General features: G+C 40.9%; 2 protein-coding genes across 8 annotated transcripts; one reads left to right on the forward strand and one right to left on the reverse strand.

The window, feature by feature from the left end:
* Positions 1–1,753: 1,753 nt before the first annotated feature.
* Positions 1,754–34,994, forward strand: TMEM63A (transmembrane protein 63A). Of its 5 annotated transcripts, none has more exons than XM_027659262.1 (24): positions 1,754–1,836; positions 2,756–3,092; positions 3,770–3,966; positions 6,187–6,266; positions 7,794–7,857; positions 9,223–9,260; positions 10,380–10,522; positions 12,970–13,021; positions 14,182–14,290; positions 14,674–14,744; positions 15,508–15,588; positions 16,246–16,369; positions 16,739–16,872; positions 19,069–19,206; positions 20,999–21,152; positions 21,911–22,017; positions 23,726–23,812; positions 24,433–24,495; positions 25,408–25,570; positions 26,621–26,726; positions 28,598–28,765; positions 32,150–32,265; positions 33,229–33,291; positions 33,888–34,994. In XM_027659262.1, the coding sequence occupies exons 3-24, from the start codon at positions 3,781–3,783 to the stop codon at positions 34,056–34,058; spliced, it is 2,418 nt and encodes an 805-aa protein (XP_027515063.1). In that variant the 5' UTR covers positions 1,754–1,836; positions 2,756–3,092; positions 3,770–3,780; the 3' UTR covers positions 34,059–34,994. The 5 variants fall into 5 exon arrangements, with proteins under 5 accessions (XP_027515063.1, XP_027515065.1, XP_027515066.1 ...); XM_027659265.1 differs by having other exon boundaries at positions 1,829–1,930; positions 33,229–33,298; XM_027659261.1 differs by having other exon boundaries at positions 1,829–1,930.
* Positions 34,995–44,738: 9,744 nt separating this feature from the next.
* EPHX1 (epoxide hydrolase 1) lies at positions 44,739–70,133 on the reverse strand. Of its 3 annotated transcripts, none has more exons than XM_027659274.1 (9): positions 70,019–70,133; positions 57,108–57,292; positions 55,096–55,276; positions 52,697–52,924; positions 51,525–51,654; positions 50,629–50,843; positions 48,409–48,517; positions 47,318–47,443; positions 44,739–45,839 (listed from the first exon to the last, which is right to left on the reverse strand). In XM_027659274.1, exons 2-9 carry the CDS (start codon positions 57,285–57,287, stop codon positions 45,614–45,616), a joined length of 1,395 nt encoding a protein of 464 aa, XP_027515075.1. In that variant the 5' UTR covers positions 57,288–57,292; positions 70,019–70,133; the 3' UTR covers positions 44,739–45,613. The 3 variants fall into 3 exon arrangements, with proteins under 3 accessions (XP_027515075.1, XP_027515074.1, XP_027515073.1); XM_027659273.1 differs by lacking the exon at positions 70,019–70,133 and adding an exon at positions 57,802–57,845; XM_027659272.1 differs by lacking the exon at positions 70,019–70,133 and adding an exon at positions 57,769–57,796.
* Between the last annotated feature and the right edge of the window lie 1,138 nt (positions 70,134–71,271).

Consider the following 71,271-nt stretch of genomic DNA (forward strand, 5'->3'; position numbering starts at 1 on the left):
CGTAAAAGTCAACAGATAACTAAGAGGGTTTTTTTCAGACCTAACCTTGCAATGTCCTATTTATTTTCAGTTGTTTTTAGAATGGGTTGCTGTTCTGAGACATCACCACTGCAGGTAGGGTGCAAACCCTTGGAGGCAAGTGATCCCTGGTTCCCTGTGACCAGTTACATTTTTATCATTATCATAATCTTCTTCTTCTTCATATGACCACTGCTCATTGAGGTCATGCCAGTCAGGGACAAAGGATGAAGACAGAGGGCAATGAGGATGGTTTGCAGTGCTAGGTATCAAATGGCTGTTGAGGGAACACCAAAATAAAGAGTAGAGGAGAGGTGGACAGCAGAGACCTGCTGTACAGTGTTTCTGACCCGTTGTCTGGAAGCAACTAACCCCTGTAAAGGATAAGATGTGCTTATGGATGTCTGGGAATTGGTCTCATCCCAGGTCTGTCATAGACTTATTAACTTAAACTCCCTAGGTTATGGGTTTTTTTGCAATTTACAACATTTGAATGGAATTTCTATCTTCAAAGCTGTGTGGACACAAGGGGCTTTACATATTTCATGGAACATTCATATTACTACAATTAATGTATTTCAGAGTTACCCATCAAAAGAGGTGTGGCCAACAGGTCAAGGGAAGTGATTCTCCCCCTGTATTCTGCCATTATGAGACCCCACCTGGAGTGCTGCATCCAGCTCTGGGGTCCCCAGCACCAGAAAGATGTGAACCTATCTCAGCAGGGCCACAGGAGGGCCAGGAAAGAAGGCTAAAGCACCTCTCCTATGAACACAGGCTGAGAAAGCTGGGATTGTTCAGCCTGGAGAAGGCTCTGGGTAGACCTTATTGCACCTTCCAGTGCCTAAAAGGGGCCAAGAAGAAAGCTGGAGAGGGACTTTCTACATTAACAGGTAGTGATAGGACAGGGGGGAATGGCTTTAAAGTGAAAGAGGATAGGTTTAGACTAGATATTAGGAAAAAATTCTTTATTGTGAGGGTGGTGAGGTGCTGGAACGGGTCTCCCAGAGAAGCTGTGGATGCCCCATCCCTGGAAGTGTTCAAGGATGGGCTGGATGGGGCTCTGAGCAATCTAGTTTCGTGGAAGGTGTCCCTGCTCATGGCAAGTGGGATGGAAATAGATAATCTTTAAGGTTCCTTCCAACCTAAACTATTCCATGATTGTATGACCATAGTATGTGGCCTGCTCCACTTGTAACTGCACACTTGCCCACTTTATCAGATTTGGAATTGTGAAATCTCTCTGGAAACCTCTTTTTATATTTTTTTTTTTTGGGGGGGGGGGGGGGGTGCAGTAGGGTGGGGTGCAGGGGGCGGGGGCTTATAAAATGCTCTGTTTGGTTCTGGTTTTAGTTACTCGAAGGTGCTGCAAGGTCTCCCCGGAGCCTCCCCTTCTCCAGGCTGAACAGCAGCTTTCCCTGTTACTTGGGGTTATTTGGGGGTCCCTTCCCTGAGGGAGACACTTGAGGGTCTAGGAGTAGAAGGCTGGAGAGGCGCAGGGGCAGCAATACTCCGACGGGAGCAGCCAGCGACGCTTGGGGCCGGGAAGGAGGGAGTTGGAGCAGCAGGGAGTGAGGGCAGCAGGCGGCGAGGGCAGCAAGGGCAGCAGGGAGTGAGGGCAGCAGGCGGCGAGGGCAGCAGAGAGCGGGGACAGCAGGAGCCGAGGGCAGCGAGGAGTGAGGGCGGCGGGGACTGAGGGCGGCGGGGACTGAGGGCGGCGGGGACTGAGGGCGGCGGGCCGGTGACCGCTGACAGCCGGCCCGCTGGGGCCCGGCCCGGCCACGCATGCGCGGATCCAGAGTCCTGTTGCCGGGGATCGTAAGTTTGGGCCGGGACCGCCCGTGCGGTGACGGGACGGGACGGGTAGAAGGGAAGGGGAGGGGAAAGCAGAGGAGAGGCTGCCCCGGCGCAGGTAAGGGAGGGCGGGAGCGGCGCTGTGCGGGGCCGCGGGGACGGGACAGGACGGGACGGGACGGTATGGGATAGGAGGGGAGTAAGCGAAGCGAGCCCGGGTCCTCCTCAGAGGGACCCCGGCCCTCGGCGGGCTCGGGGCGGGCAGCGCCGGCGAGGCAGTTCCGGGCCGCCCCCTCCCCGCGGGGGGCTGAGCCAGCCCACCCTCCTTCTGGAGCTGAGGGACCGGTCCCTGCGCCAGTGGCGAGCCCGGGGCTTTCCAGTGTGCGCCTGGGAAAACCGGCCCTGCCCGCCCCGGTTCCACGCCCTGCGGGAGCCGGGAACACTGCCGTGGTCCCGGCCCAAAGCGGGAGCCGGTTTCCCGTGTCTGGACCCCCCTTGCTGCTGCACTGCCCCGCCCGTGGGAGGTCTTCCCCTGCCCTTTATCTTCCCGGCAGCTGGCTTGCTTAAAAATAATGGCTTTCGAGAATTGGAAGCCGGGTCTGATAAGCTCTGATAAGAGCCCATGTGTTACTTACGAGCTCTGCCGCTGTGCTCATTTCCAAAGTCTCTTCGAAAATGTCTTCTCTTCCGTCAGCACTAAATTTCAGCGCTTAGAAAGCAACGGCACAACTTTCGTGTGGGATTTTTTTTTTCCCCTCTCTCTTTTTTTTTTTTTTTTTTTCTGTGATAAAACACATCAGTTGGGACAAGATTTTTTCCCTAGCGTGTCGCACAGTCTAGCATTTAGTAAATGCTGTTTTGAGAGGAGTATTCCATGCTGTTTTTCTGCTGTTTGAAAGGAGAATTTGTAGTTATTGGTGTTCTTGTTTTGTTTTGTTTTCAGTGTCCAGAATAGCGCTGTCGTCAGAGACGTGCATTCCTCTTACAGAGGCATGGTATCCCAAAAGTAGTGTCCCGGGACCTGTGTGATGAGGACCTACGATATTTGCTTTTGAAGGATTCAGTTTTTTTGGGGAATGGTTTCCTTACGAATTTATCAGTCAGAAGTCTGTTCTACGTGAGGCGCTACATGGGAATCATCAAGTTAATGAGATCCATGAAAAGAAATATTTGAAGTGAGAAACCCCAAAATTAACAAGAAATTGCCCTCACTGTGCCAAAAAGCCTTTTCTATCAATAGGCAAATCTTGTGTGTTCTTGTTACTACGTTATCTGAGCAGGTCAGTTAAATAAAGTGAGGTAGATGACTGTTCCCTTAGAAATACTGTTTGTTCTTTCTTGTTTGTGATATGCTGTAATTACTGTGCTGTTCTTTCAGTCAAATTATTTTGAGAAAGGAAAATCACACAGGATTTCAAGAACAGATAGGACCATATGTATTTGTGTAGTAGTTCTTTTCTATTTGTCAATAATCGCAAGGTTTTGACATTTGAATACACAGTTCACAATCAGGTGCGTTCACATGCCCATCAACTAGGCACAAAATCTTCAAACTGCTGTTGGTGTAATAACTAATGCCCTTTGTGTTTCCCAGAATCAGAATCCAGGCTGGAATAAGTAGTTTGATGTTATAGATTAAATAATAGAGAAGGTTTTTTGAGGGGGAAGTCTTCTGTAGTCTTCCTCAGATGTCTGTAGAGGATGTGGTTTGTTAGATGTCTGGAATTCTTCACTGGGCACTGCTGGTAACTGAACCTGTCAGTTATTGCGAAATACTTTACATGTGAAGGGGAAAGATTGTCAAAGACACCTTCTCTTCTGAAGCAGTTTCGTGCTTGGATCTTCCTGCACTTGTTATACTTGTAATATTAGTACATCTCACAGGTACCAATCAGGCTTTTCACAAGGTTGTTTCACCTTTTCATTTCTTTTCTTTTTTTTTTTTTTTTTTTTTAAGGGAAAGACAAAATGAACCCTTTCTTTTTTCTGGGTTTTGGACATTCTCACCTGGTCCACTTCCGGAATAGAAGTGAACTTTTCAACTCAACAAATGAGACCTACTGCTACAGCACTGCCCAGGGCAGCACGGTGCTCCAAGGAGTAACTTTTGGCGGAATCCCGACGGTCCTGCTGCTTGACGTAACCTTCTTTTTTGTAAGCCCAGTTTATGCTTCTTGTGTTGAAAATAGTTCTGGCCTTTTCAAAAGTTAAAATTTTCAGAATTCTCTTATTTATCAGGTTGGGGTTTGTTTCTGAGAGTCTTCAGAATAAGAAATGAGCTACGGCCATCCTGGGAACATCAGAGCACTTTTCAGGTGTTGATAAATGTTTGCATACAGGTGGGACTACAGTGTTACTGTTTGTTGGACGTGTAGATGTAGGGAGAGTGCAACATCTGTGTATGGAGTAGTGGAGAGCTTTGTTGTGGTAGCTTAAATTTCTATGTTTTATCTTAACTGCAAGAACATTCAGGTTTAAGTACTGGATACCTTTCCAGGAAGGTGACACCATTGCTAACTTGATTGTTGTTCAAAAGGTAATAAAGTGTGGAAAATCTGTCATTTCACCAACTTTTTAAAAATTAGATTTCATGAAGCTGTTGAGGAACTAGTGTACTGATCAACTCAATTCTGACAAAAGGCAGAATAGGATGAGTTGCTACCTGGAGCTCCAGGACAGACCTGAGACTGCAATAAAACTTATGGTTATTTCTGTAAGTTTGGCCTAGGTGGTCTTCAGCCCCCACAAACAGGGCTGCAGACACGCTGCAAAGTGGCCTGATAAATGTATTTGTGGTAGTAAAATCAGACTAAAAGGATACCATAGTTCCTGAGTTCTAGAAAGCTATTGTAAAGAAACTTAAAGTACCTGTGTAAGGTTGGAGCTGGTAGTTCTGTAGGAATGTAGAGAGTGTTCCTAAAAGTTACATAATGGGATTCTTTGCTATTGATTTAGTGTATGCAGCATGCTACCATAAATCCATTTTCTGAGGATGTACATTATTTACAGCTCTCTGTGCCTCATGGCACAGCATTTAATAACATTTAGTTGAAGTGTTTGGAGGGACTTTCTTTTTTTAAAGTTGTGACTGAATTTTAAGACGCTGAGTCTCAGCTTTGGAGTTCCTTGCTGTTGAACTCTGCTCTCCAACAGCATAAGGTAGAGAGTTATAGGCACTGTAGAAGGCTCCTCTCTTCTTCAAATACCGAGTACTGCAATTTATTTAGCAACTCTTGTGTTTCTATTTTCATGACACATTTAATGCAGATCCCTTTAGTAACTGTCAGCTGATGGATTTCTGAAGTAGGCTGGTTTCCAGAGGAAGTGAGTTTTATGTATTGCATTCTCTTCACATTTTTGTCTGTGAGTCCCTCCTCATAACTGTAGAATACTGTAGCCAAGTATTCTGCAGTTGTCACAGAGTCTAGAGAACTTTCCTGCTTGCATCAAGGTTAGTGGTCAGATGAAGGAGGAAGATAATTAATCTTCCCTGTTGGTGGAAGGCTCTCATAAGAAGGTTGTATTCATTGTGAAATGTGGAAATTAGCTCTGTAATCTTAATATGTAGATAATCCTGACATGTGTCCTGGCTGACCGGTTGGTATTTGATCCCAGTAAGTTACATCACTAACACCACTTTCTAGCCAAACAGGTATGGGATGTAAGAAGAACTGGAAGGTGAGGGCATAGGCTACATATGCATAGAAAACAGGCCTTGTTACTTCAGCTTCGTTGCTTTGTGTAGAGCAACTTCTTTCTTTAAAAAAAAAAAAAAAGAAATGTATCTATGAAATACATAATGATGGGGTTTTCTCCTTGTTTTCTGAGTCACTTTCAAAAAGCAAAAATAGGGGAGGAGATTAAAAAATACATTGCAGAGATCAAGTATAAGTTACTGGGGTTTGAGAGTTATAATAATATATTACTTTGGATAAAAATAATTCTTACACTTGCAAAAATATTTGAGCTCCTGTCAGCCTGTTTACATCACTGTTTGAAAATCAAGTAAAATTGCAAATCTCCCATCATAGTTCTGGTCATTAAGTGATGAATAATAGTAAAAGTGTGTGCATGAAAATTTTTACTTCTTCTCAAGTGCTACTTGCTCTTTTCCTGTCATAAACCTTCATGCACTTGCAGTTCAGAACTAGTTTTGCATGCAGTTCTCCTCCTTTTTAAGTTAGAACAGGAAGGCAGATGTCCTGATCCTTTGATCCCAGATGGGTTGGTCTATAGCATGACTGGCATGTGATGTGTTGGCTGGCATGTGATAATTGATTTAGGAGCTAGGACAGCATTTTTTGACAGTTCTTATAATAATTATTATGAAATAGGAAAAATAAATATTCAAAAGTATTTCTTTTTATTTTCTAGATTTTAATATTACTGTTTTCCATTATAAGAAAGAGATTCTGGGACTACGGTCGTGTTGCTCTGGTGTCAGAAGTTGAAAGGTAAAAATGCTATGCAATCAGACTGATTTGTTGAAACCTTTTGGGGAATGTGGAAGTACAGTAAATGGCTTAAAATAAGTGCATTTGTGTCAGTTAGATATGTTTGTAATCACATGCACATGTTTGTTAAAAATGTCCTCACGCTGCTTTGTGTGAAACACATCCCACTCACAGAGTTAGTTTGTGGTTTCAGTCAGAAGTTGTGTGTCTGCCATTGTCATGAATTTCATTCTGCATTTGTGAGTTAAGGAAGTGGAGGTAAGAAAATAGGCTACTTGTCTGCTAACGTGCTGCACACTGATGTTTGCAGTGTGTTTCTGTGATAGAAGGATGCTGGTTTGTTTATCTTGGCTCAAGACTTATATCTTTCCCAGAGCTTCCTGTGTAGCCTGCGCCATAAAATTTCTAAAGGATTCAAAAATAAAAATATATCACTGCAGGTTTCTGAAATTCTTCACTGATTTTTAGTAATACTACAAATGAGCTTTTGACTGTTATTTTTTTAAGTATTTTTTTTCTGCGGGGTGATTTGTTGTGATGTTTAAAAGCTAAGTTATCTATGAAGTGGGTAAACTTTAACAGTGAGCCTCTTCCTGGTATTACTGCTGTAACCAAGTTGTGGTAAATTCACAACTGAGCAACAGCAGAGAACTCAAAGCCTGTTTTTAGGTGTAATAATCCATGTACAGTTGTGAAATGTAGATGACGTAAAATAAGATGGGCAATAACTGAGAAGTCTTTAATCCAGATAGCTCAGGCAGCAAGCATGAAGGTGCTCTGGCATAGACTTCCACGTGGGCTGTGGAGGCCCTTGAGCAGTCAGACACCCAGGAGACCATGTTATTGTCCCTGCTGGACTGTGGCCTGAGCCAGACAGTCAAAATTATAGATATACCTGTGAATGCACTCCATTTTAACATGTGTTGTCCTGTAATTATGGGCACGTCACCATTGCAACATCTGATTGTTTCTTTTTAGCAACAAACTGAAAACAGGTACTCTGCTATTTTTGAGGCCTACAGAGTCTCTAAATGTTTCTGGCCTTGCTATGGAACTCTTTGTGTGAGGAGGTGGCCTTGCAGGTGAGGGATTTAATTGGGAGGAGCAATTCTGACTAGTGGCTCTACCATGGAGCAAGAAAGGTGGAGGAAAAAGAGGTGATGTCTTGTAATGAGGAAAGTCTGAACAGGAAGCCAGCTTACAAATTTGATCCGTGCTAGGCTCCCAAACCTGTGTTGCACTCTCTTACTTTACTGCAGTTTTAATATCCTCATAAAATGTTTTCTTTCCTGTTCAGTTATGTGCTCTCATGTCAGGAGCTCACGTGTCCACCTTTTTTAACATAAGACATACACAAGTTTCTATAAGTATTAGGCATATGCTACAAGCTGAAAACCACAGCTTTCATAAGTGAAAAAGTGGGTTTGTACTCCTTCCCTAGTTACTTCAGAATTCTTAAAATGGAAATAGTTCTGCAGAATCAACTGTTATTAAAGATACTTAAAAGCGTCATTTAATGTGTTTTAGTGAATCCAGATACAGCCGATTGTCAACATCTTCATCAATACCTGAAGATCTTGAACATGATAGGGTAAGTGTTCTAGAGTTTTGATAATACTTTTTAATGGAATGTGCTCTAATTTGCCATTCCATGTAGCCCAGTGAACAAGTCATTAAACTGGAAGACCATCTATATGTAAAAATCAATAAAACATTGTTCCCTGTGGTTTTTTCCATGTCATTAGCAGTATCTTGTGTTATTGTTCTTCAGTTTTATTGTTTTGTTTTGTTTTAATTTAGAGAGGGACTATATGTTAGAGTTTCAAAGAGGGAGAAAGAAAAAAGACTAGTATATAATTTGTCCTTAGATAAGAATTTAAAAGGTTACATCATGTTCACATTGCAAATAATACCTAGTTGCTCTTGATAGTACATTGTTTTCCTCACAAAGTTGAGAAAACTGCATGTGAGTGTGAGGCTGATTATAGTGCTCTGTACTCTTAATAATCAAACTGGTTTGGAGTGGAAGATAATTTTTTGACTAAACTTTTAATTGCTTCCTCCACAACCTTTCTGGAGTCTTTGAGCTGGTACATCTCTGTGATTTTGTGTTGCAGCTTCAGAATGTACCACGTAAGAGTTGTCCAGTGGTGGTAGCCTACATTTTAGCATTTTATACATTCATCAGCTTAATATCTAGCCTTGCAACTAATTATTTGTGTGAGCATCAAAAGCATACTAGTGTCTGATCAGGATTGCTCTGCTATTTGTGTAGTTTTCTTCATCTTTTTAAAACCCTAAAGCAACCTTAGCGGTTGAATAAAATGTCTCTATTTAGTTGAATAATGTTCACTTGAAAGAAGAGGCCTTTTGAGAGGGAAGGTTTTTTTGAACCATACTGGAACATTCAGTGAGATGTGCTCTCTGCTGCCCAGTTTCATAGGAGGATTTGTAAACCTAGATAAGAAGCCTTTCTGTTAATGTAATCACAGACTTGTTTCTAATTACTGTTTAACTGATTAACTTGTATTAGACTCATGGAGCTTATCCTTGAAATTGAAGAGTCTCTGGAAATGGTTTTGGAAAAATAATCACCTCTCCTGCTCCTAAACAAACCACTAAAAAAATTCTTTAGAAGCCTCAATCTTAACTTGTGTTCACTGGGATTTGGGCAGACTTGTATAAATTTAAGAAGCCCAAGCGATAAGTGTGAAAGTAATTAAAAAAACCCAACTCTTAAATACTGTCTGAAGACAGACACATTAAATACCTTGTGAAAAGTATGTAGAGTATTAGGTATTTTTCTGTATGTTTCTAAATGATGGTTTCAGAGCAACAAACTACCAGCTTTTTAGGGAAGAGGTTGGTTTAATAGAAACTCTTCTCTTTATTATACAGATTAGAGACTCTATTTTTTTCTAAGTTAGCTCCTAAAAACTTCTTTCCTTATTTATAGGGGTTTTGTTCTTGGATAACAGCTGCTTTTCGAATGCAGTAAGTATATGAAACAGAAATAGTCAGCTGTGGTTTGCTTCGATCTTTTTTAATTAAAATGGTGGTTTTCATTAAAAAATGTTGGGGTTTTTTTTAGATAGATAAAATTTAATACAAGCACTTATATAGGTGCATCTGGTTGGGAGAGAAAAGCAAATGAAAACAAGGTCAACTTATGGGAATACTTTTTCAGGATATAGTTGTCCTGCTAGCAGCCCAGGGACTTCCTGATTTTAGGACAATGTGTGAACCTAAGTGAATCTGTGGGATTTGTATGGATTCAGAGCTAATAATTATGCTCTAGACTTTTCCTCTTCAAAGAGTACTTTGTGGGTGTTCCCCTATTTGAAGGCCCAAGGCCCCGGGCAGGACGTGGGATTTCCCTGCAGGGGTTTCTATGGAGAACTGGTGGTTTATTTGGGGCTGGATTGACTAACTAGGAAAAGTCCATCCCACTGTTTCCCAGAAACCGACTGTTAGAGATGTGATGTTCATTCTCTGTATCTCTTGGGTCTTAGTAGATCATGGTGTTTAAAAATCAATTTAGAGCTTGGGTATATTTAGACAAAAAAGAGGTGGGGATTCAGCCTGTCTGTCTCCATTTATACTAGTTCAGTTCCTTCCTTTTCCTTCCTCTCCTATTTTAATGATTGATTCTACTGACAGTGGAGAGATGGTGAGAGTCAATTCCAAAGCCTGTTATATCTTCTGTTAACTGACTGTCATAAGGGTAAGGTGATTCTGTTGTAATTTTCCTCGTGGGGAGTCTTTATGGCAATGAGTGAATACTGTCAGAGCATGATCTTAAATTTTGAGAGCTGGACTTGTGACTATCATAAAACAAGAGGTCGCAGAAAATTACTTTGTCCTCTTTTAGTCTGATAAAAAAAGAATTCCGTGTCCTTCCATCTTAAATTCCCTCGTGTTAATTTCTATATGGTGATACACAAGACGCTTCTGGAACCTGAAATTATGCATGCAAGGACACAGCCATGTTGAAAACCAGCAGAGACTGATGGGGATGTCACTGGGTAGACTGAGAATTTAGTGTATGAGTATATAAACCACCCCCAAAGAGACTAAGGAGACTGACCACGTGCTTTTCTGTCTGTGATGCAGCGATGACGAGATTCACGAGAGATGTGGTGAAGATGCCATTCACTACCTTGCCTTCCAGCGCCACATCATCTGCTTGTTGATTACTGTCAGCATTTTGTCTGTGTGTGTGATATTACCTGTCAACCTGTCGGGTGATCTCCTTGGTAAGAATCTTTTTTTTTTTGGTTGTTGTTATTCTGAGAAGAATTTTATATTTTTATATCATTGTAAAAGCTTTTAGTTTTTCTTTTTTTTTTTTTTTTTTTTGCTAAACTTTATAAGGTGGTGTTGTGTTTGCCTGCCTGTGATGGGTGGACCGTGGCTGGATGCCAGGCACTCACTGAAGCTGCTCTGTCACTCCCCTCCACAAGTGGACAGGGGAGAGAAAACACAGTGAAAGGTTCCTGAGCTGAGATAAGGGCTGGGAGAGATCACCCACTGGATGCTGTCATGGGCAAAACAGACTCAACGTGGGGATATTAGCTGAATTTATTAATAACAGAATCAGAGCAGGATAATGAGAAGTAAAATAAATCTTAAAAATGCCTTCCCCCCACCCCTCCCTCCTTCCAGGGCTCTACCTCCTCCCTCCCAGTGGCACAGGGAGGTGGGGAGTGGGAATTATTGTCAGTTCATCACACGTTCTGCTACTGCTCAGGGTGAAGAGTCCTTCCTCTGCTCCAGTGTGGGGCCCTTCCCATGGGAGACAATTCTCCATGAACTTTTCCAGCATGGGTCACTCTTCCACGGGGTGCAGTTCTTCTGGCACAGCCTGCTCCAACATGGGTGCTCCACAGGGTCACAGGTCCTGCTGGCAAACCTGATCAAGTGTGGGCTCCTCTCTCCACAGGTCTGCAGGTTCTTGCCAGGATCCTGCTCCAGTACGATTTTCCACGGGTTCACAGCCCTCTCTCAGGCATGGGCTCCTCCATGGGCTGCAGGTGGATCTCTGCACCCCCATTAACCTCCATGGGCTGCAAGGGCACAGCTGCCTCACCATGGTGTTCACCATGGGCCGCAGAGGAGTCTGTGCTCTGTCACCTGGAGCACCTCCTCCCCCTCCCTCTCCACTGACCCTGGTGTCTGCAGAGTTGCTCCTCTCACGTATTCCCACTCCGCTCCTTTCTGGCCGCAGTTACATCTGCACAAGAACTTTTTTCTCCTTCTTAAATGTGTTATCACAGAGGTGTTACTGTCATTCCTCCTTGGCTTGGCCTTGGCCAGAGGTGGGTCCGTCCTGGAGCCAGCTGGCATTGGCTCCGATGGACATGGGGGAAGCTTCTAGAAGCTTTGCACAGAAGTGACCCCCCCCTCTACCAAAACCTGGCCAAGCAAACCTAACACATCCCCTCAGTCTGATGTGAAATTTATATGAATACAGTGTTCTTTAAGCAGTTGCCAGAAACAAGATTGCAGAACACGTGCAGACATAGATGGCTGGACTCAAAAGGCTCAAGGCAGGATTAATTTTACCTATGCCCTCTTACCTGGTGTTTATCTAGGCACTCATTGTGTTTTTTATTGGTGATGATTGACAGTAGAAACCGTTGTCACAGCCGAGAAATCTCTTTCTAGTATCTAGTCTGAACCTCTTTTGCTGCATTTTAAAATCACTTTTTTGACCTGTCACTGGTGATAATAGATTATTCTTTTCTTCTTTACAAAATCCTTGTAGCTGCTTGAGGGTTATAAATTCTTCTGGGCTTTTTCCTCTTTTTTGTAAACCAGACCAATTAATTTGGTCATTAATGAGAAATGTTTTCCATTTGGCTGATCATAAAATCATCAGCCATGACTTGAATTTTTGTTTCAATCTAGCTGGACTGTCTCCTGTTGTTCCTTTCTGTTTTGTAAAGCAGGAGAGTACAGCTTCTGTTTTTCTCCATTAGCTTTTGTGATCCTAGGAAATACAGCTGAAAAAAAAAGTTTTAGTGTCTCTCCCTTTTTTCCTCCCCTTCCACTGTAAGTTGATTTTGTGCATTTGCAGTTCTTTCAGTTGTGATGACTTAACTTGAAATGTGGTTTAACAATCTATGCTAGAGGATTGTTTACCTTTCCAGATACACTTACCTCTTTTTCCTTTGTGAACATTTACTCAATTTTCACTCACTTGCCTTATCATTTTTTTAAAATACTTGACAGTTTAGAGAAATAATGTCATATAAACTCTCTCATTTTTGACCTTAGCAAGGTTATCAGCAGTGTTCTGTCAACACTGAATTAATGCAACTTAAAAGCCTGAGATAAGAAATCAGTTAAGATGGAAGAAAAATGTGAAGGAAATATGTTCAACCCCTAAACAATGTTATTAATGGACATGAAAGGAGATTGAAGGGAGAAAGGGAACTGCTGCAAAGATGTACTGTTCAGATTTTTAAAACAATCTACTACTTCTCTTGATGGTTTGAATGTAGTGGCTTTTTTTCCTACTTTAAAATGCAATAGAGAGTAAACCAGCATTGATTATGATTCTGTATCTTTTTATCAATGAACTTGCTCAGCATTAAAAAGAAATATATTATCATCTTTAAAAACTAGAATAAAAGCTGACTTTCTGGTAGTTTACTGTGAATGTTACACCAGCAAATTATGCTAATTTTTTTGTTCTTAGATAAAGATCCCTACAGTTTTGGAAGAACAACTATAGTGAACTTACAAACTGGGTAAGTAAGTCTTTCAGAGTACCTTTATGCTTGTGTTAGTTTTCTGCCACCGTCTCTAAACACAAGAACTGACACTTGCAGGGTGGCTTCTGGGGTCAGAGTAACTTATTCACAACTTATTCACACTTGATTGACTGAAACTGGGATATGTTCTGCTTCAGGCTGTGCACTTACAGTGCTGATAAGAAATCTTGAGACTTGGCTTCTACTCACTCAGCTCTTACTTCTTACACTGCGTTTCTTTTGGCTAATGACTGCACATCTAGTGATATTATTTTCAGAAATTTCCACATTGAAAGAAACCATGTTTCATAAAGAAAGTAAAGCTGACAACTTTACTAGAATGTGTAACTTGGATGATATAAATTCCCTTACCTTAGATTTCTGTGTGTGCATATCTCTCTAATCTGAGATTGCAGTTAAAATTGCTTCTGTGTGTTTTAAAAACAGTCTGTAAAATAGTTGAAATACAAAGCTGTATAAGTCTTCTGGCTTATTACTTGATCAATCCACATCCATCCATGATACAATGTCCAATAGAGTTTCTGCCAATGCACTTTGCTTTTATAACCATGTTATGAAACTTAGTAACTAGTAGGGATTTTTTTGCTCAGTGCTTGGTTTTTTTATCTGTGAAATAGGTTCCTGTATTTTAGGTTAATTATAATTATTAATGCTCTTCACAAAACTGAAGAACTGTTCACAGAACAGAACATCTCTAAGCTTTGAAGAAGGAACTATTAAGGAAAAGAATTTATGTTGAGGCTGTTTTCAGCTGTGCTCAAGGAGAGTTCAATTATGCACTCAGCACAGTAAATAATAAGGCAAATTAAAACCATTTTGGCAAATAGCATCATGTGTGCTATTGGCCATCTGGCTGGGAAGGTGCCAGCCAAACACTTCCTAAACATGTCCATGTCATAGAATAACTATTTTCTTTGTAGGTTAACTACCCACAGAATAGTATGATAAGCAAGTAACTCTCCCTGTTGGCTGTCCAAGGCATCTGCATAGGCATGACTGACTACCAGTAACTGCTTTTTTTTCCTGTTTTGTGTTCAGTGAAAGGTTCTGATGTGATTAGCATTTTGACAGCTACTTACATCAGTTGGACAGTTGGTTCTTCCTGTTTTTCATATTCATAACATTTTTTCTGACAGCAATAATCTTCTTTGGCTGCACACGGTTTTTGCTGTTGTTTACCTGATTCTGACTGTTGTCTTCATGAGACATCACATGAAGTATGTCACATATAAAGAAGAAAACATAGTAAGTTTCTGTACTGGGCTGAAGGAAAACGTAGAGCATATTTGCCAGTGGATAATGCTAAAAAAGCAGATTGCTAAGAGGCTCCTGTGTGCTAGACTGTGACATAAATGTGAAGGAATTCACTGAAAGCAATGCTATACTGAGTCAATGGTGAAAATGGAAGGAGAGGAGGGGGTTGGGGAAGGATTTGTGAAATTTTACTGTAACCTATTATCAGTGTAGAAGGTGCTGTCTTAAATACACGCAGCTCCCACCAAACCCAAAATTTCCTACATTTTTCCCCCCTCTACCACACAGCTGCTTGTACTGTGTCACTGCCTTCCATATATTCTTGTTTTCTGTGATGTGATTTCTCAAAATTTGACTTGCATTTTCTCTCACAGGTTAAGCGCACACTGTTTATAACTGGTATTCCAAAAAGTGCCAATGAAGACATAATACAAAGCCATTTCATGTAAGTTCCATACTTGGGTAATTAGAATCATAGAATGGTTTGAGTTGGAAGGGACCTTAAAGGTCATCTAGTTCCAACCCCCCTGCCATGTGCAGGGACACCTTCTGCTGGACCAGGTTGCTCAGAACCCCATCCAATGTGGCCTTGAACAATTCCAAGGATGGGGCTGGAAGTCCACAGCTTCTCTGAGTAACCTTTTCCAGTGCCTCACAGTAAAGGATTTCTTCCTCATATCTGATCTAAACCTATTTTCTTTCAGTTTAAAGCCCTTCTCCCTTGTCCTATTAGTACATGCCCTGATAAAAAACCTCTCTCTGTCTTTTATGAAAAACAGGAGATTTAAAATTGTCCTAGTAGTTTTACCTGACCAAGCAGATATGTTTTTTGAATTTTGCACTGTTTAAAATTCCTGTTATAGTATATCTGTGTTCTAAAAGCATATCTTATTCCTTAGCCAGCACTGAGAAAAGACTATATTTCAGTGAAGTTAGTTAGCTGATCTTAAAATCAGAAGATAAGACAGGGGCTGTGTATCCACACTTTCCATTCATGCTCCCACATGACCTTTACTTGGAATAATGCTGTGCATCTCGTGTTAAAGTAACTTTCAGCAATGTCTCTCTGGAAGTCTCTGTTCTGTGATACATCATGCAGAAATCAAATGAGTGATTGACATGTCAGTTAGGTATCAGTGGTGCTCTTTGAAACAGTTTCTTCGTTGTGCTTTTTGTTCTTATTGTTCCCATGTGCTGCTTCCTTTCAGGGATGCCTACCCAAGCTGCACTGTGCTGGAGGTCCAGCTGTGTTATGACGTAGCCAAGCTTATTTATCTATTCAAAAAAAGGTACTTGATTTTGTAATCTACATGACTTTAGCGTAATTTTACAAATGTTTTGCTAGTCCTTAATCAACACATACCAGCAGTACTAACCACGCACATATTAAAGATGAATTCTACTCCTAAAGTTCTGGTCTGGACTTTAGTTAGATTCCATTGTGGTTTACAGTGAGTTGTGGGGTTCAGCCCATCTCTTGTGGGTGTGATATGTTGTGTGTTGCATAAGGTAAGTTTTGACTGACTGATTATTTATTTCTGTATGTATGTATATAGTTAGTTACTTATTGTCAGGCAGTACAAAGTGAAAAACTGAATTATTAAATTAATAACTCTGTTAACCCTGCTTCTTTGGCCAGATTGATGATCTCATGAGAGACAAGTGTTATTTTCTGGGCTATCAAGAATAGCATTGTATTTTCGTTTTTTTTAATCTGGAACCTCACTATAAGTGTAGGTTGTATAAAGCTATTACTGACTTGAAAATAAATTATACTCATATATATTATAAGTAACTAAAATTAAAGTGAATGCAAATAATTTTGACTGATTCATTTGCTGTCAATCCTTATAATAACTTTTTTTCTTGAGGACTATGTTCTTCCTAAGCTTGATGTTTATACTTTTTTTGTTGCAAATTGTTATAGATTTATTTTTTCTGTCCAGAAAACAGGCAGAAAAAAGCCTGACTTACTATGAACACCTGCATCAGAAGTATGGCAAGCGGGTCCAAATCAACCCTAAGCCATGTGGTCAATTCTGCTGTTGTGAAATGAGAGGATGTGAAAGGGTAAGGATTGTGTTCTGTTTTAGTTATGGCCAGGTAGATTGTTAGAAGGGTGGAGAATAGTTTTTGTGTGACATCTCACTGAGCTTCAGAAAATTCCTTATTTGTTCATTCCTAATAGCTCATCTGTCATGTTCTTACACTGGAGGGAAAAGGAATTCCCCAAAACTTTTGAAATGTAATCTAAGTGAAAAAATTGAAGTACAGGAAAATCTTACATTTGTTTGTCTTCGCCTTGCGACGTCATTTGTAATTTGTGGAAGTAGTCTGAGGAAGAGAGACTATGGTTTGTGTAAGCTGTATGAAGATATTAATTAATGAGGATATTAGCCATCTGGTGCTTGGATGTAACAGTCATCAATTTTCTGACAGGAGGATGCTGTAGATTATTATACCAAAGTTAGAAATGAACTGATGGAAGAATATTCGAAAGAGGAACAAGCTGTTCATAATAACCCACTGGGAATGGCTTTTGTAACATTTCAAGAGAAATCCATGGCAACCTAGTAAGTTTTGTCTTCTGTTTTGTTTGTTCTCTTTTAACTGTAATAGTGCAACTGATCTCTTGTTTGTGTCCCTTGTTTGCTTATATTGGCTCTTCTTCCTTTCTTCTCTTTCACCATTCTATGGATTTGGCCTGCTTTGCTTTCTGGTAAGTTTTCCCTTAAGTGTGCATTTTAACCTCTGTGCTTTGAGTGAAGAAATTATCTAAGAGACTAAAAGGCTTGGGACATTTATTGGGAACCTTTCTCTTCTGTGTGGGATCCTGTCCATCAGTGTAGGTTAATAGTAGGCCAGACTAATTGACTCTTGAATACAAGTTACTGATTCCTCTATTTTCTACTGTGCAAATGTTACAATGACCAAACTATCAGTGAGTGCAAATTACACTGCTAGTTAGTCATCTTAACAGTGTAGGGTCAGTGACTGACCTGGCCATAGGTGATAGATACACATTCTGTATCTCTATTACCTGTTTTTACAGGTATATGTGTAGACCTAATGCCAGAAGTTGTTCAACATTTTTTTATTCAGTTATTTGTAGAGGTAAATGCATGTAGCCTCTCATTTTCTGTTCACAGTGGCAGCATCTTTCGCTATCACAAAGTGGGTATAAGGAAGCAGAATAATGTTTGTATTACAGTGTAACACATCATGCCTTTTTTTATTCTTCATAGCCTCTCTGATTTAAATTGTCTGCATTCTTTTGGCCTTCAAGTCATGTTAGAGAGCCAGTCTTTCAGCTTCTTTTCAAGGAAGTCCAGGGTGTAGAATTTCTTGCAAGAGTTTGATAGGTTGGAGAAAGTTTTGCTTGCTACTCTTTAATTGAGTAGTGATGGTGTGATGAAATCTGCCTCCTCTCCTAATTTTGTAATGAAATAACATTTTGAGATGTGAAACTGAAAGAAGAAATAAGCACTGAAGTTCCTTGTCTAGCTGCTCATATGTTGTGTACAGTTTTGATGGGTTAGCCTCTCCTTGGGCATGTGTCCTGAGTTGCACTGCTGGCATCTCTTGAGTTGAATTATCAAGACCTGAAAAGATTTTGTTTTGTTTAGCTTGGAATTGATGTGGTGGACTCCATTTCCTGTCAAATTAGATTAGATTATATGTGAAGCTGAGGCTCCCATCAGATTAGAAAGTTACTTGTTGCCCTTAGTACTCTCTGCTCCACAGAATCCTGAAATAGGATGAGAAAACAGGAAGCCAGAGCTGAGGTTCATGTCAGGTGGTTGTAGAAGCTTGTTTTATGGTGGCTAAAGCTTTCTCTGTATGTATTTTTTAAAATCAACTGTCAAAGAATAATTAACTTTCTTAAATACTTGCTGCTGCAAGATGCTGGCAATTTGACATCACTACTTGAATTCTGGTAAGGTAAAGATCTGGGGCTTGGGGGTTGTGTTTGTTTGTTTGGTGTTCATGTATGTGGTTCTCTGTCTTCTCTATGTTAAGAGCACAACTGAGAAACAAGCATGTTCATAGATTTTACTGTCTACCCATTTAAATATAAAATATACTGTTTCCATGCTAGTGTAATAGAATAGTCTCTGAATGTGTCCCTAGCCCTTCTGCTACTGTCCTTTGACAAATCTTTGAAAGCATTTATTCTGGGCATGTTTAAATTTTCTTTAAATACACTCAGTGTCAGTCAACTCATAATATTAGAAGATAGAATTAAGTACTGTGATTATTTTTGGAGTGGGTGAAAGAGGCTGATATTTTGAATTGTGGGAATAGCAGCGTGCTAAAAATTTTTCTCAGAATTGGCTGAATTTGATACTATTGTAAAGGATTAGTCTGCACTCTCATTTAATTAGTCTACTTTGATTTGAAAACAGTTGTAATTATGTAAAGATGTGTTTAGAGAACTGTCTGTCTTTTTTTCCAGTGCTCTCAGACTTTGATTTATTTTTTTACATTTTTCTTTTAATACAATTGCTCACATTGGTAGAAGCAGTGAACAGCTTAAACCAAGGCTGCTTTTTGTTTCCAGCAAAACAGATCTCATAGACCTGTAGTAGCAACTGTTTATATAGTTGTCATTAATGCAAAATGTATTACATTGCTTTTTAAGTACTATCTTGATCACAGGTTATTAAAATAAAAAAAACCCTTCTTCATTATTCCCAGTCTTTCTCATTACATATTCAGCATTTTCAGGTATAAAAATTTGGAAAAAATCCTCCTCTTCTTCCTTACAGCATTCTCAAAGACTTCAATGCCTGCAAATGTCAGAGTATTAAGTGTAAAGGAGAGCCCCAGCCATCATCCTACAGCAAGGACCTGTGTGTGTCAAACTGGGAGGTTACATATGCTCCTTATCCTGAGAATATTTGTTGGTAAGAATCCTGTCTTACATCTGTTTATTGATGATAATGTAGGTTTAGAATGGGCATAGGAGAAACAGGGGTGAGTGCATTTCTCTTTAATCCTAAACTAGGGCTTTATGTAGTGTTTGAATGTGGCTGATCTGCCTCTTTATTTTCATTACTGGTGTTCTTCCCTGACCTTGGGGAGGCCTCTCTGAGGCTGACTAGAGTTTTGCCACCCCAGATTTTAAAAAAACCCTAAGCTTATTAGTGTCTGTCTCTCAGAGTTTCTGTTTTTGGAGGCTAGTGCATATTTGCTGTTGAGATCTGAGGAAAGCAACTTGATGTTACTGCTAAGTGTCCTCCAAGTTTTTGGAGCTGACATGTGATAAGTATAACTTGATCTACTCTGTGAACTTTGGTCTGTCTTCTAACATCATCTTTATTAATCCAGTACATTTCCCAGATAAGTGCTTTTTGAATAAAACTGTTCCTGTTCTGCCTTCTGTCATGTTTATAGGCTAAAAAAGATCTAAACATTTTCCAGTTGCTTTCCAAATAACTTTGGGTGGGGTCAATATAATCCTTTCTTCATGTAATAGTGAACTTGTTGTGACATTTCCATTGCCCAACCCAAAACTGTAAGTGAGACACAGATAGGCACAGTTGCTGTGTTTCACCTGCATGTAATTTTTTTTTTAAAGCATACTTTTTTCTCAAGTATTTTAACAGAAAATGACTCTTAAGGTAATTATACCATCAATTTCTAATAATTGAGAGGTTTTCTCTAGGATTACAATTCTGCAGTTGGGAATAAAGTACAGAATCTTTAACCAAGAAGTAAACAACTATGATTCTTAGCTGTGTCTTTTGCAGCAGTCTTATTTTGAGATATGAATTAAAAATCTCTTGCAAGCTGCTTTCCAGGTAGGGTCGGTTAAATGTGCCTTTTTCATGAAAGGGTTCTTCCATGTGTATGTGCTTCATTTCCTCTTCCTTTCTTCAAGCACTGGACACAGGAATTGTTCTGTGAGACTCAGTGGACAGAAGCCCCTGCAAAACTTTTTTCTAAACATCTCTAAGAGGGGAAGATGGTGGGGTTTTGATATTTTGGGTTGGTTTTTTTTCCTGTTCTTTTTCTTCTCTCACCTCGCCCTTGAAGAATAAGGAAGCACAGGGATTTTCCAAGTTCACAAAGAGACTTGTCATAATTAGGAAGTTACTAAGCCTCTGTATCCCTGTTCTAAAGTATTGTCTGTTCTAAATACTTGGCTTTGGCTGGATTTCAAATCATTCCAGTCTTTTTGGGAACCATTTCAGATAACATTTAAGAACTTTACATGTTTAAAATCTGCAGTTACTGTTTTAATACAGCAGGAAGAGATGCCATGTTTGTAAGTTATTTTTTTTTTCAAATCACAGTTTCTTGATAGATTCTGCCTCTGATAGCTGTTCTTCTTGCAGAAGTTCTCTGTACCTTCTATCTCTGTCTCTTCTTGTTCTTTGTTTAGTACTTCTGCATTAGTGAACAGGAGAAGTGTTTAATTCCAAACCTTAATTACATTACACGTTTATGTTTTTGTAATGAAAGACTGAGTACGTCCTTCTGCAAGCACAATTTATGTTATCATTCAAGAGAGGTTGCACTTTTCTTTATTTCTAATAGCAACTGGAACTTGTGTAGTGCTTTGTTATATAACTTTGAAAGCTCAATTTACAAAAAGCAGTGCCGCCTGCTACTTGACAGTAGGATATTTTTTTTTTAGCAGCAAATGTTTACTGCTTGTTTTAATGTCCTCTTTATTTTTACTTTTTTCTCCAGGAAAAATCTTTCAGTGCATGGACTGAAATGGTGGTTTAGATGGGTGTGCATTAATTTGCTTCTTTTTATTGTGCTGTTTTTTCTCACTACTCCTTCTATAATCATCTCAACCATGGACAAGTTCAATGTCACTAAACCTATTCACTACCTTAATGTGAGTACCACCATACATTTGGATACAGCTGTGTATCAAACCAAAATATTGGGAAACTGATAGACATAGTTTCATTTTCTTACTATACACCTTTAAGTCAAATTCAGTTGAAATTCCCAGGATTGTTTTATGTAACTGCTTATTGAAAAACATACAGCCAGAACTGGATCTTTAGCCCTCTTTTATTCCTGGATAGCAGTCTGAAGGAATTTCACCCAAAACTCTATGTTATTAAAATATTTATTTGTTTGTGGTAAAAATTTGCATTCCATGTTTACATAATTCTAAATGTTGTAATCAAAAACCTTTGCAAAAAATGGAATTTTGAGTCCAACTTGTATTTTGATCTTTATGATAAGATGGGAGGAATTCAGATTTTAAACTCTGAGGTAAAAATGTTTTTATTTTGCTTATTGGGTTCAAATTAACATAGCATATATATATCTCAGATCCTAGTTTGACTGCAGCTGAAGTCTCCTGCAAACTGTTCTTTTTAAATACTTCCCCAAGATAGCGTAAATGACATAAAGACTGCCTGTGAGACTGCACTGTCATGGAATTTAATTCCCAATCCTAATTTGTTTTTTTGTCTTGCACAGCAGTGCTAATCACTCATGGCTCAGTTTAAGACCACCTGAGTATAATTTCCCTAGTTCATCCTGCTATAATTTACAAAAAGCAAAATATTGCAGCCTCTGTTCCACCACAACTGCATTAAAATGCTTTTAATACTTACTCTTTCTTTTTTCCCCTACTAGAATCCCATCGTCAGCCAGTTTTTCCCAACGCTCTTGCTCTGGTCCTTCTCAGCTTTGCTACCAACAATTGTCTATTACTCAACTTTGCTGGAGTCCCACTGGACAAAGTAAGCAAGCTTTTCTTCTGTTTTTGCCTTACCAGCTGAATAACTAAAAGAAATGAAGACTGTTTATCTTTCATGGAGCTCTTAAATCCACAGACCTCTCATAGCAGGGAATGTCATATTCTTGTCTTTCTTGTGTTACAACCACACTTTGGGGTTTAAGTGATTTTTAACCCATACAGCAAGTGTAATCTAACCACATCACTTGCTTATGCTTCCCCTTGCTCCCCACTCCACTTCTCTTTCTGTTTTATCAGAAAAAAAATGTGTGATCAGGCTCAGGATGTGTAGCTTCAACAGGAGCATGGGAAGTGCCTCTGATCCCATAACTAGCTTGCTCTCTGGGTAGATAGGCCATGTGGGTTTGGATACCCTCCACACTGAGTACATCACAGAACCCTAGAATCCCACTTGACAGAAAGTGCTCCAACTCTTAGCATGCTACTTATGAAAGGGGCATCCATCTTTTTGTTGTCTGGCATGACAAAAATGGTCTGGATGTAACTCTTGGTGCACAACTCAATTGCTATTGGGTATTGTTAGTGGTGATCTGAGACCAGGGCCCAGCAGATATTGTCCACAGAAACTCAAGACAAGATTTTCAAATACAACCAGAGCACTCTGGAGACATTAAGCCCACTGATGTGCTGCTACTGGAATACTCAGCACAGCTTGGTTTGGAATACCAGATTTGATGCCCAGTTTACCTGCAGTCAGATAAAGCGTGGTACTGCACATTGAATCCCTGCTTCACTCAAACTTCACTCAATCTTTATCCTCAAAGCTTCTAGCCATTTCTTTGGTTTGTTTTTATATTCTTAGGTCAATTATTTTTCACTTTTGAACTTTTTGTACCATTCCTTTCTAAGACACAATGTCCAGAATCTACTGTTTATTCATCACAGTTGTATGCTCTTCATCAAATTGGGGTTTTTTTTGGGGGGTAGTTACATTACACACATGAACTTTGAGCCCTTCTCAATCAGTTAAAATAGTTTTCCAAAGTCACTAGTGACTTTATGAAAATTTGTCATCTGTGATCACAGATTTGATTTCCAGCATTGGTATAATTACACTGACACGGCTCTCAGTGCCCAAGGGCTACATGGTCCTATAACAAAACCTCTGTGGTTTAAAGCCCTATCAGATTCCACCTTCAACAGTCTGAATTGTTTATAGTGATGGCTCCACTTTTGTGGCAACAGTGTGTCACCAGATCGATGTTCCTGCTACTGTAGTAGGGGTATAGCATGAGCAGTGTCATGTTGTTCCTGAAGACTTGCCACTTGGCAAGGACAGTTAAGTAGGTTGTGTAAGTGTCTGGTTTCTTGGCAGTGGTGCCCTTCTACGAACTGCCTAATCCCTCTTGGCATGACACTTGAAGAGCTGTTTGTTTACAAGCTGCTGCAGGATTGAGTTTCTGTGGACAAGAGAGCAGCTGTGGCTGTCGCACATCCCCCTGCTCGTGGTATGGACCTGTAGCGCTGCTAATCCAGAGTCCAGTTTAATGTTCAAGAAGATACTGAAAGTCTGCTTGGTCCAAATTGGGGAATGTCTCAAAAGATGTTTCTTTTGTGAGCATGTTGTAGCAATGTGATATGGTAAGGGGAGCTGGAAGTCTTGACAGGTGCTGACATTCTCTGGGCAAGGTCCTTCATATGTGGAAGTGTTTCATGTGAGTTTCTTACTCAGTGACTTTTTATGTTGGTAGATCTGCAGAGAACAGAATAATGATGCATAAAGTCTACATATTTTTGATCTTCATGGTATTGATTCTGCCCTCCCTTGGTCTGACCAGGTAAAGAGTCGTAGCTTAACAAAGTAATGGTTGAGTATTTTTATTATGAGGCATCTTACTTGTGTTTTCTGGTTGAGGTATAGTTGATGTACCCCCACTCCCCTCCAGTTGCATGTGGTTATATTGTCATTATGCATTAGATTTCAATTCATTTTACATCAGAGCACCTAAAGTTCCCAAAGCCTGACTTTTTACAAAGAAATTTAAGACTTGTAAGCTCAATGAATAATTGAAAGTTGCCCATACTCATCATCACAGCTGAGAACCCGGTTTCCTGACTGTGTCTTTGAGTTAGAGTTGTCCTTTTCTTTCCAATTCTACAATATTTGACTGTTTCCCTGCCTATCTGGGTGACATGTGTTTGTCCTATCTGTATAATAATTGCTAAAAAAGAATTATTAAAACTTTAGTATGAAGTAGATATTTTTGTTCTGCTTGATTCTGTATCTTTTTTCTTATCTCTAGCAGTCAGTAACTGTGATAAAGCTAAAGTAGTGTTCAGATGATTTGATTAAATTCTCTCTATGCTCTGTCTTGATTTTAACTACTTAAAAAGAGAAGCAGTTTTACACAGTGTTAATCTGTTGGAGACTGAATTACAATAATCATCTTTCTTTCAGCCTTGATTTTTTTTTCCGCTGGCTGTTTGACAGAGAATCATCTGATTCTGCAGTTAGGCTGGAGTAAGTATTAGCAATTCTTCACTTAGAACTTTTAATTTTTTTGCTGTTAACTAGCCTTGGTTAGTGTTTGTTCAGATTTCCTCAAGGTTGCTACTCTGTGGGATGATGCTGAGCTTCTGAATAAGGGGAAGAGAATGCAAGTGGTTTTGCTATGCAAAAATCCATACTTTTTTCCTGCTACCTAATGTATGCAAATGTTCAATAAAGAGACAGTTATTTTCCCAAAACTTTACAAATTTAGTAGGTGACAGGAAAGGATGGGATGGGATGGTGCAAGTGAGAGGGGACCAGAAATTGTACTGAGGATTGTTGCATATCATGGACAGGGGATCTTCCCAAGGATTACAGTGAGACCGAATAGCTGCAGCAGTTCCTTTTTGAAGCCAAATGGCTCTTGATTTTAACAAACATGTATGTTTTTACACCAGCATTGAGAATTTGCAGATACTGGTTATTTTAAGCTCTTGTGACTGTGGCTGGAGGGAAAGAATAGAATGCAATTAATAGGCCATAGGTTTCCAAATGCTGTTGCAAAATCAGTAACAGGAAGACAATTAGGAGAGACTAAGTTAGGAGAGACAATTATTCTATTGCAGTCTTATCTCATCTTGTGTTAGGTTGCTGTTGCAGACATCAAATAATGCTCTTGTCTGTTATCAGCCACCCATCAGACTGCTAAATCTTTTTGTGAACAGTTTATTCCTCACCTGAACTGCAACTCAACTAGGCTCTTACATACTACACTCACTGTATTTATAGCTGTGCAGTACTCTTTCCCCCTCTTTCTGATAATCCCAAGATTATCAGAAGTCTTCCAGCCACTTTCTATAGTGTCTAGTGCTTAGGGCTCCATTGCACACGTTATATTTGCTTGTTTGCTTTCCATTCACTGTCTGATGTCTTTCCTTGCAGATGTGTCTTTCTGCCTGACCAGGGAGCCTTCTTTGTGAACTATGTCATTGCCTCTGCTTTCGTTGGCAATGGGATGGAGCTGCTGCGCCTGCCCGGCCTCATCCTTTACACCATACGCATGATAATGGCCAAGTCCACAGCAGAAAGGAAAAATATTAAACAGGTATGAGAGCCCCTCCTTAGCCAGAGAAAATTAAAGGCTTGATCCTTATCAGAAACAGTGGGAGCCCCCATCCTTCATAACATTAATTCTCATCTCCTGACAGTTGTTTGGGGGTTTTTTTTTGGCCTTTGTTTTGCTTATCCGCGGCAGGTTCATATTCCCTTCATTTGCAGCACAGGTAATGGGGAGGTATTTATTCAAGTCAGAGATGGCCAAAAATCAAAGCCCAAGCTCTGAACTTCAGATATTATTCTCTTCATAGCCCTAAGTCAGAGTTTATGATTTGGATTTTATAGGATGATTCTGATTTTGTCTTACAGTCTAAACTTCAGGGAGTTTTTTATTTCAAATCTGTCTATAGTTAGTTTCTTCTTCAGCCCACGGGTGTGTACAACCTTTATCTGAACATACACCTAGCAAACTAAATACTTATTGCCTATATTCCATTTTAAGTGGCGGACTTTCACTTCCAGGTGATGTGTCATCTTGCAGCTTGAAATTCCAGGTGTTACAATGGGAACTTCAATATGTATACAGCTGCCCCTGTTCTTCTTCCTTTTCTTATTTCCTTGTTTTTTTCTTTTTTTTTTTTAATGGATTGGTGGGTTCCATTTTTAAAAGATTTTTTTAAACATTCACTTCTGTTCCATGTTAACCCTTACTCTGTTTGAAATGGCTTACACTGATTTCCTCATCCCAAGAGGAGGAAGTGGGAATACTACCACACTAAAGCTTTGATATCTTGAGCTTTCCCTACTGCAAGGAACAATACAGTTTCAGTGGAAGGAGTTGCTTCTTGTAGATGCAAACAGATTACCTGAGGAATTACTTTAAGGCATTTGAAGAAGCAGCATCTTTTCTGTATGTGCAGATACTTAAAATGCATAATACTTCATCTTATTATGTAATTTATGCCTCTTAGGGAAATAACTGATCTCTTGCAGAGAGAGAATAAGAGAAGGTGAATTGCTGTGTTAGTGAATCTATTCTTAACTCCTGACACATTGATGGATGACTTGAGAGTTTTGGGTGCCTTGTTTTTGTTCCTAGCAACAAGCTTTTGAATATGAATTTGGAGCGATGTATGCCTGGATGCTGTGTGTGTTCACTGTCATCATGGCCTATAGCATCACATGTCCCATCATTGTCCCATTTGGTAAGTTCTCTGATGAGCTGTGGGCACTGTGGGAGTGAGATGGGGCATGTGGGAGTTTTGCAAGGCCCAGCTCTGCATTCTTACTCCAGTTCAAATACTGATAATGCTTAGGACTTGGATCCAAGTTTCCTTCCTTTCTTGTGGAAAAAGAGTGCAGAAGATGATGAATTACATAGCTCTTTAGAAGCTGAGAGTGTATTTAATGTCTATTAGATGCTTATTTTATTTCTCAAATTTGAATGTATTGGCTGTGGTGGTGTTCAGGGGTTTAGGTAGGTTTGGGGATGAGGGAATTATTTTTAGCTCTGGGTTCTTGAGGTCTGGGAGACCTCAAGCTGCAGAGGATACCGAGCCTGGAAGTCCACTCTAAACAGCCAAACTTGACTCAAGTCATTCTGATCCCCAAATCCTTTAGGCTTTTGTCCTAAAGTTTGTCTGATGTATGCACATCACAACTGGACCAACGCACAAAAATAAGTGTGTTGGTCCAGCACCAACAGACTAGAAAGCTACCTGTTCTTTACACTACTGCAGCTCTTCTGTGTTGCAAACCATTTGTCTAAAATTCCACATTGTGAACGAGAATGAGGAAAGGGGCTGTGGTCATCACTGTGCTATGGACAGCTGTATGATCCATGGTGCTGACCACGGGGATGTGACCTAACAACTTGCTGGCTGCTTTGCTGGGACATGGTCTAGGTGAACCCCATAGCTGCCCTTTGACCAAAAAGGAAATGCTGGACACGCTGGTACATTTCTTGGCTTAGAAAACCAGTTAACTTGGGGTTCAGGGCACATGGGTGGAACACAGCTGCCCTGTGGTGTAGATGGTGCTACAGTCCTGTAGGACTTTGAGAAGGTCTCCAGATCTGAGTCACAGACCTTTTTCTAGTTATTCAGTTGGTTTATCTCTGTCCCATGAGTTAAACAACATTTCTGCCTCAAGTTGCCTGTATATCTGGCTTTGATTACCTCCTTCTTCCTGTATCAGCCATTAAATGCTGTATGGGTATGCAAGAAAATTAGCCATCTGTCTAGAACTCGTGTACAATTGTCCATCTTCAGTGACTGTGACATGAGCTATGTCTTATTTTCATTTGCCTTTCATTCACAGAGATTACAGACTGTCATAAGAATTATGTATAAAGAATCATTTCAACAGCTACAGATATTTCCACTTGAGATCTGTTTATCAGACATAAGTAGTACTAAATAATTTTATATAGTTGGTATTTTTGTTTTCTAATTCAAATCTTCACAGGGCTAGATACGAGATAATTATCTAAATTAGATATTGTTCAGAACTGGTTTAATCAACAACCTTATTATGGGGAGAATGTGGCCAATTTTTATGTAACAAATGTAATTGATATTTACTTACATTTCATTTTGTGTGCAGTTGTAAATATCTGAATGTGCTACTGCATACCAGAGCTGTTGCAATTCATAGCTGCCACAGCAGTTGCTGACTGTTTTTTGGGATCAAGAATAACTGACTTGAAAGTGCTGAAGGCTGAGTGGCAAGTTAAGCCACTGACAGGCTTTTCTTCCTTACCACTACAGCGGTAGAGGAGTTAGCAAGTCTTCCCTACTGGCTTGGCCTCATGTGCCAGCACTAGAAAGGAGCTCTGGGTTCTCCCTGGGAGCACAAGAGGTGCCACAGAGAAGTGTGTGGGGAGGGGAGGGATGGGGATGCAACAACCTGAGGAGCGTGTGCTGTCATGCAGCTGTACCCCATTCATATTTGGGCTGTATCCACCACTGGTATCTAGATTTTCAGTCACTTCTTTAATGTAGATCTCCTCACAGAATTGCTGCTTTTTGTAAAGTTTCCAACAACCTTTCCTTGGCTCTCCCATTTTCCCTTCCAGGTTTAATATACATACTCCTGAAGCACATGGTTGACCGCCATAACCTTTACTATGCATATCTCCCTGCCAAGCTGGAGAAGAAGATGCACTTTGCAGCTGTGAATCAGGCCCTTGCAGCTCCAATTCTCTGCCTTTTCTGGCTCTATTTTTATTCATTTTTGCGGCTAGGTAAGTATTACCTTTTTCCACCTAGAAGCTGCTCCCAGCTCACTTGGCAGCCTCCCTAAATTAGATGTGCAGTTTCAGAAGCTTTCTGGGCTTTCCTTTTTGCTTCCATAAAGGAGAATTCATGGGGTTACCTGTGGCACTGAACTATACAAGACTTGCAGCTTACACTAGTTTGCATAAAATCCTTTGGTGGAGATGGCTGATATGTTAAACTGTTAGCATGGAGCTCCCTGTTTCTTCAGTCTGCAGGAGATTCCTTAAATCTGTAGAGTTGGAATTGGCCAGTTGGGCTTTGGAGTGACAGACAGTAAAAATCATTACATAAACCAAAAAGTCTGTTCAGAATTAGCTCTTTGTAGTAGGATGGCCTCTGGCTTCACTACCTGCATTTGTACTACTTATGCCCGTGCATAAGTTAAATTTGCCCTGTGCAAATTGGCTACTGCCTCGGTTGTACAGCTCTGTCACTTAGCCAACATTTTAGCATTTTTTCTTCCTATTGCTAGTCATACAGTGTTCTACATCATCCATCATAGTTTACACGGAAGACTGCAGTGAGATGGTGACTCTTTTCCCCATATTGTAGTTTAAACTTTGTGTTTTGTGTGAAGTTTATTTTAAAAATAGGGACATTCTGTATTTTGCAAATACTTGGCATTGATTTTATTGGCTGTGGTGTATTAACAGCTTTAATGTCAGACAAGGTAGGAGACAGCTTATGGCTTTTTATCCATGATACAGGAGGAAGCATTTGGCATGGAACGGGGATGTCAGTGGTGCTGGAAGGAATTGAGTTTCCCTTCTTGGGAAGGAAGCTCCTGATATCTGATCATATTGTGCCCTGATGACAAATGACCATGCATTGTGTTTTTCTAGCATGCCAGTAGTCAGAAAGGTATTGTTGGCAGGCTGTCATCTAACTTCAGGGATAGCTAAAGCTATAGGGAAAGCTCCCTGAGGATGTGAAAGTCATTTGGAACTATTGCTTCGGGCTGTCCTTAGGTTTGAGCAGATGTTCCTGCATTACTTGTATGTTTGAGAGCTTGTTTTTTCCCTTGTTTTGAAAGCTGCCTTTGAAATCAGGAAGACCAACAAATCTGTGTCCTCTGACAGGAGAATTTCTAGAGCATGCTTTAGAAAAATCAGCTCCAAACACACAGCAACTGATGCACCTCTAATTATAATGAAGGAAATCCTCGTGTGGTAAAAACTAAATCTTTATAATAATGTTTTCTAGTTCTGCATCTGTGGTAAAACCATTTGTCACACATCTTAATAATGGAAAATACAGTCTGGATTATCACTTTTGGCTTGGTCAGTGTAGAAGATCCTGTTTACAGGGTGTTGTTTGGTGGTTTGTCAGTGTACAGGGCAGTCTGAGAGGTAGGAACTTGATATTTTTATTTCATTGCCATTGATTTCATTGCTGCTTCTTGTGCCAAAGAGAAGGAAGGAAGGGTAAGAGTGCTCTGCTTCCTTATCTGCAAAATAGATCAGTTTATGGTGTAAAGCTTGATTGCTTAGTCATTGACTTTTATAGTTTGCCTGATATGGGTGTTTCAGTGGCTGCAGAGTCCAGTGACAATACTCTGTTTTCTCACTCCTGATGTCAACATAAAGCTGGAAAGACCCTTCTCCCAGTCCTCAGTCAGGATCAAATACCACTTGACTACATGCAGAAGGTGATAGGCTCTACTGGTGTCATTTATTTCCTTCTCAGTTACTGTTTTCTTCCTTGGCTCTCATTCCATCCATCCATCCATCCAACACCTGCAGCACCACTGGGCCTCTCACAACAGAGGAGGCAACAATACTATCTGCAGTTCAACCCCTGTCTCCTGGGATAGTCACTTGAGTCCCATGTTCTCTAGAGCTGTTGGCAGGGAAGAGCCCTGAGGACCCAGGGCAGGAAAAACTGATCTTGGAGACTTTTTCTTCCCTGATCTCTGCTATTTGCCTTGTGGCTCACACTGTACTTTGGCTTGGGTGTAGACATGCCTCACCAGCTGGTAAATGCTGGTGTTACCTATGCTTATAGAAACAACCTCCTCTGAAGGACATTCCAGAATACCTGTAGGGAGGTTTTTTCACTTCTGTTTTTGACTTGAAGAGTGACATGTTTGTAGGGGTTCTTTTGTTATGTTTCTCACATGTGCATGGTGTTTTTCCTCTGGTGAACGGACCTGTGCAGGGCTTATATAATCTGCTAAAATGTAAAACTTGTCTGTTCTGTGTCACTGCATATGCTGGGATTACCACAAAAATGTTTGAGGCTTGGCGTTGTGTCTTTTGACTGAAGAAGCTTGGAAACAGCTAGGTTTTGTGGTGGTGTTTGTTTTTCCCTAATATCTTATTCAAGTCATCTTTGCTGCAAAATGAGATTAATTTTTTCAGAATATTTCCATAGTGAATCTGGAGAATAAGAAGTCACTGTAATCATTGTAGCTTTTTCCATACTAGAGGCTGCAACCATGCCCTTTCCTATAGTTTTATTGCAGTCTCTCTGAACTGAAACTTACCTTTCAGTTTAGTTCGTATTTACTTAGTTTCTTCTCTTGTTCATTTTCCTTGGATTCTTTCTAGTTCTGTTCATATTTTATTTTAGACAAGGCTGCTCAAGTTGAAGACTCAGTGGCATCAAATTATTTTGTATAGGTACCAGGGACTTGTGGGGGGGAGGTTGGTTTTTTTTGTTGTTGTTTTTTTTTTCATTTTCTTCTCTTCCCATGTTCTGTGATAACATCACACTGTTGACTGCTTTCTAGCTTGTAATCATTAATTGTATTCTGCAGCACTACAGGATTGTTATCCCTCACACCTACATTTCATTTTTCCTTCCTAATTGTAGTTATTTGCAGTTTTCTACATATACTTTTATGTTGCTGTTTGTTATTTGTTTTGATCCTTGAAAGGAGGTGGGGTGGTCTTATCTACCAAGATCATTCTGATTCTTTTCCCCCGCCCTTTGAGCTGTTTGGAAGCCATCCAGTTTGGTGCTGTCATCATTATTAATAAATGTAATTAATATTACATTTCACGGATCATTTATGAAAGTATTTTAGAAGTGGGTCCAGAATGGATCACTGAGAGGGGAGGAGAAAAATCGCTCTGAGTCTTGTTTATCGTTCAAGGATTGCAGCAGCCTTTCTTGGCCTCTAAGAAAGCTGGGAGAACACCTTGCTTGGCACTTTTACCAGTCAAGGAGCTTCATGCCTAGTGAGGTTCTCATGTTTGTGGCTGGAAGTGGGCTGCCCAGTCCTATAAGGACAAAAAAAATCCACAAGTCTTGTGAAAATGGGGAGGATAAATACAGGTTTGTTTTGGTCTTGTTGGGTTTTTTCTGCTATATATTTTTATATTGTATTCTTTGGATATTTTTTCTAGGCTTTAAAGCACCTACGACCATGTTTACCTTCCTCGTTGTCAACATCACAATTGTCATTTGCTTGGCTTACACTTGTTTTGGCTGTTTCAAGTACCTGAGTCCACTGAATTATAAGGTAAGTGATGGATACCTGATGCCTTTCAGCACCTACCTCTGTGCTTGATGTAGCACCAGCTGTTCCTGCTGGGTTGTCCATGCCTTCTCTCTGGCAATGTCTGTGTTCACAAAGGTCCATCTGATAAGATGGCTAAAGAGGGCTTGTAGTAGGGGTGGGCTGCTTAGCACAGTGGAAAGTCTGTCAGTGTCTGCAGGAACTGAATTTGAGAGCAAAGAGAAGCATGGAAGTATCTTGGGCTGCATCCAAAGCAGTGTGGTGTGATGAGCAGGTCAAGGGAGGTGATTCTGCCCCTCTATTCCACTCTGGTGAGACCTTACCTCCAGCTCTGGGGTCCCCAGCACAGGAAGGACATGGACCTGTCAGAGTGAGTCCAGAGGAGGGCCACCAAGTTGATTAGAGGGATGGAGCACCTCTCCTATGAGGGAAGGCTGAGAGAATTGGGTTTGTTCAGCCTGGAAAAAAAGAAGGCTTAGGGGTGACCTAATTGCAGCCTTCCAGTACCTAAAGGGAGGCTACAAGAAAGATGGAGAGAGACTGTTCACAAGAGCATGTAATGGCAGGACAAGGGGGATTGGGTTCAAACTGAAAGAGAGTAGGTTTGGATTAGATATTAGGAAGAAATCCTCTTCTGTGAGGGTGTTAAGACACTGGAACAGGTTGCCCAGAGAAGCTGTGGATGCCCCATCCCTGGAATTGTTCCCGCCCAGGTTGGACTGTGCTTTGAGCAACCTGGTCTAGTGGAAGGTGTCCCTGCCCATGGTTGAGAGGTTGGAAATAGATGGTCTTTAATGTCCCTTCAAACTCAAACCATTCTATGATTCTTAGTAAGAGGATTGGAGGAGAGAGTACCAGCACTGGTCTGTCTGTGCAGGTTTTTAGGTACTTAGAATCCTTCATATTGCTTTCTCTCACTAATTTGATATTGTCTCTCTTCCTTTCTCTGCCTGTTGCTGGTTACAGATAGAAGACACACAAAGTGAAAAAGGAAGTGACCCAGATATACCAACCGTCCCAACATCTTCTGTAAGAAAAGTTACTAGTATTCTCCTATATTTCCTAGAAAAACTTAATTGCTCACCATACTTACCATATGCTTGTGTAGGACATATAAGGCTGAATGGACTTTGTGTTTTCCCATATGTGCATGTGGGACTTGAGAGTTCTGCAGCTGGGCTCCTTGACTGTTCCCAGGTGGTGTTCCAAAAGTACCTTCAGCTGACTTTTCAGGAGTAGTCGAGACACGCTCCTTCCAGCAGCTCTGTATGCTGTGTTCTGTGCCTTGCACCAGACAGAGCCTCACATCTGGACAGCTGCCAAATGCAGTCAGGTTCCACTGCTCTGATTCTGAAAGTTGTGATGTGAAACAGGTCTTACTTGCCATGTCACTGAAAAGGATGTAGGACTGAGGTAGAAGGAAAGGCCTTAGTGCCACAGTCCTCAAGTGCAGGTGAGTGTTGCACCAGGAAGCCTCCATCAGGGTGCAAAAGGCCTCAGGTGTTAAAGTGAAGGATGGGAAAAGGATGAAAGGAAGAGTGTCAAGGGGAAAAATTACCCTGGGTGAATTATCCCAGCATTATACTTTGAGAGATGACTAAAATCCTTAACGCTTGTGATTTCAGATGTACGTCCCCCAAGTTTTGCGTCCTCACCCTACAGAAAGGACGGTGCTTGCCCACAAGGAGCAGCAGTCATATGGCACCATGGACAACACTTGTTCCCAGGCAGAAGGAGACATAAACTCTTCCGCTGAACCTTCAATTATCGAGCAGGCGTCGAGAGGTTCGCTTTGAGTGCCGAGGACTAACACAAGGTGGAGCACTTGGTCCAGCTTTAGGAGAACTGATTCCCTGCCACCACCTACTAAGTATTCTGTTTAATTTACGTATTCCTGCCTGCAGAAGAGGTACAGAAATAATTCATTGTGTGGTCTGCAGCTGTGCTCAGAGATTAAAAAGCAGATGCCTTGGGACTGATTGTTTTCCAGACTGTCTACACGTGTTGTGAAACAAATGTGTTGAACAGGGAGATGCCAATCCTCAGGGACTTCACTTATGCTATCTCATCACTTGCCTTATGAAAATAACTTATGCTGCATATAGATAAGTGGTCACCAAAGCAAATGCAGCTATTACGGCTGTCATTTATTTATTCAAAGTAATTCTTCCTTTTTTTAAAAAAAAAACCCAACATTTATTATTTATAAACCTCTTGGGATGTGTTAAATCCTGAGACAATGTCACTTTTGATGAAAATGCTGTTTGCATGGGCTCTGAGAATGGTGTGTGGGAGTCTCTCATCACCCAAAGTAGTCAGCATAGACTTGAGCATGTTACTTTTTTCCTTGAAAGAAATGAGGGAATTACTGTGCACTTGGGTACTAAAAGTACTAAAGCAAAAAGACTGGTGTAAAGAAGGGAGTGATTTATCTGATACTGTTTTTATATATTTTTTGGAGGGCATTTAGGTTGTTAGTTTCTCTTCACTATTTTTAAGGGCCTTCCACAATGCAAGTTCACCTGCCATCAGCAAAGGATGTAAACATTTTATCTTTCTTTTAATCTTGGGTCAAAATGACAGATCTCTGGGTTTTCTCTATAGTGGCAATTATATGAGTTGTAAGATACTAGGTTTTAAATTATGTCATAGGTGCCAATTTATTCTAAAGTGCAATGTGTCAAAGTGTAACTAATACTCACTGAGCAATAAAACACTGAGTTCAGAAAAAATTCAGGCTGTCTTGATTTATTTATTCTTTTCTCTGTGTGTTGAAACAGTCTTTGCTATCTGCCTCACAGCATGGTCGGGAACTGTTCATAAAAGCTCTGCCATGAGCCTTAGAATGACAGTTCATCCCATGGGAAATATGAATCCTTTTAAATTTTTCTAGGGGATGAATCTTGGTGACCTTTCTGTAAGAGAAGGTTTTGACCCTGCCAAGACCTCTGTTTGCCTGCTCATCGTTAAACTGTTATTTCCTGAACTTGACCTTTTCTAGCATGTTTGTGAAGCAGCAACATCTTTCCTTTGTGAGACTGAAGGAGACTTTGTGCCATAAATAAGAGTGTGCAGATGTTCAGTGTCTTGCAGGACTGGCTCCAGCTTCCTGAGACCAGCACTCTGGACAAATGCTGAGCATGAGATCTGCCCCACTGGAAGGAGGACCCTGCAGAACTCCAATCCCCCTGATGACAAGCCCATCTTTTACTTGAAGGTACACGTAATTCCTGGTTATTAAAAGACAAGTGAGGAGCCTTGTTTAGTGGGGGTCATGGATTTGTGACAGACTACTTCATACTCTCACTTCAGTGATGCATTTTAGTTGGGGGATTGGGCATGAGTGTGCCTTTGATTTTTAGCAATCATGATGCTAATAGAGATGGTGTGTACCTTGGGTACACATTGCAATTCAAGGTTGATATTCAAACTAAGAAAAAAGAAAACCAACAGACTCCACATTCTTTACTTGGCTCAGATTTTCACATACAGATGTGAGGTCAGAAGGAAGAGGCAGCGCATTGTGTTAATTAGATCAGAAGTCTATGATTGTTCCATCTCATTTCTAGCTGCAGTACCCCATCTCATACAGCTGTCTGCAGCAGCAGAGGATGCTTGTGTGTGTACTAATTGAGGAAACAAATAAATGATTCAGCTAGCACACTTGACCTGTTTACTTTGCTGATACTGTGGGATTTTTATGCCCTGTGATATAACTTACTTTTTGGAACAAATGACTTTTGATATTCTCTGTGAGGTTCTATGTGTCATATTGAGGACAGAAGCTCCTTGAATGATTTGATTTCCTTTTTGTGATAATGAAGCTCCTTGTGGCTGGCAGGAGTTCAGTACAGGCAGGGCCATCTCTCCTGTGAACTTGAATAAACCCCACCTCCAGTCATGCTAAGGCACTTCAGATATAGAATATGGAAAACCTACTAGGTAATGGAAAGTTACATCTTGCTAAATAGTCGTTGTTGGCATTTGTGTGATGGGGAAACCACCTGCCTATTTCACTTATCATGTAGCAGCCATTCTTGCTTGCCACTCTACTCTGTTGCAGTTAAGCTCATAGAAATGTCTATGATATTAGGACATGCACCAGTTGGAAAAAAGGCTGGGGTCACCTATTAGTAAATTATCACAACATTACAGTGTATAGCAACACAAATTACAGGCTGGTTTATCATCTTTGCTGTGTTGTGCTTGCTTCCCTAGTACCTTTTGGGTCTCTCTCTGAGAGCTGGAAGTAATTAGGAAACTGCACTGGGCTCTAATTCATTCCTCCATGCTGGTGGATATCTCTGAGAGGATAAAATTAGATCAGCCCAAGAAACTCCCTGCATTCCTTACTGAGCCTTAGAGAAAAGCTGAGGGATGGAAGCCTCAACAAATGTGGATATTGGCTGCACTGTATTTGAAATTCATATTTAAAGCCATGGCACATTCTTTACTGTTCTTTTTATAAACCTTTTGGCAGGAAGCCTAAGCAAATGGCCCAGCTGGAGTTACTGATTGTAGCTCCCAGAAGCCATATTTGTTGAGATCCAGCGCCTGCTGCTTGCCTTGCATTGCTCAGTTGGAACAACGCCTCCCCCACCTCACTCCTTGCTAAGTCCTTCCTGCACTTTAGCAGCCGCCACCAGCAGTGCTCCTGGGGAGCAGGAATCCCGGACAAGTCTGACACTCAAGCATGAATCAGCCCTACAGCGTGGTCTGTGATGGGATTCTCTGTGACACAGCTGAGGGGGCAACCTCTTACAGTTTGAAGAATGGAGCTCATTTGATATTGTACAATTCAGTACTCTTCTGCAAAGACTTCAGTAAAGATGAATTTCTTCTATAGTGAAGGAAATGCTACATGGTATTCTGAGACTCAAAAACCTTGGCTTGTTTAGATATACAGAGCTCTGTGCCAGTTAGAGCTTATTCTGTATGCGAGGCCAGCCTGGCTCACCTCCAGCCCTGTTACAACACATCCTCAACACCCAAATTATTGCAATTTCTCATTTGCATTAGGTGCACATGTTCATGCTTTGTTTTCCTTTGGGCTTTTCCCATATCCTGAGCCAAAAACAGATCTTTGTGCTGGCTAAGTTTCCAAATGCTCTACTGTAGCACTAGACCGTGTTCTTTCTGTCTCTTCACAGAAATCCAGTTCCCAGCTCTGCTTACCCACAGATGCTGGCAGCACAACTGAAAGCTTTCTTGTGTCTGTTCTACGAATAATTTGTTTATGAGTGTTTGGAAGTCTTTTACTGTTCTTGTCTTCAAGAAGGTGGGCTTGTCTTAGAAGCTGTGGACCACAAGAGTTTTCTCCTGGGTCTTAGCCAAAGTGAGGTGAGAGGCATGGGAAGATTTGGGGAGGAGGGATCTTTTTCAGTCACTAACATAAACCCAAGTCTATTGAGTACAAAGAAAAGACACTTTATTGTCTCTAAGCTGCTACAATATAAGGAAATACACAATTTCAATTCCAAATGATGGCCAGGGTCATGTGTCTTATTATCTTAAAGTGGTCTTGCAAATTCCTTCTCTGTCTTATCTAGACAAAATTCTTGAATGATTCTGCTTGTCACCTGTCTGCAACAGCTGCAAGTGCTTGTTTCACATATTTCAGAGGTATAGAATTTGGGTTTCTTTCTTTCTGAGGCCAGCTGTCTGATGGATAAAAACAGAAAGGAAACGACCAAAGCGTAGAGACTGAAAATTGGGTCATTATAATGGAACATTCTTCCCTTTACTTTTTGCTCTTGGGTTAACTCCTGGCTCTTGCTTTGTATCACACATCCTGTTGGTTAGAACGTAGCATCTCAACTGCAGCAGGGGCAACTTCACAAGTTTTCTGTGCTCAAACACAGAGCTCCTAAGTTATCCTCACCTTTCTTTGTCAGAAGAGTCTAACCATTTGTAGCTTGGGGAGAAGATATGTCAAGATCAGCTGTCTTTTTAGAATACGTACCACAGTTAGCTTTTAATTCTTTTGATGAAGCAATGAATGTGGCCTCACAAGTTAACTGGTGTAGTATAAGAACCTGCTTCCCTACTCAGTGTGCCTCCATTACTAATCTCTTCCAACCAGGAGCCTGCAGCCTCCATTATAGATTGACTCTGGACTCCTGGTTGAAAAGAAACATTGCTTTCCTGGAGGGGGATTTCTTCCCTTCTGTAGCAGCTTTATTTCCTGCCTTCCTAGGTGTGTTCCAGTGTAACATGAATCTGACCTTCTCACTTTTGAATGGATTGAAAATCCCACCTCATGACTTGCAACTTTTATGGCTAGTGGAAGGTAATGTTCTGTGTGTTAGGTAAGAATTTCACTAACTTCATGAGCTAAATATATTTCCAGCTTCAGTTTGGGATGGGGTTCTCTGTCTATTAAAGTTGTGGTTTGGAAATGTCTACTGATACAAAGTTTCTGCTCTACAGCAGTCCTGAGCTTCATCCTATCTTATCTATCACATCTTAGAGAAATGATATGTGATACATGTAACACAGACATGATAGTGTTGTTTTATGCATTAAAACACTTTTTATCTTCCAGACTGATGATTAAGTTTAGATCTTGAAATAAAATAGCTTTTTCTGAGAAGTCACAGAACAGTGTTTTCAAGATCTGATATCCTTGAATGTTCTGTCCTAGGTTTATGTGTGATATTCAAGTGGAAATGGAACTGTAAATAGCTAAGGAGAGGGGGAAATTTTTGTATCTTCTCCTAGACTCAGTGGTTAACTAAGTGCTGGTTAATAATTAATGAAGGCACTCTTCTCAAAAGTGATGTTGAAGATAGAGTTCTGGAAGTCCAATGTATGGTATGTCATAAGGTACTCCTGAATAAAATAGGAGCCAGAATTTGTTGCTGTCTCATATCATTACTGCTGTGTGGTTGTGAACCTCTCATTTTTATGTAGTGACACAAAAGGGCAAAAGTTTGTGGTTTTGAAAGGTATCTATCTGTTGTGCTTTTCAGATGTTTATTGACATTTTTTAAAAAAAGTTGCAGTACAGGAGGAAGACTTGAGAGCTGAGGGAACGTAAGAGAGATGTATTTTTGTACACAGCTCGCCTTCCTTCTGTATGAAGATGTTTCATGCATTTGGTGGTGGTTTATACTTGGCTTTTCAGACTGATTAGCTTTTTTATAGCCTGCTCTCCTGAAATGTAAAGCACCAAGTTGTTTCTTTCAAGTGAAGATGTTCCACGTCAAAACTTATTTTTAATTCTAAATAGGTTTTTTTTCCTAAGGCAAATTATTGGTATTTTTTCCCTCCATCCATAGACATAGAGAAATAAAACCAGCAGCTATCTCCATTGACAGAAATGGAAAAAGAAGTGATTTAAAGAATTGCTAAGTACCATAATTTGGTTGCAGGCATTGAATTTTTTTATGACAGGATTCATTAGAAAATGAAGTAGGGTTTTCTTATTCTTTTATATTTGACATCTGTAACTTCAAAAATGTTCATAAAATAAGAAAAATTCATTCCCTTTGAGATGAGAAATCAGAACTTGATGGGGAAAAAGGGCAAAAATTGAGAACTAAATCAATTGAGCATCTTTAAGAGGAATCATTTAAGTAATAATTTCTGTTATTTAGCTTCAAAAAAGAAAAGACACAGTGGTGAAGTTGGAAGAATTACATCATCTGTGTTCTGCAGTGGGTTCTTCTGCTTAGTTTGTTGAGATATTCACTTAAACCTTCTTTGTTTCTCTAAAACATTAGGAATATCTTCTGATCACTGCAAAAGGCTTTATCAGCCATGAAAGACTTGGAGTGAACCAAGAAAATTTCCATTGAGACAAAAATGTAGGGGTGGACCTCAGTTCCCTTGGGTCCGTACAAGAATTCCTAGAACTCGAGAGGTACAAATCTGTTTGCATTCAAAACCACCCCAATAATGCAGGCTCGGCTGCAAAAGAATTTAAGAACTGCTGAAAATAGAGCTGTCCTCAGACTTTCCTGCCTTTGGGGAAGTTGAAAGGTTACTGAGCAGAGAAGAGATCCTACAAGGCAGCAATGGCCATAGTCCAAAAGTGAGTGGGACTACTTTGGCACAGCTGGAGCAGAGCTATAACCCAAGCTCAGGAAATCGTCCTGAGCAAGGAATGCCATACAGACACACTGGGAACAATGTTAGTTGGGCTAGGCCTTTCCCCTGTGCAGAGGGAAGTTGTTTACACCCATCACTTATCTGAATGCCTCAGGTGGGACCCATCCATGTTCCCTTCTGCAATGGACAACTAGGAATGAAGGAACAGTAGGTGGATCAGGTTAAGAAGGAAGGATGGGGTATTATCAGGAAGCCATTATCAGCAGGATGGGCAAAAGGCGTTTTTGCCTTGGCTGTGGAGTGGATACCAGAGGGGGGGGGCAAGTCAGGATCTGGCAGGAGTTTCAGAGCTAAAGGTATGTCTTCTCTTTTCACCTGCCCTCAGGGCTGGGCCCTTCCTGGGCCCAGAGCAGGTGGCAGCTGCAGCTGGGCTGGGGGCAGGAGGCCTTGGGGGCCAGGCAGGATGCTGGGCCCCTTGCAACTGCTGGGAGGGGCAGCACAGGCAAGGTGGAGCAGTCAGCCTCCCTCCTGGCACCTCTCTCTGCTGCTCAAACAGTCACGAGTCACTGTTCACACACAGTTAATGTTTGTCATGTTGGTACTAGTACTCAGTACTAAGAGCTTGAAGGACATTTTGTCTTTTCATGTTTCTGTTCACCTCCTCCCTCTACTGTGCTCCCTCCACACTGATCATCTGCAGTGGTTTGAACTACTGCTGCAAAGGAGGATTGTCTTTCATTTAAGAAGATGGAAACTCATCATTTAAATCTCTTTTATTGTTCATCATATCCTCAAAACTGCAGTCATTCAGTTATTAAACATGAGGAGAGCATGAGCATCCTCAGCATCTTTAAATCCAGTCAGGAAGGTATTTCAAAGACTGATGGTTGGACTACATCTAGTAAGGGGAAAGAGCTGTCACTCAGCACAGATCTGTTTATAAATACTGTTCTCCAGAAGACAACTGACAATTGTAATGGGGCTAATTCTTCTACCAGCATTGGCATAACACCATCAGGGCTGTCTGGCGCTGCACAGGATATTTCTTCCATGAAAGAAAACTAATCCTTAGCAAGACGGTTTTAGTGTGAATTATGTTCCTTGAAGTGCTATTACAGCAAGTAAAACAAGTGGCATCATTTCTCAGTGTTTTAAAATAAGCTACCCTGAAATCAATATGGATTTATTCCTTGTCTCTTTCCACAGTATCCAGAAGGATTTTTCCATTCCTCTTTCTGACAAACGTGTGTCTTCATTTAATGCATATGATGTATTGCACCTGCTGTAAACCAGAATTTATATTCGATTGACTCTCTTGAACCCCAGTCCTGCCCCCAAGCAATTGCAGCTGACTCAGTGGTGATGAATAGTGCCTCTCATGGATCTAGAGCTAATGCTGATGCTAGGCTTAACAGATTCTATTTTTCACTAAATGATGGTTTAACTTCCTTTCTCATATGAAAGTGTGATTTCTGTTCATATTTCTTTCATTTATAATTTGAGTAATGCCTGACTTTTTTGTTTAATGTACATGAAGCCTTATCTTGTGTAGTTGTGTAAGATGTCCAAAGGCTGCATACAATTGCTTGGATTTTTCAGAACATTATGATTTGTAGTTTAAAAATCAGAAGTCCAATTTGGGTGTAGTGGAAGTTAGTTTAGCTGGAGCTGTATGAGAACATTATGACCTTACTTGTGTTTTACCATACCAGAAGCAGATACTTTCCAAAGCACTTCAGCTGGGGAGACAGAGTGCAAGTTTGTTTATTTTAAGTGACATCTCCATGGTTCCAAACCCCTTATCTAGACTCTTCATGGACTGTAACTGGGTAATTAAAAATCAGAGTATGAGTCAGCTACTTCTGGTTTCAGTGTGGGATAAATGCATGTTTTGGAGCAACTTAACATGGCATGGCTTTTAGGACAGCAATTTCTTTGGGCAGGGACTTGGGGGCAACTTTGGTCCAGAAATGGAAGCTTCTCTAAGAAATGGCTCTGGAGCAAAACAAAATGTTTTGAGTGTCGAAGTGTCTCTGTGTTCTCTTGAAGGCTGTAGCAACTCTTTCAGAGCCTTATTCCCAAGAAACAGCTCAGAGCCAGCCCAACAGCAGCACATTTGGCCTTGTTAGAGAAAACTCCCTGTCTGAATGGCAGGTACTCAGCTGGCTCACATAAATAAGAACAATTGTAACAGAGCGGGGAGTCCTTTTGTACTGCTTATTGCTATTGCAATAACCTGATATGCAGTTACTTGCTAACAGAAATGTTAAAACTATTTCTGATTATCTGTACCAAATAAGTGCCTGTTAGCCAATACCAGAGCATATCAGAAGTGAATCTGGATTCACTCAAGGTGGTTGACAAATCCAAATCTCAGGCTCTTGGGAGAGTTGCTCGCTACAGGACAAGATGCAGATGCTCTCACTAGCCCACAGACACTTCATTAGTATTAAACCTTGCACTACAGGTGGTGGGATTGGCTGTTGTGCTAAAACCAGAGGATTATTTTGAAAAGGGGAAAGGAATTGATGGCAGGTTTTACAGCTGCCACACAGCTGAATTTTACACTTTTTCACACTGTCATAGTATTTCACTGTATCTTTGTATCTAAGTTAGGTAAGCAGGTGAAGAGCTACAGCTGCTGATAGCTGTGGGCTTAAGGTTTCAGAAGTGCGATGTAAGAATTCAGAACAAACTTTGCTGTATATCAGGTGTTCAATTATAATTTTTAAGCTTCTAAAGTCTACACCTTTTAGGTCCAGATTTTTTTCTCTCTCAGCAGTAGCTAATCAAACCCATTTTTGTGCTGGATTTAAGTGCCTTGGTGCCTGTCTCCTGTACCCAGTTATACCGACAGTGTGGACAGCTCATGTTTGTAGTTGGCTGAAGTGCCCTTACCTGCTGTGCAGAGCAGGGCAAGGACATGCTCATGTACTGCCTCTGTTCATTATCATTGTCTCAGAGTGCTGAGCACTGAGAGGCATATTTAAAAATAGAAAGGTTCTACAGGCAGTTGTTTTTTTGTCCAGCTCTCATTGATGACTGACTGAGCCTGGATGAGCTGCTGTAACATAAGATCACAAAAGAGAATCCTGATGTGCCTCCTCTCGTTGAGGCTGGGCCCCTCCAAGCAGATCTGCTCCAGAAGGGAGAGAGAAAATGCTTTGAGCCTTCGACTCACATCTGAAAATCGGTCTGGCAGGTATCACATAGCAAACTTCCTTCCCACTTCCTTTATCTGCACTGTGACTGAGCAGCCCCTGGGGAAGTGTTCAGTTATATCAGTATGTGGCAGAGCTCCCTCCCACCACAGCAGATGTCTGCACGTGCATTAAAGATGAGAGGGGATGGTCTCCAGCTCTGAAATATAAGGCCGTACAGGGGACAGAGGAAAGGCAAAGCCAAATGGTCAAAGATCAGGACTTGTGCAGGAGGGTGCATAGTGGTGCCTGTAAACAGATGGCATAGTCAAAGGTGAGCTGATTCCTCCCGAATAAGCAACCTTCTCTCAATATACAGCACCTGAAACAAGTCTGGGGATGGCTCTTCTCGGAGAAGAGTCTACTTCAAAGTGAATGATTCTGTGTTTTTTTCCTGACTATTCAAAACAGACTGGACTGAATCACGCAATATTTTGCAAGTGAGAACACATATTTTGACTAATGAAAGCATTTACAAGTAAACATAGAATTAGTGCTCACTACTAATCTGGAAGCAGGTGAAGTCTTAAAGAATTCAAGTACAGCTTGAGGGTTAAAACCAATAGGGAGACCTGAGAGCTCCTCTGCCTTGCTCTGTGGGCACCCAGGTGCAGCAGGCAGAGGAAGGGGAGCAAAAGAGGTCTCCTCTCTGCTCAGAAAACTGATCCAGGCTGGTACATAACCCGTCTGTCCTAACAATTTTCTGTCATAGCTGATGCTGGCTTTCAGCACTAGGATTTGAACCTGCCCAGCAGGAGCATCCACTGGCCTTCTGTGAAACAAACTACAAGGCATGCTTTAGTCGAAAGCCCTGTGGGATGGAGCAGGGCTCTGCTGGAGCAGCTCTTATTTAACAGCTTCCATTTCAATTCATATTGTGAAATAATGCTAATCCATGCAAGTGTTATCAGTAAATTGTATTTCCCTGTGCTTGCAGAAGTAGAGAAATACATCAGAAGTGACTGCAGAACAAAACCAAACTGAAATCAGTCATCTGGATATGGTTTAAGACTCTTTGAAGCTCAACTGCACACACTAAGGACAGTTGCTGGCAAAACCATACAGCTCTTCAAGTTCAACTTTGAGTAGGTTACCTTCCATCTGATCTTTGTGGCAGATGCAGTACAGAATTGTAGTACAATATTTGGTACAATAGCTGGTACCAAAAAAAAAAAATCTCAGTTATTAAAAATTTAAAAGAAAAACACAGAAGAATTATTCAAATTTTTAATGCAAATTTCTTTTAATTTCAAAGTAACCAAATTTTTATTCTTCAGTAAGAGTATTTACAATGCCTTGCAAAAGCAGTGCAAAACCACAGTGTGTCGAGCTTACCCTGGGCTATGATTTAAGTTACGAGTACAAACTCAGTGCAGAGGTAGCTTGGGCTATAATTACTCCTACCCAGCCCCTGCTTTTGGTCCGACCTACAGGCACCTGTGTGTTCCAGCTGCTCTTTGCATGGTGCTACTATCCCAGGAGCCTGGCACAGAGAAGCTGAGCTTCTTCACAGCCAGGAAGCTGCTTAACAGCCCAGGCTGGAAGAGAAAGGCAGCCAGTAGTAGGCAAGGGGCTCATTTAAAGGTACTGTAGATCATTGATGCTGATTACCTGATGCACTCATGCAAGTTAGGTCTTGCTTGGCTGCTCCCCATTCTTTATGTGAGGAACTTCATGCTTACAGCAACTCAAGTTTTACTGCTGCCATGAAAAAAAAAAAAGCCTTTCATAGTAATTAAACTGTTGTTAGTTATGTTGTAAGGTCTATATTTTAATCTCAAAGCAAGAGGCAGGAATACTACAGAACACATTTTACAAGATAGCCAATAATCTTCCTGCTACTTTCCTAGCCTAGCTAAACAAAACCAAACCAAAACAACAACAAAAAACCCTCAAATCAAACCAAACCAAAACAAAAAAACCCCAACCAAAATCAGTAGGCCCCTATGGCTGTATCTCATGGAGATATACTCCATTTTTCTTGCTGTCCTCTCATGTCTGGTCAGTAATAAGATCTAATTACATGGATTACAGTAGACTTAGTAAGCCCTGTACATGTGCTAAGCTAAAAGTAATTACCCTGCTGTTTGTACGGGAAGTTATTCCCTTTTCTTTTTCCAAAGTTGCTCTTTCTCTACTTTCCCAACAAATTGCAGAATATCCTTAGCAAGAAGTTCAGGTTCCTCCAAAGCTGCGAAATGGCCCCCTCGAGGCATGAAATGGAAGGAAACTATATTGGTGTATTTCTTCTGGGCCCAAGCCTGGGGTGTGTGCATGATTTCATTAGGGAAGGAGGCAATGCCAGTAGGTACTTGTACTGTGAGCCTGAGAGAGGAGAGAAAATAGTTTTAATCTTTCAAACACTTAAATCTGCAAGAAGTGGAAAAGTCCCAAGAAAATGTTGTTCTTAAACAGCTGGGCACACTGTTGTTAGACAATTAAAATTTGACTTCCAGATCCTAAAATTGAAGACAAGACTGTAATTCCTGAAGAAAAAAAAAATATTTTTTTTTGCATACTTTTACATTTAGGCAGTTTTTCAAGGGCTTGAGAGTTAAAAGCATGGAAATGGAGAAGAGAGCTCTAGGAGGTGATGGGCAGCAAATTTCTTCATGCTGCACTCGTGCTCAAGAGATTTACAGTGAAGATTACAACACAAACATGTTGAGCCTGGCAGGTCAACTTGGAGGGTAGGCAGGGGAAGAATTACTTCAAAGTGCTGCAAAGTGGAAGGGAGGAGAAGAAAACAGAGAGTAAATCTAGACTAGGTCAGAAGAAATGCTTCTGAATGTGAGACTTTACCCTGTAAAGTGGCTCTTGCTTTTAAGTGGCACAAATGCACTCTACAAAACATTCTGTGCATTAGGAAGTGTAAGAAAGCAAATGGATTTGAGGGGAAGAGTCTCTTAGAAAGGCAAACGATGTGTGCTTGTTATAAGAAGAGCCACATCTTCTAGGTTTAAATATCTCATACACATAAACTGCACTGTCAGAAGTGACAGACTTTAAATGTCGATACAAACAGTGTTGGGCACATAACCCCTAGAAGCCTGAGATCAGAGTGCCTAATTTTACACAAGACTTTGAGACTCTGTCCTCCAGGCACATAGAAGCTCATATACATCATCTCATGGAGGCAGAACCAGAGCAAGATACTGCTCACAGTGTAGCCACTACAGCTTCAAGAACTGAGTCAGCTTCCTGAGAGCATCATTTCACAGCTAAATGAATCCCATAGCAGTAAGCTGTCGGTGCAAGTACCTCAGGGCAGGTTTAAGCCTTCACTAATACTCAAGCTGACACAAGTACATGCAACCAAGCTGCTGTCTTTAGTGTCTGTGGAGCAGGCACATCAGTCTTACTGACTTCTGACTTACCCCTTTTGTCAGTATGCTGAAGTTGCTTCCAAAGGCAGGACTTAAGACTTCTGCAGAAATAGGCAAAGTGTGTCCAGAAAAGTACTAAAACTACAAATCAAACAAACTAAACAAAACTGACTGCATGACTCAGTCACAGGCTAATTTAGTAGCTGAAATAAAATCTGGAAGTACATGGATCCACCATGAATGGGAGGACCTCAAGCAGCACTTCCACTCCGGTGTTCTTACTGATGGTTCAGGATTCCTACCTAATTACTGCATTTTCCAAGCACAACACAGTTCATCAACTACCAGGCCTGTCCTGCAGAGGAATATTGTGATACATTCAAAAACCTGCAGCATCTATAAGGCAACAGTCTGTCTGCAACCATAAAATTAAGATCAGGGCAAAATATTTAAAGAGAAAAAAAAAAAAACACTTACTTTTCATGTTTCTGTGTGCCTATCCCCTTCTGCATGTTTTCTTTGTAGAAACGCATTGAGGAGACTATACAGCCTGACACCCAGTAGATCATGATATTGGTGAGCAGATCATCCAGGTTAAACTTCCTGAATAGGTAAGCCCAGAGGTTGCTTAGTTAGAACTGAATATCAATTTGCATTACTTTAGTAGGGGCTTGACTTTGGTTTGGTTGCAAGAAAAAAAAAACGTTACAGGAAAAAAAAAACAATTAACTTGGTTAAGAGTGGAGAGGTGAAGTGTACTACTCCCCCTCTGTCTGTCAGTGACCAATTAAGGATGTTAAAGGCTTTCAGACACAAACTGGGAAGTGACATTTTAACTCCTACACGGAAGGCAGACTCCAGTGAGCACCTTATGCTCCACATAGCTGTCTATCCTGTCCGTAGACTGGGAGGGTGGGAGCAGAACAGCACATGGAACAGCTTGTGCCATTTATTAATGATAATGTGAAATGCTACCGTGAGCCTTCAACAGAGCCATCACACACCAACGTGTGCTGTAAACAGTGCATGTTTCATATATAATTATTAGCTGTATGAAGTGCAAACATTCCATTCAAATGGCCCTTTTCATAACCTGCCACTTCGTTCCATTCCTGCCAGGTAGTTCTCAAATGGGATTTCATCTTGGATTTCTGCTGCACACTAAGAGTGGTCCTGTATTAGCAAATGGCAGGTAGATGAAGCAAAACCAATCAATCCAAAGCAAATTCATAGAGAGTTAATTATTAGTATTAACATAAATCAAGAGTTTTGTTTCCCAGCATCTTAATGTAAGTTAAACTTTTGGATTTTTCATCCTAATGAGATTCTTCCCCCTAAGTCAGTTTTTAATATCCCGAAGTTGCAGGGTGTATTTCTTTTCTAGGAAATCAAAGTGGGAAGGGAATACATCAGCCTCCATGGCCTATTTGCTTCTCTGCATGCTGTAGTACAGCCCTGCACCATCTGTGGTCATCACAGGCTCCCTGGGAGGCAATCAGACAAGCCTCTTTAGCTATGACTCGGGGCTGAGTCACCTCATCCAAAATGGCATAAGAGAAAAGGCTTACCTCTCTAGTCCTCCATCCTCTAAATTCTGGAATTCCATATCAGTCCAGGAAGAAAACTTCTCCAGGATATATGCAGCCAGTCCTACAGGAGAGTCATTCAAACCACAGCCTGAAAAGGAGAAAAAATTAACTGAAATCCAGCTACTGAACTCAGACTATTATAGAAGCAGCCTGTTACAATACAGCAGATGTAACTTTACAAAGGTCTTCCAGCAGCTGTGTTCTTAAATAAATAAATAAAACAGTGCAATGAGTTGGAACCACTTAATCCTGAACTGATGTAACAGTACTGGATTTCTGCTGGCTTTTTATTTTTTCTTGTAAGCTAATAAGATTAAGCTCTATGTGCCAAGTAGGGTTTGCTTCCATTAATCTGGAAGTTGTCATGTATTAAACAGTATTGTAGGGCCAAACCCCACATGCCTACACATGACCAGGAGGATTTGCAGCATTACCTAACAGCAAAAACATTTTAAGGATTATTAGAAAGTCATTAAGGAAGAGCAAGACTTGACTAAAAGTCCATCTTCTGAATTAGCAACAACTGCCTTCCTGTAGAACAAGCATTAATATAGTTTTTATAGTTTGTTTTGCTTGGACAGAAAAAACACACCTGCACCTGGAACTCTGCTCACACAGTCTAGTGCTGTGAAATACAGGGACCATAAACTGTCTCAGCTGCTCAGTAAAACCTGAGAAAAAGCTGTTCCCAAGGAACAGCAATATATTTGAAGTTCCACGCATGCAACTGAACCTTCCTGAAAGATGCCTAACACTGCAGCTGGCACAATGTCATCAGTAATTGCTATTTAAACATGACAGTGAAATTTCAGTTATCAAACAACCAATACTGATAACTGAAATAGCAAGCGTTTGAAAAAGTTCTATTTAGCACGTGTTCCAGATCTGCTGAACTAAAAAACAATAGCTTGTGAGTAAAGAAGAGGACATCTGTTTACATATAGGAAAAACTAGCATTGATCCTAACAGCACTTGGAATACAGGTGCTGCCTATTTCCCTCAGTTGAAAATGAAACCACTCTACATGCAGGTTTCCCAAAGAGCTTCTTCCAGCAACCTTACATCTCCTTCCTCAGAGTGTTTTCCTCCTTACAGGAACATGCCACTGCAGACAGCTCCTCTCTCCTTTGTTCTCAGAGTTGCAGGAATGCTCCAGCTCTCAAAGCATGAAGTGGCTGCTGGTTCCCAGTCTGCTCTGACAGACCACACACTACTGGTAGGGACAAGAATCAGCCAAAAAAGCACAGCAGAGGGAGCATGGCTGTCAGCTTCCTCCTCTTTCCTAAAGCACAAAAGACTAGCAAGTTTTAGAAACCAAAACTCAGTGGGAGCAAAATTATTTTAAATCCATAAAATTACCATTTTGCCTACACATTTTAAGAACATACCTGCCTCTGTAGGTAAGCTTATGGAAGACCTTTAAGAAATATTTTCCTTAGCTATGTTTTTAATAAAATCCATGAGTGAATTGGTCCTGCACTAAACTAAAATGTAGTCAGTATTCTTGACTCAGTTGTCCAATTCAGTCACAAAAGATGTTTTTAAAATAGAAACACTTAATACCCAGATACTTAAAGTAGTTAAGCAATCTGAGTGACTAGCTCATCTAGAAAGAACATTCATAGCCACACTTTTTTTTTCCTTGAAAGTCTGCAAGTGATTCAGAACAATGAGTGAAAATGAAATGTGATTTCACTTCTCAGGTATTACTTATCCCTATTGTAAATAAGTTACACTGTGTGTTGAGACAGCTAAAAGCTTCTCATAGTTTACATGATTTGAATGTGATCCATTCTCTGAGAAGAAACTCTCTTTTGCTCTCAGCCTAGCTGCATTTGAAATGGAATTACAGTCCCCAGTGGCAGCAGAAGAGGAAAAGTATTAAACAATCTATTTTATTTATGAAAACTAGAAATGAGGTCAGTGGCACTTAGAGCATGCTCAGTTTTGATGTGCAGATACGATGCTTCTGCATGCAGAAGTGAGAGTAATGCTATATACCCATATGTAACCCTTTCTGACTTGGATAGAGAAAAGGAGCCCCACCTTTTAAAACCTCCAACATTCCCACTTCGAAGAAAAAAAAAATATTTTCTGCATATTTTAAACGGGACATTTTGTTTCTGCAGAAGTACAGCTAAAATGAACAGACTAAGTATTCTGAGCTCAAAAGGTGGGGGTTTTGCTTGTTTGTTTTACCAACAGTATCCGGCTTTGTAGCCTGTATGTGAGCATAGCCAGACTCCGCCAAGATCCTGTAGAGCCCTTTTTGCAAGAAGGGAAACATCCGCCTAATATCTTCCTCCTGGAAACCGAAGAGCCCTGGAAAGCAGCGGCCCAGCAGAATGGAGAGCAGGTGAGTGAATCCCAGCTTCGTAACCGAGGCAAGATTTAAATGGAGACCTTTCATATGGCTAAAAAGAAAACCAGAAAAAGCCCCACAAATTAACAAAAATAAAACGGGATTCAAAGTTGTTACATTTAGAATCAGACAATCATAGAATATCCCAAGTTGGAAGGGACTCACAAAGATCACTGAAGTCCAACTCCTGGCCTTGCACAGGACAACACCAAAAAAAAAAAATCCCACCATGTGCCTGGCAGTGTTGTCGAAATGTTTCTTGAACTCTGGCAGGCTTGGTGCTGTGACCACTGACATTTAAAATGTTATTAACAAAAATGCATGCCCTTAAATTCCAACCTGCTAATTACACCATGACCTCAGCTGTATTTTCCAGTGTGGCTTTTCACACAAAAATGACAAGTCAAAGGGACAACAGTCAGTAATCAGCACACACTCCTGGGCATTAAGCCACTAGTCCTCTTTTTTTTTTTTTTTTTCCCCACTTACAAGCACTTATCCCACTCCAGACATCAGCGGGGCCATTACAAAACTACTGCACAACAGTTTGAAAGAACAGGTATATAATATAAATTAAGGTATGTAATTTTGGATCACTGCTGAACACTGAGCAGCAATGGAAGAAATTACGCAGTGCTCATGTGAGGAACTGGACAGGAACTTTCAAGTGCACAAGAAATAACTACTCACAGAATAAAACAGCTTTGCAGTGCTCCACCAAAGAGGTACTCACTTGGGAGCTATCTGGGCCAGGTTGGTGCAGATGAGCCAGCCCCAGTCACCACCTTGGGCATAGAACTCGTTGAATCCCAGTCTGAGCATCAATTCATAAAAAACAGAAGCAGCACTTACAGAATTGAAGTCTGCATTAAAAGAAAAGAACACTGTTGTATTAATTCCACCTACACTGCTCACCCTGCAGCATTTATTCTACACATAAAGGCAACGTTCAAGTTCCTAAAAAGCTACAAAGTCCGTTTCTCCTTGCCTGTCCAATAGACTATATGGAAGCCTTTGCACACCATCCAGGCAAGGTCTAGAGAGCAAGCAGAAAGGACCAAGTCCAGCCTTTGTTGCAGACTAGTGTTCTTCTAATCCCACCACTTGCCCATGCACTCAGCCCCCCAAGGGGTTGCCAGACTCCCTTTAAACTAAACTGTGGTCATACTCCAGCTGAGCCCCATCAGAGGCACAGAGCATTGCCCAGGGAGTGTGTTTCTATTTTGTCTACTGTGAGCACACTCTCCTCTTAATGACAGTTGGAAACTCTTAAGTTTCCACTAGTAATGCAGTTCTCCACTTCATTAGACACTGACGACATAAATTGTAAACGGGGAAGTAGAGAAAAGCAAAACCAACCTTCCCCACATCATTCACCTGCACACATAATTAAATACAAAACTCAGTATGACTTTAAATACTACCTTGCTTCAATTTGATGCAGCTTGTGTTTGTATAACTGAAAGCACAAGCTGAACGAGCAGGCTGCAGTCTGCTTTGTAGATAATAGGAACTGATTTGTTTCAACTGATGCTTCTCACCTACCTGTATAATGCTGTTGAATATAATGCTGAATTCAAAACACCCAAAAGGAACAGTAATAAATTAAATTTACTCTGCCGGCTCACTCACAGACAATTCATGGACTCAATTACAATTCCTGAGTTGTCACTTCATAGCTTTTTATAGTTCTTTTACACTTATCTATATGTTGCTCCAGAAACAACTCAGTGATGTCACCTAAAGTCACCCTCTTATCTCCCTCTTCCCACATGACACACAGGATCTCTGTTTCTACAGCGGGAAAACAAAAAGTGTGTAAGAGGAGTTACTGTGCTGCTATCAGGGGCTATCTCACTGTGAGTCTGGGTTTGTGGTAGCTCAGTTTCTTCTCATGCATCATACCTTTTTTGTGGGGTGCTTCTGAGAAACCATAACCAGGGATAGATGGGCAAATGACTTCAAAAACATGTTCGTCACTGAGGCCATGGCTTGCAGGATCCGTCAGGAGAGGGATAATTTTGTAAAACTCATAAAATGAGCCAGGCCAACCATGAACCATTAATAATGGCTTTGCAGACTGGCCTTCAGACAAACGAGGAGGCTTTACATGAACAAAATGGATATCAATGCCTGTAAAAATAAAATAATTAATTAGCATGCTCAAATTTACCATGGCACTGAAACTATTCACAGAATAGATTAAGAATAAAGCTTTTCTGAAGTCCTTTTTCTGGTGAGGATGCAAACACGCTGCACTTCTCTGGATACATATATCCAAGGACCTTAGAGTACTTTATGATGGGTAATTAAGCATCACAGCAGCCAAATGAGGTTGGTGTATTTCTGTTTTAAAATAAATTGGCAAATTAAGACATAGCAGTGAAGCAATCTACTAACGGTAACACAGTGACTCACACAGCTTAAAGGCAGAAGAGACAATTACATCATTTCGTCCAAGTGCCCTTAAATTTTACCCAAACGTCCCTATATGGCACGGGATAGGCTCCAGTCAACCACAGATTTTTCTTCCCGAAGGCATAAATTGCAACTTGAAGGCACCAAGAGATAGGGAATCCATCTCAACTAGCAGCTGTTTGTTTGGGGGTGTTAATCACTCTCCTTGTTTTGTGCATGCCTTACTTTACACTTGAACGTGTCTGCCTTCTGTCTCCAGCCACTGATCCTAAATGTTACAGCAAAAGGAATTTAAAAAGCCTTCAGTAAGTATTCTCTGTCTATGGAGGCCTCCTGTAATCAAGCCAGATAAACCAATCATGCCAAATCAAGGACTTGACAAAATGCCTTCCTAAAAGGGAGTTAATTTTTGTAGTTCTTTTCTATCTTTTGTCCAAAGCTTTCAGTATCTCTCAGTGTGTAAACCATAACAGGAGACTGTGTTCTAGTAGCAGTCTCTTCCTGGTTAAGTAAAAAGGTAAAAAATTGCAGTCGTTTCCTCTGTGATCCTTTCTCTATGTAAGCAGTAGGCTTCACACAGCACTATGTGCTTCAGGTGAACTGCTCTTCCCAAAGCCCCATTCAGGGCTTTGCTTTCCAAGAAACAGTAATTTGCTTGATGTTTTTAAGCACGTTTTACTCACATCAACTCCAGTTCACAAGTGATCTCACCTTCTTTCACTGACTGAAATTTCCCCATCCTTGACAATTCTGTGAATCTCTGTATTCTCTGAAAATCTTTCAAGTGATGACAGAAGGTAGGAATCTGATATACAGCATGTTTGACCTTGTCTTTTCACGTCTCCTCTCTGTAATATTTCCTAACACTGAAATTGCTCTTCCCATTGCTATACATAGTGCAATGTCCTTAGCTGCTTCTCCCTTTCTTGTCTCAGATAGTTTTTTTTTCCTTTTTTAAAGGAAAACTTTTTTGGTTATATCTTTTTCAGCAGTAACCATGTTGTATACATTTAAATAAAAGCTTTATGATCTAACCACTACATAACAACCATTTATTGTCCCAAATCCATTTTAAATATTATGGCAAACTGCACCACTTGAAATAACATACAAAATTATGGATGCAAAAGTGTACAACATAGTCTTAAGCTTGAATTTTGCCATCATGTGAGACAATTGCCTGCTGTGCTCTAGGTCTACAGCTGCACTCCCAAGTGACTCAAGCACAACCCTAAATCAAACATCTTAAAATGTCCAGTTTGACCAAGCTCCAGCACCAGCAGACCTTACCTGAACAACCTCTTCCAACACGTGTGTGTGCTCTGAATAAAAAGACAAACCATTCTCTCACACCTGGCAGCACATCAACCCCAAGGGAAAGGCATTCTGCATTCCTAGTCCACGGATGCTTGAAATGGTGCAGCAGAGCACATCTGTCCTGCCAAGCAGGGACAAACCTGAGTGGCCAGCACACCCAGCTGAGGAGGCTGCCAGGCTGAAGGCATCACTGTGACAGCAGCAGTTGGGGAACTACACGGAGCATGAGGAGACATCTGTGGGTATTTTTGCATGACTGCATGCAAGTCAGGGAACATGTGTACGTCTTAAGATCCAGTTCTGCTTCCAAATGCCCGTGCTTGGCTCCTGTTAACACCAGCTGACAACCCACTCATGCATAGGGAATTCCATTTGTCATTCCTTGTCCTAAAGGCTTCAGTTACAATGAAGGAATTTCTTGCTGCTTCAGCAGTGATGCCAATGATCCATGCTAGGGCAGCCAGGGAGGGAAGGCCCATCCAACAGAACCAGAGCATTCTCACCACCAAGATCCCTTGCAGATAAGATTAAGTATTATTGTTTACTTTTTAAGGGGAAAAGCTACACACCTTGAATCTTTGTTTTGAAATGTGGGTACTTGTTGAGGACTTCAACTTGTTTCTTCCAATTGAACTGGTTTTTCCAGTAGGAGACAACCTTCTTGAGATACACTGAGTTAATCCCATAATGGAAGCAACTGTTCTCCAGTGGCTCAGTGAACCGAGCCTGGTCAAGTCTCCTAAATAAGTCCTACAGGGAAAAAGAAAGAGATATTAAAGCATTTGTGTCTGCTGTCTTGGGCTCTCCTGTGCACGGTTTCTAGTAATTCCCAAGAGAAATGAGAACAATGAAAATAACATCTCTAATTAGACACCTGTGCCTTTTGCTGATGCTCCATCAGCTGTTCCAATTCTTTTCCTCCTCCAGATGGCCTCCTTCCTCTTCCATTTACAGCTGTTCTTAACACTCTGCCTTTGTTCTGCAGGGCTGGATAACCTGTTTGCCAGGCTGATAACCACAGAGGGCAATATGCTCTGCTGACACTACTGTGGCTTCCCAGTTTAAGTCTTGTTGCCTTTCCAGGGTGCTTTGTTCCCTAGGTTACCTGTGAGCCCAACATCACAATCAAGGCAAGGATCTGGCCCAAACCTTTTGTTTTCCTTCCCAAATCAAGGGGTGGGATGTTTTCATTGGGAAACACTCTGAGGGATTTTGCATGGACACAAAGCTGGTGAAACTAGACTGAAATTAAAGTTTCCCAGTCTGGAATAACTATGAAAGTGACCTTCTCACTGCACTTTGAGGTTACACGGGATGCTGACAAAAATCAGTCCAAAATCACTCCGCAAGGAAGGAGAGACCAGAGCCCCTTCCTACTGTGAACAGTTGAGGGTGGAAGGCAGGTCTGGAAATCTAATGCTGCTCAAACCTCCGTGGGGTTTAAACCTGAACAGCATTTTCCAATAGAGCAACAGAGAGAGCTCCCACTCTGACCAAGAGGAGTTAAATGTAAGCACTGGCTCACACCTCACTGAACAGGCAGTCTCAGCCTAGGCAAGATGTCAGAAGGTAAACTTACTGTTTTGAAATCCATGTTCAGAAAGCATGGATTTCTAAATGGAGTTTTTACTGTGTCTTTACATACATGCGTTTTGTCTATGCTCAACACCTTTTAAAATGTTTTAGTAACATGCACTAGCATAACTGTAACTCCTAGTTTATATTTAAAACCAGAGTTTTCTACCGATGGATTATGTTGCAAGAGCTGTCACAATACAGAATGGCATGTTTCAAAAATATTTGTAAGTTAGAAATTATCTAGCTTAATGTCTGCAGTGTAAAGAGAAAACATAATGGAGATCAATGTCCATTGATATTACTATGAAGGGCAAGCAAAGTGTTAAAAAAACCAGGACTTTCTGAGAAATTAGGAAGCTATTGTAAATGAATAATATGAGCAATCCCATGAGTATTGTTTAAACCATGACTCCACACAGATCTATGAAATTGTTCAATCCCTGGCTTAAACACACACAATCAAAATCTTTCTATCCAACAAATTCTGCAACGTATGTTTACTGTAATTACCACAGTAATTTAGTGTTGACCAAAGTAGACTATTAATTACAGAAGAATCAGCATCCAACACAGCTGCAAACATAAAGCAGTCAAGAAAATGAGGTATTCATAATTGCTTTGGAAAGAAAGAAAGAAAGAAAAAAAAAAAAAGACATTGTTCTTATTCTCATCTACACAAACTGAGCAAAGTGCACAAACAGAAAAACAAGAGTTGAGTAATCTGTAATATGATTTTTATGTTTATTAGGCTCTGCAGAGTAGGTTTATTTACCAGCAATCTTGCTACAGCCAGCTGAGAACAGAATTGTACAGCAGTGTATAAAATCTGCCTATCCATACCAATTTTCTGAAGTACTAGAAGTCCCTTCCCCCAAGACCTGGACATCATTGCTCATTCTCACAAGTGTAACTATTGGTTCAATTTAAAAATTACTTCCAAGCAAGTTCTGCATTTATTTGGCCATTTCTTATTTCTCTCTCCCCAGCCCAGAGATTTGCTTACGCTCAGCTCTTCTTCTGTAGTTTCCACCTTAAAAGGCCGAATAGTTGTATCTTCTTCAGTATCAGGCTTTTGTCCCTTGCCCCACCATCCATCTTTGAAGGGCAATGTCTCTTCTTTCTTCTTGGAAAATAAGAAGTAGATAATGACTGTCCCCAGAACCAGGAATACTTCAAGTAGCATAATGCCTGTAAGAGAAGAACTGGGATAAACATAATCAGTTAAAAAACACATACATACTTTGTAAAGACTATAGAAGGTTATTCCCTTTTTAGACAAGATTCCATCTACATGAAGTTCTGTCACTCACAGTGTATCAACACTTCTGTAGAATTTCAGAAATAGAATGTTTTAGCCTACGCAACTCAAGTGGGGAAGAATTGTTTTAAATAAAACACATATAACAAAAACAGAACTCAAAGCAAGTCAAGAGATGGCTTCATAATTAAATAGTTCACTGATGAAACATGCCACATTGGCTTCCTCAGTGGTCTACAACTGCAGTTAAGCTTCAACGGTAAAGGAGGTTTAATGTTTCCCTTCCTCTGAAGCTCTATGCGTCCCACAAACTCAAATGCAGAGCATCTCTTCAGTAAGGCTTATATATCTACTGCTATAAATCTGTAGGGAAAGAAAAACAAGATAGATATATATATATATATACAGAATAAAAAGTGAAGAGCGTGAAGGCAGCCACCTTGTACCTCCCAGTCACCCTGGGGCAGGGATATATTTGCATAACCTTTGAACACCAGTGCAAAGGGTAATATGACCTTCCCTTTCTTTCTCCCTCTGAACTGTTTTAAAGAGAAAACCACATGCATGCTCTCCTGGCTCTAGAATACAATCACTTCCCCAAGTGATAAAATTCTGTCAAAGTGAAGAACTTGATTTCACAGCACATCTGCATAAGCCAGCTGCAGGGCTGTTGTGCTTCAGTCAAACAGAACACCTTAGCAAAAAAAAAAAAATCCCATTTAAATATATTTGAACTGGTTTATGCTGCAATTTGAAAAAAATATTCAGAGTCTTTAATCATTAATGTTTTCAAGTATGCCTTTAAGTATAAGAAACGTTTATAAAGTGGTTTGGGGAACAGTACTGTCATCATTTTAATGCATAATTTTAAAGAATGTTGTGTTTCAAACATTCATTTGCTGGAGAATTGCTAAGACATGAAGTATTTCAAAACTTCTGTAGGGCAAGCATTTTTTATGACCCAGAATGTCTCCATTCTCTCTAGAGCCAGAAGGTTTTGTTGGTTATACTGCTGCAGAGTAATTTGATGCTCTGAAATGGCTCAAAGAGTCATCAGGAATGCACCAAATTTACTCCTGGATCAAAACAGAAATTTTAACACAAGTTAATGGGAGTTCACAGGATTACAGCAGGAATGAAGCTGACCTGTGTGGTGAGTGCCTTTATGTGACAGGACACGTTTTAGTCAACTTCTTGGCTTTAATTTTCTTATGGCTGACAATAAATTAATAAATGGTAAAAATAAGCACCCACTAAAACATCTGTACAGAAGTCAGGAACTACGCAGATAGGACAGCAAGCTACAGAAAAATCTATTGCTTATATATGCAAGTGCTTCACCCTTGAATAGTGCCTGAATCCTCAGAGGCTGGAGCTATTGGAAATGATGGGCACTGAGAAAACTTAATGTTTACTTGTTTCACTGGTGCTTCCATAATTTCTGTTGCTTGTTTTTCTTCACTCTGTTCTCTGGAGCACAAGACAACACTCTTTTCCCACCTCTACCATACTCAGGCTGTAACTTACCCCAGAATTAAAAAGTTTATCTAATTTCAGCTTGCCTCAACACATAAACCAGTGTAGCCTAGGAACCTCCTGAGCACAATTAAATTTTACTGCAAAGAACAACTGGAGGGGCTTCTAGAAACGTCAAAGCACTTCACATAGAAATGATACCTACTACAGTATTTAATGACATTTCTACTACTAAGTCTTCACAGAGAAAAACAACAACTTCCCTGAAATCACAACAGAACTCAGGCCATGTCTAGACTACAAAGGTTCACCAGCATAACTATGTAAACACCACACAGAAAAATTCAAACTTTTGGCCAACTTCAAGATGTTTACAAAGCCCCACAACCAACAAAAAAGCTGCTCTCAGTGCCAGTCCTGTCGTTCAGGCAGAATAGTTGGGGTACCTAGAAAAACAGAGGATTCTTTCTCCTGGCTTATGCCAACACAGTGATGGAGGCACAGCACCTAATGCAGAACTGCCCAAGAACAGAATCTCAGCCCATTCTCTAGCAAGAAACTCTTATATCCTAAGTCACCGGAGTCCTCAGAGCTACAGAAACATTTCTGCTTCCCCCATCTGCTCTCAAGAATACTTGAGAAACCAGAATTTTTGCAGCAGAAGATATGGGAAGAATTGCATGCAAATATGTTTATTTTGCATTCACCCTGGACCTTGTGTGGAAAGAATTCACTGTGTGAACAGACACCCATTTTTGCAATTAATTCCAAACAGACTTGAGGATGAGCTTGTTTACAAACCAGCAATAAGTGCCAAAATCATCTTCAGGTCTCATAACAATTCTGTCTCCTATTGCAGAGAATTGGGACTGGTGACAAGTTGATTTGCATGAGATGTCATTTTGACTTGAAGAAGCTGCCCCTGATATTGGTTGGATTATTTTCTGCTAACAGAGAGACCCTCTATATCCAACCTCACTTCCCCTGAAAGCGCCTGTAAAATTCCTGATTACAACAAGCACAGGGGCCTAGAGCTCCAACTACACTACATTTTTTTTTCTGAGTGCACAGGAAGAAAAGGGCCAAGTGCGTCAGCAGTATTTTGACTTGCACCAGTTCACAGCACACTCAAAGGGATTGTTTTGCTGGTGATGAGTTGCTGGAACGCAGCATGTTCCTACCAACCGCTCCAGCCTGTGCCGAGAGGAGACCACTTAGAGCAAACGCACTCGGTGATTTCCCAAGTCTGCTATTCAAGCTGGTTCTCTAAAACTCTTGTGTGTTATTTGAACGGCATAAAGCAGCCTCAGTCGTGATGCATCTGCACTAGAATTTCCTCCGCTAATCATTACTGAGATCTGTTGTGAAATGGAAGTTTTTAGCTCCTTACACTTGTTCCAAGGTGCAGCAACGCAGCAGCAACCACAAATGTGGAAGGACAAACAGGTACAACAATAACACTTTTCCATATTCGCAGTTTTCAGAGACGTCAACAACAAAGTGCTGGTGTTTTTATTTTCTGAAGTCTCTTCATCCAACCACACTGGCATGTTGTCTTTATAGCTGAGTACTTCAAAGGGAGTTCATGTTTTGGTTTGGCTTTTTCCTCTTTTTATGCAACCAAAGGCAAAAACTTAGAACAAAATATTTCCATTTATTCCATGGTCAAGTACTTAGGCTCCAAGACTTTGCTGTACCCCAGGGTGGAGATTGTTTATAGACAGCCCTTAAATACCTTAGACAGTACTTTTATCCTAAAGAGTTCAAGGAAGAATGCTTTTGGTTTGCTGCTTTAAAAACATGTTTTAAAAGAAAAATGTTGAAATGCGACAGGTTCAGTAAATAGCCTAAAAACTAGCTCCTCTTGAAGAAGGTCAAGTGTCTCTCAAGAAATGCGTTTGCAAGAAAACCCCTAAACTTTCTTATAGTAAAGATACTGCTCCCTCTTGAAAATACTCTTGGTTTTCAGCATTTTTTTGCATTTTGATTTGCACTGTCCTCTGTTCGCGCATTAACAGCAGAGCTACGAGCTCCACAGAACAGAGCAATTATTATTTACATCAAAGCTACGTCCTGTCTCACACCTTGTCTTCATCAGTACCCAGCAGCAGATGCCCCAGAGAACAGTGCTATTTATCTTTGAAGATGTCACCTCTGAAATAGCTTAAAGGTAAAATCCCCACCTCATCCTACTAGTAACCATCCATCTTTGCCTTGCAGCATTAGAATACATCTGAAACGTGTTACTGGAGAAATAAGCAACTGTGCAGACTTTCAACCTAACACTGGAAACCCATTTTGCAACCCAGCTACCACGGCCTGAATGATGCACAATACCCACAACTCCAAGTGGTGCTATCAAACCCTGGGAGTGGGGTGTGGGTGAAGGAAAAGACACGAGAGACCATGCTGCTTTCAGACACATGCCAGAGGTAATCACGGCTTAAAGTTAATAATATTTTCTCTCCAGGGTTGGTTTACTAGCAGACTGCAAGGTAGCTCAGAGCTCTTGGCAGAGCTGCTCTGATGCTGTCAGACACAAGGTTTATTGATTAATAATTACTCTGCAGGAGAAACAACAGCTCAGTTTAGAAGTGATGTTTCTGCTTATTTTTGTTCTGTTACATAAAGTCCTCAATTAGGTTTTACCGAAAAGGCAACCCTTTGCTGCAGCATGTTTGTTTACACATTGGTTTGCCTGAAGAGCAGCAGTTGCAGGTTACTCTTCTCAAGAGATCTGAAGGAAAAACAACCCACTGAAGGACTTCAAAAGTCCATGGCACCTGTAACAGGGCCCCTTAGCACTGACAGCTTGAAAGGGACTAACACATGGCACAGGACCCAAAGCTTCACCCTCAGTCTATCTGCTACCATCTCCAGGCATCACGTTTTTGTCATTATGTAGCACCAGGAACAGACAGAAGATCATCAAGTCAAGACACTTGTATAAGAAAAGCTTACTATTTCTGTAGTTTATGGAGCATTATGACAAGCTTCAAAATAGCTTAGCAACACAGAAATTGCTTTGCATACAACTGATAACATCTCCCAGGTGAACATAAAATGATACATTAACACTGTAGGAAAGGAGGAGAGGTAGGCATCAGATGAAATAAAGCATCCTACGCTGGGAAGTGAATCAAAGACAGGAAGTACAAATCCAACAGAGTTGCTGCCTTGTCTCGATAAGAAATTTAGCATTTACATTTTTTATTGCCATAGGGAGGTGGCACACAATGCTATCTCCAAAACAGCAGGAAGAGATGATATCATTCTATTTTACAGTCTTTTTCTAGACCATTCACAATCAGAAATTAGCCAGTACAGCAGCAACCTAATTAGAAGGCTACAAGCAAGGAATGAGGTCACCTTCCCAAAGCAGGAGAAACCAGTCTCTCAGGCCTCTCCCAGGAGCAGGGTATGCTGCTCCCAGGACAGGGTCAGGGGTACACTTCCATCACTGCTGAGGAACACCCCACACCTGTGGCACTGAGGCACTGCTCTCTGCCAGCTCTTCACTGCTTTGTCCCTTGGACAACAGGAACAATCAACAGAGCCAGTTTAGGGTCCGGAGGTTCCCATATGCATCACCCAGAAGTTTTATTTAGGGCAGTTAGTCCCTGAGGCACATCATTCCAGGGGAGTAGTTGAGCACCTTAGACAATATAGTCCTATGATCCTGTGACAATTGTTAACTCCCCAGTACTACACTGAAAGCTGACAGGCACCAAGACCCAGCTAAGCATGAAAGAAAAGTAGTATGGGACTAAGTTCACTGTTATCCACTTTGCCTCACCCAGAGTCAGCATATTTATGTAACCACTGGCTGGTCAAAGCTCATATCACAATCATAATTTAAAATACTGCATGCCACATTTTTAAGAGGAAAAAACTCAGTTTACAAGAACACTTATTTTAGCAACATTACTTGCTCTTTCAAAGCCATGCCCAACGCATTCTTCTGTGCTGCTTAAAAACATGCCTTGTTTATCTCAATTTTCCTTATTTCGCTTCTATTATGCTTCAACAAACCCACTTCCTTCCAAGAGTATAAAAAAAGCCTCTGGGTTACAGAAAAGCAAACTGGCAGAATCCAACTTGGGATCTGTGTGATGCCTGTTATTGTGACCTAATGACTGTGCATGATTCAGAGGAAAGGAGATCTACTCTCCATCCGCAATAATTTCTGTTTAAAGACAGAAAGGCAAAAACAGGATTCTTAAATCACCACTGTTCAGTCACGATAATTCATGTGAATACCCTGAACATGTATTCAGGATGAAGCAACAATGGTAGTTTAAACTACCATAATAATGCATTAAGGTTAGATCATGCAAAGATTTTATCCTATTTTTCATATTCAGCATTTACTCTATTCCATGTCCCTCAAATTCCAACAAGAACAGGTTTTTAGCATCCATGCAAAGAAGCCACAGAAGCCTGGCATACAACTGGAGGGTGGACAAAGCTGAAAGCCAGGTCTCCAAGACAGAGTGCTCTCTCAAATTACATGTTACAGTTAAAAAAGGGAAGGATATCATGCCAGTAAGAAGTTTTTAAAACAGTTCTTAGCCAGTATCCAGCCAACTAAATGACACAGTCCAGCAAAATAGAGTCCAAAAGACATTTTGAGCTTTACTTCAACATTTCATACCTTAAGACATTTCATATCTTAAAAGAAATGATGAATAACACATTGTTCTGTTTTGCTTTCCACTAAACTTTCTAGCAATACTGAGCTTAACCTCCTCATCCTATGCCAGTATCTGCATTTTACAGTGAGGGTAGGAAAAAAAAAAAAAATCACAGATGAACCAAAAGAGCTAAGATATTACAGATAAGGAAATGAGATCGAGGTAATTGTTCTTCAGGCCTTAAGGTAAATAAGGACTCTATTTTTAGCTTCACCAAATCGTCCAGAACTGAAGAGTAAAATGCTACCTTCCTTCCCTGCCATGGTATTATTGCTAATGTTTTGCCCAGTCTGATCCCTAGATAAGATTCGGTTTCATCCTGCACCGCTGTGGTACAGCACAGCATGTGTCCTCCTGTTTCCTGTAGGATTTTCCATTAGTCTAAGTATCTTAAGATTCTTCCATGAAATTAGAGAGGGAAAGATCTTCTTTTACTGGCAGATCTACAAGCTTTTTGAATTAGAACTGTTAGAAAACTGTGTTACTAAAACCTTTAATTATTAAAACATGCAGAATTGACGTATATGTGGTGCTTTGGTGGGGGGGAAGAATGCAAGTAGTTTGAAGTACATAACAAGAAAGTACATGACAATCTTTCAGTTAAAAGAAGGTGTGGAGATGGAAACGATGAATATAAAGACTGCCAGAGGAATTTTCTGTCAACAGGCAAAACAGATGAGGTGCACACTGTGAATTTAAATGAGGATCATGACTCCAGGTAGAAAGAGCAGCATGAATAAAAATGTGCTCCTTCCCCCATGATGCGATACTCTCTCTGACGTTTATGATGTCAAACTCTACCCTTCTTCTATGAGACCAGACTCCCTCCTTCCCCTATGATGCCAGACTTTCTCTTACCTCTATCACATCAGTCTCTCACTCACCTTCATGATGAGATGCCCTCCATGACTCCTTCCACAGTGATGCCAGATTCCTCCTTCATGATGCCAGACACCCTGTTACCTCTGTGATGCCAAATTACCTCCACCCTCATTGAAGTCAAACTCCATCATTCCTGTGTGATGCAAAATGACCTCCTTCCTCTAAGATACCAGACTCCCTCTTCCCTCTATGATGCCAGACTCCTTCTCATTACTCTATGATTTCAGACTTCCTACTACTTCTATGATACTGGACTCCCCTGATCCTCTATGATGCCAGACATCCCATTCCTCTGTGATGATAGACTCCTTCCTTCCTTAATGATGCCAGACTCTTCTATTCCTCTTGGATACCAGATCCTCTCCTTCCTTCTTGATGCCACAAACTCTCTTACCTCTATGATGAGACTCCTTCCTTCTTCTATTTTCCCCCCATTTCCTTCTTTTTTTACAATGCCAGACTCTCTTTCCCCTATGACACCAGACTCCCCTGTACATCTACGATGACACACTCTTACCTTACTTCATAATGCCAGGATCCCATTTCCTTCACGATTCCAGAATACCTCTTATCTGTATGATGTCAGACTCCTTCCTTCCTTCCTTTCCTCCTTCCCCAGTGATGCCAGACTCTCACTTCTTCCTCTTGGCTGCCAGACTTTCTCCTTCCTTCAGGATGCCACAGTCTCTCTTAAATGAGACTCCTTCCTTGCTCTATTTTTCCAGATTTCCTCATTTTTCTATGATGCCAGACTCTTTCATAGAATCATAGAATCAAACAGGTTGGAAAAGACCTCCGAGATCATCAAGTCCAACCCTTGATCCAACACTGCCGTGGTTACTAGACCATGGCACTAAGTAACACATCCAGTCTCATCTTAAAAATCTCCAGGGACCTCTTACCTCTATGATAAGATTCCCCCCTTCCTCTATGATGCCAGAATCTCTCTTTCCTTCATGATTCCAGAAACCCCTTGTCTGTGTGACGGCTGGCTCTCTACATCCTCTCTGATGCCAGACTCCCTCTTATATGTATTATGATAAACTCCTTCCTTCCTTCTTTCCTCAGTGATGCCAGACTCTCTTCTTCCTTCATGACACCACAATGCCTCTTGCCTCTATGATGAGACTCCCTCCCACCTCTATGATCCCACACTTCTCCCTTCCTGTTTGATGCCACTCCCTCCTTCCTCTTTGACACAAGACTCCCTCCTGCCTCTATGATGCCAGACTTCCTCTTACCTGTATTATGATAGACTCCTTCCTTCCTTTCCTCAATCATGCCAGACTCTCTCCTTTCTCATGATGCCAGACTCTGTCCTACCTCTGTGATGAGACTCCCTCCTTCCTCCATTTTTCCAGATTTCCTCCTTTTTCTATGATGCTAGACTCCCTCTTTCCTCTATTATTACAGATTCCTTCCTTTCTTGCTTCCTTCCTCAATCATGCCAGACTCACTTCTTTATGATGCCAGATTCCCTCTTACGTCTGTGATGCCACAATCCCTACTTCCTCTGTGATGATAGACTCCTTTCTTCCTCAGTGATACCAGACTCTCTTCTTCCTCTTGGATGTCAGAGTCTCTCCTTCCTTCATGATGCCATAATCATTCTTACCTCTATGATGAGACTTCTTCCTTCCTTTATTTTTCCAGATTTCCTCCTTCCTCTATGAAGACAGATTTCCTAATAATTCTATGATGTCATACTCCTTTCTCTGTGCTGCTGGACTCCTTCTTTCCTTTGTGATGCCAGGCAACCTATTATCTCTATCACGACAGACTCCCTCCCCTTCCCTCAGTGATGCCAGACTTGCTTATTCCTCTTGGATGCCAGACTCTCTTCTTCCTTTATGATGCCACAGTCCCTCTTATGTCTATGATGAGACTCCTTCCTTTGTTTTTCCAGATTTCCTCCTTTTTCTCTTGGATGCCAGACTGCCTGTTTCCTTCATGATGCCAACTCTTTCTTTCCGCTGTGACGCCACACTCCTTCATGCATCTACGATGACAGTCTCTCCTTTCTTCATGATTCCAGACTTCCTCTTACCTCTATGATGAGACTCCTTCCTTCCTCTATTATTTCTGATTTCCTCTTTTTCTAGAATGTCAGACTCCCTGGCCACAAAATTTGAATATTCCAACTATAATACAAGAAATGTACATAAGAATATGTAAAATAATCAATAATTTTGCCCAGAGGTATAAGTGTAAAAAGAAAAAAAATTATTAATTGTGTCTATGGAAACAGGAAGAGATCAGAATTTGTTATCTCTCTATGAAGACTTCATTCTCAATGAGAAAAGGAACTCTGAATGATGACAGAGGAGGGGAACAGATGGTAGTCATCATTTTCTGTCAAATAACTGCAACACCAAAAGGATGTGCCAGAGTAAACATGTAACAAGAAAAATTCTTGCTACTTTATCTCTCTCTTAATAACAACTAAGTATTTAAGTTCTCTTTGGATTTACTGGCTTCATCTAGAATACTGCACTACCTGTACCCACCAGATTAGAGCAACTAACAGTCTTGATGAAGCAACCAAGAGTACTAGGTCCTTCAACAGAGCTTTGGTTTTGATTCAGAACACATCACCATTTAACCTGAGAAAGAGTTGTCCTCTGTCAGAGAGCAAAACATACACAGGCTACAGACACAGAAAAAACTGGGAGAGCAATAATTATGTGTCTTCAATACAGAATTCACAAGATTAAAAAATTTTACTGCTGGGTGTAATAAATATGAGAAGGATTGCTTCAGATAAAGAAAGAACAAAAAAAAAAAAAAATTTGCTGAGCATTTACTTGTGTTGTGGGTTACACCTAATAATCTACAGCAGAGATGTTCCAAAAAATGTTGAAGGAACGTTCAAGAACAGATCACGTTTCAGAAGAAACCTAGAAAACAGGTCCTGTTCTTTAACCCAGCAGGATCCCTTCATAAACATGATCACATTCTGGCAAACATACTATCGAAAAAAAAACCTTAAAAAAGTATGGCTACCACAATTCCCACAGAAATATTCCCAGCCCTGCCAATCAGAAAGCATTTAATCAATAACAATACGCTTAAATATATATATAAAAGCTGATAATGCTGCTTTAGAAAAACAACCATAAACCCCAGGGTATATTCAAATCACTGTCAGCCATCCTGCTATGTCTAGTGTGACCAAGATATTAAAGCAAATGTCATTTTAGAGGTAGATTTTTTGTGCTTTACTATTTATGTAAATACCCATTTACACACACAATGATGCTTTTAATTAAAAATAATGTGTTCAGAGGAAAAATCCAGGACTTTTCCAGTAGTAGTATTCAGAAGGGAAAAAAGTATTTTCAACATTAATTACAAGCAGACCAAAGCTCTTCAGAGAGAAGCAAGATGCTCTACTTTCCAAGTGACTTTTCTTTAGGGACTCACACAGTAATTAGAGAAGTATTTGCCACATTTGGAACTTGTACTTTAAAGAAGACTGCCCTGGTTCTGAGATTGTGCATTGCATGAAGAAAATACTCTTGCAAGCCCAATGAAGTAGTGCACACTCTGCCACAAAGGTGAGGCTTTACCTCTGCTCATACGGCCACAAAATTTGACTACTCCAACTAAAATACATGAAATGTGCATAGGAAAATGTGAGATAATCAATTCATTTTGCCTAGAGCTATAAGCTGTACTTCACCTACCACCTCCATCTCTGTTTTATTACTTCTCCACTGACAAATTATTTGACAAACTATTGCTGAAGCAACAAGAATTTCTGGGAGTATTACCATTCTAGAATTATTACCCCAAACCTTTTATTTACCTGTTGTAATTACTCAGAACAAATTGGCCATGTATATTCTACTAAGCAGCCTGAGCTTCTTTCACAGTGCTTACCAGATTAAAACATTGCCATTTTATGACTAAAAATACTAGGTAAGTCTGAAGGTTTTGCTGAAACCCAAATAAACAGGCTGAAAGCACGGTATTGCCCTACAGAATGATCAAATATATAAAGTACAGGAGACCAACAGGGGAGGGGAAAAAGGCCTTTTAAAACATCCAGTAATCAAAAATCTATTTTGGACAATTCATACAGACAAATTGCATGTGGATTTTGGCTGCACTGGTTATTACCAGCTATGTTCTATTTCAAATTATTTACTTCAACACCATGATTACACATATGAAAAAAATAAACTCTGGAAGAAATAACAAAGAAGCAGAGTTTAAGCAAATCACATGCACATTATTATATATGAATTTAGACTGGAAAGGATGTAGAACAAAGAGCCACGAACTTGACACTGTGCCAAGACCTTCCCCACAAGGACTTCAGCCCTGACAAAGATCTAATCCTTGTCCTTGGACAACTTCAACTGTGGATTGATTTTCAAAGCTGCTTAATTGCTTTTGGGGCCTATCTTCCATCGATTTTCAGTAACCATTAGCAATTTGTGCACTCAAGTCTCAGTTTTAGCTTACTTCAGACAGAAGTAATATCCGCTTCAGGGGAGAGGCACAGCTTCTCCAAGGAGTAATGCCAATCAAAATATTAACCCTGCACTTGTCGCTCTGTAAGTAAACTTGAGACACCGGCCTCTAAAACTGATCCTATCTTGTAGGTTCACCTACAATAACTAGGCAAGTTGTCTTAGTTTTGATAAAGCTATGCTATGAAGAGAAGAGAGAAGAGAGAGCACCTTAATTCAACAGAGTCAGAAAATTAAGCAATGTACTTGATTATGGTATGTTATAACTGCTGGGCAGTCAAAATCCCAACTGAATTCTGACAAACTGAGCCAAACTTGAGGGGAGTACATCATTTGCTTAGTCTTTGCAGATTGCTCAGTTAGGCAACAAAATATGTTCGTTAAACTTAAAAGGTTTTCTTCTCATCCCTAAAAGCCTTGCTCAGCAAAGGGAACTATGTATACAGTACTCAATCAAACAATTTTCAGGTTTGGCAAATTACCCATAAACAAAATAAATAAATAAAAGTTCAATTTCATATCCCCATTTTGAGATGAGCAACAAAACCAAACCAAAACCAACAGTTTAAGCAACTTACTCTAACTAAACCGGGAAACCAGGCCGAATTCCCAAAGAATGTTAAATAAAATCGTTGCTGCCGTAAGCAGTGTCAGCATTAAGGCCAGCTTATCAGGAACCTTTACGTGGACAAGCATCCCTGGCTGCAGCAAGCCCTCGGGAATGTCACATCTACGCTCCCCACAGAAACGCAGATTAGGGCCCTCCTGTTCCCAAATCAACCTAAGTATCCCCACCCGGCGTTATCCAGACTTTAGTAATTCGCACTGTTAATGCGTGGATACGTCCAGCTTCGCTTTCCAAAGCACTGGCATTTTCGGCACGCAGGCGCAGCGCCCGCTCTCCCGCAGCTCGGTGCCCGCAGGCTTCGGCACGCGGAATACGCTTGGAAAAGTAATTCCGCTTACCGGATGGGAAGTTTTAGGCTCTTCCGCCTGCCAGGGCACCGTTCACCTCCCGTTTGGCAACTTCACAACCCCCGCAGCATCGCAGGGACACCCCCCGCTCCCAGCCCAGGGATATAACGGGACCCGCCCCGGGGGGACACCGGGACCCGCCCGCTCTCACCTGCCGCGGTCGGGACCGCACTTCCCACTCCTCCCCTCGCCTCCCTTCGCAGGGCCGCCCCCGGCACGCCGGGAGAGGGGCACGGCCCTGGCCGGGCTCGCCGGGAGATGTAGTCCTGCCGCGGGGGCGGGAGCTCCGGGGCGACCCGGGCACTGACCGGGACTCTTCTCGGCCACCGCCGCCGCAGCTGTGCCCGGACGAGCCCAGGGATGCGAAGGCTTTGTCCCCTTTTGTCCACCGCGCTGGTGGATCCCTGGAGCGCTCAGGCAGCTGGGAGCTCAGCCTGGGCTCCGGAGCACAGGGCTCACGGCGGGTTAGAGAGTCCAGCCCAGCAAACACTGACCTACCATTGCAGTGCCAGAGTTGGGGCACGGCCGGGCAGCCATCAAGTGGTACCACCTGTGAGCTTCCTAAATGGCCTCCCAGCCAATCTCACCTGCGCTCGGTGTGTTGTAGTAGGGCTGACTGAGAGAATCACATTTTAGATTGTTGTAGTAGGGCTGACAGAGAGAATCACGTTTTAGACTGCTGCACCTCCCCAGCTCCTGTGCTGTGCAGCATGACTACGTGTCCAACAGAAAACACACCGAGAATGCATCTGACAGGGGTGTTTTTTTCCTGAACCTGTACTGTTCAAGGCCTGTCTTCCAAACTTGGTCAGAGAGATCTCAGCAAGCCTCAGAAGGTCAAGCTGTAGCAACTAAGCCCATCAGTAAAAACATAACAAGAAAATGTTAAATTCTTGATCGACTCTTCAAGGTTTTTCCATTTGATCTCAGTTTTCATCTATCATTTCACTCCTAAGTTCCAGTCTTCCTCTTTTCATCACCTCCATGCCATCTCAGTTCTCTTGTTTGTATTGTGGGCTCAACAGATAGACTTGTGATCACAGATAATTATTCCTTTCACATCTTTTTCAACCTCTTGTATCCAATCATTCCAGTCTGCTCAAGTAGTCCTTTGCCCAGAGTATTGGGTATAGTTCTCATGATCTTTTGCTATGAGCAGCAATAGTAGCTAAATTTAAAAAGTAACCTGTGCCTAAACTGTTCTGCAAGTAAGGTTTGTCCTTTTTTGTTGTTTTCTTCTTCCATGCCAAATGTGCTGGCTGAATTCTGCCCCTTCTGGGGCATCTGTCTTCACAAGCAGCTCCATACTACTTTTCTTGAGACACCAAAAGCATTAGTAGTAATCCATCTTTCTTCTGTAGGACTATGGGGATTTCACAAACATACAAATAGACTATGTTGAAT

Source organism: Corapipo altera, unplaced genomic scaffold (genome assembly GCF_003945725.1).
Source record: "Corapipo altera isolate COAL_440 unplaced genomic scaffold, ASM394572v1 48, whole genome shotgun sequence".
Classification (NCBI taxonomy): domain Eukaryota; kingdom Metazoa; phylum Chordata; class Aves; order Passeriformes; family Pipridae; genus Corapipo; species Corapipo altera.

Excerpts from the sequence above, each read along its gene's own strand:
- TMEM63A (XM_027659262.1), top strand. The coding sequence starts at position 3,781 with ATGAACCCTTTCTTTTTTCTGGGTTTTGGACATTCTCACCTGGTCCAC. Across the intron at positions 25,571-26,620 it reads AAAGGAAAAATATTAAACAG|CAACAAGCTTTTGAATATGA; the intron begins GTATGAGAGCCC and ends TTTTGTTCCTAG. Across the intron at positions 26,727-28,597 it reads TCCCATCATTGTCCCATTTG|GTTTAATATACATACTCCTG; the intron begins GTAAGTTCTCTG and ends TTTCCCTTCCAG.
- EPHX1 (XM_027659274.1), bottom strand. The coding sequence starts at position 57,287 with ATGCTACTTGAAGTATTCCTGGTTCTGGGGACAGTCATTATCTACTTC. Across the intron at positions 55,277-57,107 it reads CTACAGAAGAAGAGCTGAGC|GACTTATTTAGGAGACTTGA; the intron begins GTAAGCAAATCT and ends TTTTCCCTGTAG. Across the intron at positions 45,840-47,317 it reads GGCACACAGAAACATGAAAA|GCTCACAGTACAAGTACCTA; the intron begins GTAAGTGTTTTT and ends CTCCTCTCTCAG.